The sequence below is a fragment of the Eutrigla gurnardus genome (assembly GCF_963514095.1).
Source record: "Eutrigla gurnardus genome assembly, chromosome: 16".
In the NCBI taxonomy this organism is placed as follows: domain Eukaryota; kingdom Metazoa; phylum Chordata; class Actinopteri; order Perciformes; family Triglidae; genus Eutrigla; species Eutrigla gurnardus.
Window position 1 is genome coordinate 7110785 of NC_139927.1, and position 70844 is coordinate 7181628.

General features: G+C 41.5%; 6 protein-coding genes across 8 annotated transcripts in view; 2 read left to right on the plus strand and 4 right to left on the minus strand.

Moving 5' to 3' along the window:
- Positions 1 to 4318: 4318 nt before the first annotated feature.
- On the plus strand, positions 4319 to 11448 carry slc2a12 (solute carrier family 2 member 12). The gene is made up of 5 exons (XM_084030896.1): positions 4319 to 4418; positions 5231 to 5333; positions 7795 to 9072; positions 9688 to 9810; positions 10299 to 11448. Exons 2-5 carry the CDS (start codon positions 5255 to 5257, stop codon positions 10448 to 10450), a joined length of 1632 nt encoding a protein of 543 aa, XP_083887022.1. The 5' UTR covers positions 4319 to 4418; positions 5231 to 5254; the 3' UTR covers positions 10451 to 11448.
- Positions 11449 to 11628: 180 nt separating this feature from the next.
- On the minus strand, positions 11629 to 16781 carry tbpl1 (TBP-like 1). Of its 2 annotated transcripts, XM_084030897.1 has the most exons (8): positions 16122 to 16781; positions 15971 to 16039; positions 15518 to 15761; positions 15340 to 15422; positions 14910 to 14973; positions 14460 to 14563; positions 13777 to 13871; positions 11629 to 13166 (listed from the first exon to the last, which is right to left on the minus strand). In XM_084030897.1, exons 3-8 carry the CDS (start codon positions 15650 to 15652, stop codon positions 13081 to 13083), a joined length of 567 nt encoding a protein of 188 aa, XP_083887023.1. In that variant the 5' UTR covers positions 15653 to 15761; positions 15971 to 16039; positions 16122 to 16781; the 3' UTR covers positions 11629 to 13080. The 2 variants fall into 2 exon arrangements, with proteins under 2 accessions (XP_083887023.1, XP_083887024.1); XM_084030898.1 differs by lacking the exon at positions 15971 to 16039.
- Positions 16782 to 33724: 16943 nt separating this feature from the next.
- tcf21 (transcription factor 21) lies at positions 33725 to 35573 on the plus strand. The gene is made up of 2 exons (XM_084030510.1): positions 33725 to 34586; positions 35127 to 35573. Exons 1-2 carry the CDS (start codon positions 34167 to 34169, stop codon positions 35214 to 35216), a joined length of 510 nt encoding a protein of 169 aa, XP_083886636.1. The 5' UTR covers positions 33725 to 34166; the 3' UTR covers positions 35217 to 35573.
- Positions 35574 to 53886: 18313 nt separating this feature from the next.
- LOC311027019 (zinc-binding protein A33-like) lies at positions 53887 to 56107 on the minus strand. Its single transcript, XM_084030774.1, has 6 exons — positions 55601 to 56107; positions 55383 to 55478; positions 55074 to 55304; positions 54963 to 54985; positions 54271 to 54389; positions 53887 to 54124 (listed from the first exon to the last, which is right to left on the minus strand). Exons 1-6 carry the CDS (start codon positions 56000 to 56002, stop codon positions 53943 to 53945), a joined length of 1053 nt encoding a protein of 350 aa, XP_083886900.1. The 5' UTR covers positions 56003 to 56107; the 3' UTR covers positions 53887 to 53942.
- Positions 56108 to 63587: 7480 nt separating this feature from the next.
- On the minus strand, positions 63588 to 67213 carry LOC311027018 (zinc-binding protein A33-like). 2 transcript variants are annotated; one of them, XM_084030773.1, is made up of 6 exons: positions 66655 to 67213; positions 66437 to 66532; positions 66128 to 66358; positions 66017 to 66039; positions 65333 to 65451; positions 63588 to 65186 (listed from the first exon to the last, which is right to left on the minus strand). In XM_084030773.1, exons 1-6 carry the CDS (start codon positions 67054 to 67056, stop codon positions 64681 to 64683), a joined length of 1377 nt encoding a protein of 458 aa, XP_083886899.1. In that variant the 5' UTR covers positions 67057 to 67213; the 3' UTR covers positions 63588 to 64680. The 2 variants fall into 2 exon arrangements, 1 of the variants encoding a protein (XP_083886899.1); XR_014598543.1 differs by lacking the exon at positions 66017 to 66039 and having other exon boundaries at positions 65046 to 65186.
- A 1042-nt stretch (positions 67214 to 68255) lies between these two features.
- LOC311027020 (zinc-binding protein A33-like) overlaps positions 68256 to 70844 on the minus strand; it is a 6976-nt gene continuing 4387 nt past the window's right edge. Inside the window, exons 5-6 of the mRNA XM_084030775.1 lie at positions 69501 to 69619; positions 68256 to 69354 (exon numbers count right to left, since the gene is read on the minus strand). Coding sequence (XP_083886901.1) covers positions 69236 to 69354; positions 69501 to 69619 — 238 coding nt within the window. The 3' untranslated portion in view covers positions 68256 to 69235. The remainder of the gene's footprint in view (positions 69355 to 69500; positions 69620 to 70844) is intronic.

Genomic DNA, 70844 nt, shown 5'->3' on the forward strand with positions numbered 1-70844 from the left:
GGGAAGAGGGATAAGTGACATAAGAATGTCGCCACAAATATTTACATCAAACGCTTAACTTCTCTGAGAGGTTGCTTGAATTCAGCGAATCCAGTTAAAAGTTTCCACACAATATAATTATATATATATTTTTTTAAAGGCACTTCAGAATGTCCATGTTCCAAACATTTAGAAAATATCGATGGCATGCTATTTTCTTAAAATGATGATCTCCACAAAGCTTGAATTATGTCACAGGCGAACACTATATCAAAGTAGCGTTTACCATCATCACCTTCCTCAATATTGTCCACTAGTCTAAGTTACTTATTGCGAATGGATACCCATAGAAACCCAAATTTAGTATTTATAATGTGTCATCTTATTAGCACACCTCTATAGTCTCTGTCATGCAAAATTGTACTGGGAAAAAGATGTGTTATGATATTTCCAGATCTGCCCAGCAGCAATAGTAATGGACTGGCCTCTGCTGGCCAAGTCTTGAACTGATAAAGTAAACCAGTTGATCATCCTTTCACAACACACATGATATTACAGACACCATGCTTTTGTCCATGCAATTTGGATGGACACGGCTCCTTTGCCATCAGTGAATCACGAATGTGTGTGTGAAGGGACATTTTGGACAAACTAAACTAGAACTATTTTCATGACTTTCTTTCGACACTAAACTATGACTTTTTTTTCCTACATACTATGACTTTTTTTTCACATAATATACTATGATTTTTTTCATTACTTTATTCAACATACTTTTTTCATTACTTTTTTCAACTTACTTTTTTGACTTTTTTTCAATGTACTTTTTCAACTTTTTTCATTACTTTTTTCGACATTTTTTTTGAGTTTTTTCATTACTTTTTTTCAACGTACTTTTTTCATTACTTTTTTCAACATACTTTTTTAAAACTTTTTTTAAACTTACTTTTTTAAAGCTTTTTTCAACATACTTTTTCGACTTTTTTCATAACTTTTTTTCAAACGACTTTTTTCATTACTTTTTCAACTTACTTTTTTCAACATACTTTTTTCAACTTTTTTCAATACTTTTTCCGACTTTTTTCAACATACTTTTTTGACTTTTTTCATTACTATTTCAACTTACTTTTTTAAAAAAAACGTACTTCTTTCGACTTTTTTTATTACTTTTTTCAACATACTTTTTTTTACTTTTTTAACGTACTTCTTTCGACTTTTTTCATTACTTTTTTCAACATCATTTTTTCGACTTTTTTAACGTACTTCTTTCGACATACTTTTTTGACTTTTTTCAATACTTATTCTGACTTTTTTCAACGTACTTTTTTCAACTTTTTTCAATACTTGTTCTGACTTTTTTCAACGTACTTTTTTGACTTTTTTTCATTACTTTTTCAACTTACTTTTTTCGACTTTTTTCAACATACTTTTTTCGACTTTTTTCAATACTTTTTCCGACTTTTTTCAACATACTTTTTTGACTTTTTTCATTACTTTTTCAACGTCCTTTTTAAAAACTTTTTTCAACGTACTTCTTTTGACTTTTTTCATTACTTTTTTCCAACGTAATTTTTCCGATTTTTTCATTACTTTTTTCAACATACTTTTTTCCAACGTAATTTTTCGATTTTTTCCATTACTTTTTTCAACATACTTTTTTCATTACTTTTTTCAACATGCTTTTTTCAACGTACTATGACCTTTTTTCAGGATTTTTTCCTGACCTTTTTCGACATACCACGACTTGTTACATGACTTTTTAAAAATAATATACAATGACTTATTTTATGGCTTTTGTCAAAATAATATACTATGACTTATTTGATGACTTTTTAAAAAAAATACTATACGATGAGTTTTTGCAGGATTCTATGACTGTTTCACGTATTTTTTTCGACATCCTATACTATGACATTTTTGTGACTTTTTTGAACAAACTATACTGACTTTTTTATGAGTTTTTTACACATACTATTCTATAAATTCTTTCATAACTTTTTTCTATATAATTATTTCACATGCTATTTTGTGACTTTTTTCATAACTTTTTCCGCCATATTATTCTCTGACTTTTTTCATCATACTATACTAGAGATTGTTTCATGACTTTTTACCATAATATTACATTTTTACAGCATATAACACTCCTTTTTATTACATCTTAATGGCATACAATGCAATTATTTTTCTATGACTTCATTATTTTGTATAACCTACTCTACAATGTTTTTATGACACTAATTTGGGCGTACTTTTACCACCAAATTCTATTTTTATTGAATTTTTTCAACTGAACCACATCAAACCCCTTAAAAATAGAGCTCCCCAAAGCCACGGTGTAATTTGAAAAGAATATTAAGTGCCACAGTTTATAACAGCTACACATGTCCAAGTAAGTGAGTAAATACTTTCTAAAATTGTATTTATTTTTGTGGTGTCTCCGGTCTCTGGGCAAAATACCACACCACTCTATAAAGGGTAACATTAGTTCCACCAGATGGCATTGTTTACATTCCCTTTATCCTTAAGGTTGATTCTGTATGGTATTTGCAGACTCACCAGGTCACCTTGTTCGAGATAATTATAAACAGATGTTCAACCCTCATTAAACCCCTGTTTGTGTTTCAAACTTGGCATTAATTACGGGAAGTGTAAACCTTCAGGTGTGTTGCAGTCTTTTTTGTAATTACACTTGCAGTGATACTGTAGGAGTCAGAATACATGACATATTATTTAATCAGTTGGAGGTATGTGGTAGTTTGAGCATCCATTGGGTGTGGCAAGACAGACACTGATCTGCAAAAAATAAGCAAACACACATACATACCAAGCAGAGCTCCAGGCTCATAACGCGCCACTTTCATCCTCAGCAGACTCATAATTTAGTTTGGCAACGTAACTTGTGATTTAGCCATTATTAAATACAGTACAGCATGTCTCCCTTCCCATGTTCTGTCTTTCAGTTACAATGGTTTACATCAGGATATAAGTGGGCAAAAACACCTTCACGCTTAACTCTTTAATCTGACGACTGAGTCCTAAGGATCTACATGAACTTAAACCTCCTACACCTTTCGTCAGATATGAAGCAATGATTTCCCAACTAATTTTACTTGAAGTTCAGTGTGGATTTATGGTAAAAGAGGGTGTGTATCTTTGAATGGCCTCGAGCATGCAGGCAGGAAGTATGTGTGTCTAGATTATTTTTGGGTTAAACCCCATCTCGCCACAGCTGCGTGAAGATCAAGGATTGTACTTAAGTCAAATCTTAGGAGTACTATTAAACTTTACATGAGCATTTACATTTTATACACTTCACGCCAAAACATTTCAGAGATATCGTACTTTGAACTTTGACAGTTACAGATATCTCTACATTGCAGATTAAGATTTGTATAAAAAACACATCAGATCAGTTTGTACAATTAAAGGGCTAAACCGAGAATATGTGAATTATCAATGGATCATTTTACAAGCTAACTTACCAAATAATTTTAACTTAATAACCATTTACATTTCAAAAAATAGAAATAAGTGTTAGGTCCTCTTCTGAGTAAAGTAGTAGCTGTTCAGCAAGAATACCTTAGGAACAACAGTGCTATGATCAAAATGCTACAGGTAAAAACATAGAAGTGCTTTTTTTTTTTAAATCAAGAGACTATGTGCTGACGTAGTAAAAGTGCAGTCTCCGTAGGCCACTAATAGTTATCTTGGTTATTGAGTCATTATATAACACATACACACATGCCTTTGGGGAACTTCACTTGAGATGAAATGACAGGTCAAAAAAGGTCAAACTTTGGATATAGGCTATGTATGAACATCTAAATACACCTCCAGAGAAAGTAGGCCATGCAGAAAGAGACCACTACGGGGGCATAAGGCTACATTCAGTCATCTGTGAAGCAACGGGACAGGTGTGACAGCTCAGTCCTAGAGCACATGTTGAAAGAGGACATGGGAACCGAACAAAATAGCAGGTGTCCACCCCGGGGCTGTTATACCATGCAGTATGAGGAAAAATACCATTATTTATCCAGGTGTATTTTTTATTTTTATGCTGGTTACTTAATAGTGATAATAAAAAAACAACTTTATAGTAACTTATAATGGCAGCTGGAAGCTTTATTCATATGTACCCCCTTACAGAGAAATATTAGCCCACTAGCACACATTGTTTGATTATAAATAGGCTACATTAAGCAATGCTAGGCTCTTCCACGTTTGGACCAATAGGATTTTACGTTGGCCGTCCTTCCACGTTTCTCATTGGCCGGTGCGGGGCAGATGTGGGCGGGCTTAGGCAAGAGCCGTAGCAAAACAAGTTGCGTGCGTGCAACGACAAGACGGACAGAAGAGTTGGGAGCGGGTTGTTGTCAGAAAGAGAGAACGAATGACCGACAAACACACCGACACACGCCGACAACAGAAGACGTCAGGTAGGGAGCCGCGTACGGTTGTTCATGTGTGACGTAAGACTGCGTAGTTATCATGAAGCGAAGCCCGGTTAAAAGTTTGCAGGTTAATTGTGAACAATACGTGAAGTCAATGTATCAAAGAGAGCCGCCGACTTCTGGAAAGAGGTCGTGTTTTCCTAAGTGTTTGTTTTCCGGCCTCCACAGAATTACCTCCAACTTCCAGAAGACAGAAATAAAACCTACACATAGAAACAGGACGTAGGTTCATTCAGTAGTCTGCCATTACGTATACATACATACATTAAAGCAACTATAAGGGCGTAGGGGTTGTCATTCTCCCACGTATCTACATTCCCTCAACATCTAGGTCGGCATGGGGGTCCAGTGTGGTATTTGTGGTATTTATAACAGGGCTTTCATTTAGAAACGAGTCCAGGGTCAATAAAAAGGCATCGATTGGTGTGAAGGATGCATTGAAAACGTCTCCTGCTGCATCTATGGGTCAGGGCTGCACATCTGGGCATGGCTTATTATTTAATAATAATAATAATAATAATAATAATAATAATAATAATAATACATTTTATTTAGAAGCGCCTTTCAGGTCACTCAAGGACACTTTACAATTTAAAATAAGAGCAAACAAATAACAAAACCATTAAAAGTGCAAGTAAAAACATCACATTTAAACCAAGTGTTGCAGATTTTTAGACAATTGTTAAGGCAAAATCATTTAATAGGTGCTGGTGTTAAGACAATGTGTGTGTGTATTTGTGCATCATTCATTTATTTGTTTGAATGTGTTGGTTTTGTATCTTTTTTTTAAAATCTAGGCCTACTTTAAGAGGTAATTGACGATGGACTCCAACAGTGAGACCAAGACGATGACCTCTCACCCCTCCGAGACCCAGAGACTGGCCCCACACAGAGACCAAGGTACATTTGAACAACAGTAAACACATTTTTTTATTTAAATAGCAGATGAAATAACATTTTTATTAACTGCAGGAATGTCGGGGGTTTGTTTAGAGATGTCATGTTACCTCATTTGTATGTTAGGTCAGGGTGTATTTGATTCCTGATCATCCTGGACATTCCCACGCTTCCACCACTGAGCCTCCGCAAACACTTGAGATAAAATTTGATTATACTGACAATCAATTGTTAATTGCTAACCTGGGGGACCATTTAATTCCGTTGACAACTAGATAGGTAACGCCAGATAGCTTCAGGCGTAACCACTCGGCAAATCAGGTTTCACTTAACCAGGAATTACCTTAACATGACAATAGAGATCACTCATCTACAACACTGATTAACAACGGAGCCTCAAATTGTTTATTACCTTGTTATGCCTGTGTCCCAGGTCACCCTAACCTTTGGTGGCGTTTTACCAAAATGTCACACACTCATCGGAAACTACCTGTTAAAAGGCACAGGTTTATTATGTGGCATTTCCTCTGAATTCTACTTTTGGTATGTAAATTGGCACGGCTCTATCCTGCCAAACCAAACAACAAACAGCAAAACCTGTCTGTGTGTTTTAAGGTGGCACATGGAAATGCACAACTCATGGACTGAAACAATACAGAACACTGCTTTAAAATGTTTTGTGTACTAATGTCCTAGCTTGGTTAGAAGATACTAACAATTTCCATGCAATAAAATGAGCCGATTTCCGAGTATCGTTATTTTTTCATGCGTGAACATGTAGGAATGGCCTAGCTATTTTAAGGTTCTTATCCAAGAGGCTTCTTCAGTTCTGAGAACTGAACTGGACTGAACTGGAGAAGCCTCTTGGATCAGAGACAGACGTCCACAAAAGCCTAAAGCAAGTCCAGTTGCCTACTGGAATGGAAAATTGTAACGTCTGCAAGCTTTTAAAGGAAGATGGTCTCTAGTTTTAAACGTTTAAGGAAGAAACCTGACATAGAAATGTAACTACGAGCTTTTGACAGTAGCTGAAGAGTCGAAACAAAAGTACAGTCTACCGTATTCAAATTGTAATCTCGTTATTACATAATGTCAGTCATGGAAAATATCTACATCTGAGAGGGGCGTGCAGTGCAACAGTCCAAGCAAAATGACTTTATAGGACCCTGCAGTTTGCAGCTGCGTCTGTGTTTTTCCTGCGTGTTACGCAATGAGATTTACATTAGAACCAAAGAAAAAAAGTCTCATTAGGAGCGTTATTAGGTTAATACAGGTTATTATAAAAAATTAACATAGCAGGTTTAAACAATACCTGTATCAAGTGCAGCCTCAAAAAAGCACGTTGACAGCAAAACTTTAGCAATATAGCAAAACAAGAAGTGTCAATATGACGGATGTTTATGACGTGAAAGGATGCACCAATATATGTATAAGTATGACTAGTACTCAATAATACCATTAATGTTTCATGAATTTGAAAACATGTTTTATTTTCATCGGATAATCATCACTTTCTGACAAATTAAAAAAACAACATGATACTGATATTTTAATTTCTGCTCTGCCTGTCTGTCTGTCTGTCTGTACCACACTGCTCTGTCTGTCTGTCTGTCTGTCTGTACCACACTGCTCTGCCTGTCTGTCTGTCTGCCTGTCTGTACCACATTGCTCTGCCTGTCTGTCTGCCTGTCTGTCTGTACCACACTGCTCTGCCTGTCTGTCTGCCTGTCTGTCTGTACCACACTGCTCTATCTGATGTCAGTGTGACAGCAGACGCCTCTTTCCCGCCTTTTGTTACTGTTTGATAAAATGAAGGATTTATTGCGGGCCCTTCTTTGCAGGATTTCGTTCCTTCGGGTGTGTTTTTATCGTAAAGTTGTTGTTTTTTTATCAGCAGTTTTTACGAGTAGGAGTACACGAGCACAGTATCAGAGCCTGTATCGGTATCTATCTGCTAACCTCATCAGTTCTGATTAATTCAGATTTCTTTCCTTCCTATCTCTCTAATGATAAGGCATTTCTGTTTACTGTTTACACTGATTGATGCATGCAAGACAAAGCATGTAGGTTTATAACACACACACACACACACACACACACACACACACACACACACACACACACACACACACACACACACACACACACGATGACTTACAAGATTGCTTCGGCATTCTTCTTATGAACTTCATGCGGTCTGAGGTTGTGATGCAACTGCACATGAGACCATTTGTTTACTAGCTGTAGACAAGAACACTACTTGTTTGATCCCCAGAAGGAACAAGGGGTTGTCTTGTTGGCTCCACTCCAGGGAGGTCATAGTGAAGGGTCAGCTGAGTAATAACACTGCTGGATCAGAGAGGTTCAGTGTCTCGCTAATAATTAGGAACCACTTTCAACTAGGAAGGGAATAAACTCAATTTCAATTGATCCTCTGACTCTGTATTTCTGTCCCTCCTTCCAGGCAGCAGCTGGCTGGTGGTGGTCGCCTCAGTGGCGGCCTCTCTGAGCGGCATGATGCTGGGCTACGAAATGGGCCTGACCTCCGGAGTCCTGCTGCAGCTGCGGGGCCTCCTCTCCCTCTCCTGCAGGGAACAAGAACTGCTGGTCAGCTCCCACCTGCTCGGCGCTCTCCTCATGTGCCTGGCCGGGGGCCCTATCCTGGATCGCTACGGCCGCCGCTGCTCCTTGCTCCTGAGCGCCGCCCTGGTGATCGGCGGGAGCGTCGTGCTGATCGCGGTCAACTCGCTCGTCGCACTGACACTGGGCCGGGTGATCGTCGGCATGGGAACGGCGTTGTCGGGGACGGGAGCGTGCCTGTACATCGCAGAGATCTCGCCGAGGGAGAGGAGGGGCCTGCTGGTGACGCTGTATGAGCTGATGTTGGTCGTGGGGGTGATGCTGGGATTCAGCTGCAGTTACGCCTTTGCCACCGTGCCACATGGCTGGGCGTACACGTTTGGACTTGTTATCCCCCCTGCACTGCTGCAGATGAGCATGCTTGTGTTCCTCCCACCCAGCCCACGCTTCCTGGTTACCCAGGGTAAAGTGGAGGAGGCCAGGACAGTGCTGATCAGAATGAGGGGTGGGATTCAGGAGCATGTGGAAAAGGAGCTCAGAGACATCAGAACGGGACTCAAGGAGGAATCGGAGCACAGCTTCTGGGAGTTGTTCAGTAACAAGGCCAACCTGCGTTCCCGGCTGCTAACAGGCGTGGCCTTAGTCTTCCTTCAGCAGGCTACCGGTCAGCCCAATATCCTCTCCTACGCCTCGCCACTTCTCCGCAGCGTGGGCTTCAACAGTGACGCCGCCGCGACCTTGGCCTCCACGGGGTTCGGGGTGGTCAAAGTGGTCTGCACCATCCCAGCTGTGTTGCTGGTCGACCGCTTGGGACCCAGAAGCTTTTTGTGCGGGGGTGCCGTCGCAATGACGCTGTCGCTAGTTGCACTCGGTACGTCGACAATGCAAAGCCACACTAACCTCACCAGCCTGTGTAAAAGCCACACTAACCTCAACGACACACACTCGATGTGGGATTTAAACGGGACCTCTATAGTCTCGGACGACAGTGACAATTTCTCTGCTGACCTCCCCAGCCAGTGGCACAGCGAGGAGGCACAGCAGACCAACAGAGAGGATGATGGGACAGGGGAGCCAGGAGGAAGGACTTCCATTCTGAAGTGGGCCTCATTGATAAGCTTGCTGGTGTATGTGGCGGCCTTCTCCATTAGCCTCGGACCAAGTAAGGGCTCATTCTTAAAGCTGTATTCACCCACTCCCTGCTGCGCACGCACAACCCGTGTTGACTCTTTTTAAACTTGTATTGCTAGTTGTTACAATAGGGGAGTGCCCAGGATGGTATTCATAGCCAACATTCACAGACACACTGACGGCAGAAGCTGCCTTGCGAGGAGCCATCTACCCATCAGGATCTAACCTTGCCTAATATTACGATTTTAATAACTGTGATGTATAGTAATGTATAACCTGGCAATTGGTTGGCTGTTCTTAGTAAAGTTTATAAGGTGGATTGAAGACGACCCGCTCTAGCTCTTAGCCACAGCAGCTAGAACAGAAGCTGTCATCCACTCGTAAGCAATGTTAAGAGAAGTTGTCTGGTTACATTTGAAGTCAATGGTTGCAGCTAATAACACGTTGTTCTATGAAGTACAAAGTACAGCCATGGTTATCCTACACTAACTACACATAGGTAACATCTAGTTCGCCAGATAAAGAAGAGTGGACTCTTGACTTAAAAGTGTAAAAAAAACTCAACCAACAAAAATTGTTCAAAGATATCCTGGAGATGATATTTGTATTCTTGCCTTACAAATCTTCTTTTTCTTTTTTTCCCCAGTGGTGTATGTGGTCATCAGTGAGATCTTTCCAATGGGAGTCAGAGGCAGAGCTGTATGTGTGGTGTCGGCTGTGAACTGGGCCACTAACTTGCTCATCTCCATGACCTTCCTCACTATTACAGGTGGGCATTGGTTGGAATTTCTAAAAAAAAAAAAAATTTAAATTAAGAATTAAATTCATTGTCAAAGCTAGAATTTTACTTGAACCATCTATGCAACAATATTCACTAGTAGATCTGTTTCTCAACTGTTGCCCAACGCTTATGGAGCCATAGCAATGAAGGATTAGCAAAGCAGGAAAACGCCCAAAACTATTTGTCACTATTCAAATCTGTAGTCTTTGATACTGTATGTGCTTTCCTCAGGGTTAAGCTGCAAGTCAAGGCATAGCAGCTCTGCCCATGTCTTGACTTGATTCGCCAATCTCATGTGTGAAGTTCATCTTAATGTTGTCACAAGAATCCAGTTTTGAAGCCTGTAGGATGAGTCTAGTGACAACACTGTGGCTGAATTAATGCCTACTAATGAGGAGGATAGGTCATAACATGCAAAACATCCAAGTATGCTGCTTGTGGTCATTTGATGACAATGTCTTTGCTGTTTTCCCCAGAAAGGATCGGTGTTCCCAACGTGATGTTCCTCTATGCTGCCATGAGCTTGGTTCTCCTGGTGTTCGTCATCTTCTGTATCCCTGAGACCAGAGGTCGCACGCTGGAGGAGATATCGAAAGAACTGGCCAAGAAGAAAATGACCTCAACATGACCTCGTCAGTCAATCTCGTAAACTAGTTTGTGAAATGGATTGCTTCAGGAGAGCCTGATCGGCAGCAGCGCATCCAGAGATTCCAGCAAACGGGGGACTTTTTTTTAAAAACGGACCACAACTTTACACCTCACCCGAAGGGCAGTCGAGTGTAAGGATCAAGGAGGACGATATATTAACACTTTTAAAGACTTTGGGCTAAAACTCGTACATCCAACCCACCCAGATATGTAGATCTTGCCTATGCAGGAAAAAAATGAATGAAGGAGTATTGGTGAATTTGCTCAAATGAGGGTATCTCAGGGTTCACAATGAAAGCCCCACCAGTCAGCAGAACCAAGGGGCTCAATCTATACTACTAGTGCCTGATATTGTGATGTCCAGACATCATTTACGTTTACGAACTGGACCATCTTGCGACGGGCCGCAATGCCAAATCAGGCCAGGCTCTTTTGGATTTCCACAAAGATGTACAAAACAAAGTCAGATGCTAATCACTTTGAATGTCAATAACATTGCAAATGAAGTCCTTGACGTAACACTATCTATATGCTGCTACCTGTAGTATGCATTAACACTAACAGGGCTCAAACCAGTCAAACCACTCATGCTGCAGCACGCACTGTAATAGAAACGGTAACCTAAATATGGGTAAAGGTCACAGTAGTCTTACTGTGGGAGGATCCCGTTGTCTCCTCTTTTAAAATGTATGGTACTAAGCTGTCAAGATCATAACTCAACGCGGTTTCTGCTACATTCTCATAAACATGCTGTAAATCAAAGAACTATTAAACTCATCAGGTCTAGTTGGAACATTGGGTATATTGTATAAGCAGTACTGTAGTGGAAAAGGAAGTGGAAAAAAGTGAAGTTCCTCTTTTTTTTTTTTTTTTTTTTTTTACTTCTGTCCGTGATGCCAAAATTATACTTGGGTGAATAACAAATGGGATGTTTTACTGCAACAAATTACTTCTATTGACATGTTCACAATTAAAATTGCCCATTTAAAAAGCTGTATGTGTTGATACCTCTCCACGTCTTTTGTTCATTTTTTAAAAACATGTAGAAATCCATTTGTGTTCCGTCAGGCATGACAATCTTGGACAACCATTGAAAGCGATCCGCTCCATCCGCGATCGAGACGAGACAAAAGTTGAAGGCATCATGACAAAGTTAACTGTGGTGTTTTATCACGAACCTTTATTTTTATACAAAATACAAAAAAACTGAACAAATGTCACAAATTTGACACTGGTTCAATAACTCCATCCCATTTACTTGAAACAACATGTCTATCTCTCTTCTTTTTTTTTTAAAATCAACATCTTTTCCATCAGATGCCTTTACTATATACTACATCAGCCGCCATTAGGGTTTCCCACTTAAAAACACGTTACGCTATATTTTGTTTAGGAGAACGATATTCTATGAAGTGTTTGTTTTTCAGACAATTCAGGCAATGGCTAATACTATAAGCATGGCCTCCATCAATGCTGTGCATGACCTTGTGTCGCTCCAAAAAACTCAGATGTATGAACTTCCAAACCTCTTGACAGTGCCAAGTTCCCTACAACCTTGAGCGACTTAGATAACCAGCTGCATTTATAATTATGAGACCTTAACATGAATTTGTCCTGTGCCTTTGCAGCAATTTCCAAGACCAATTTCGGACAGTGTTTCATAACTTCATTCCAGTGCCCCATTAAGAAAAACATTTTTAATGCTATTACTTCATCCTTGTGTTTAAAACTTGTATTAGCATATGACGAAAGAGATTAAAAATAAAATAAAGATAATGTGTGTGCATGGTGTTCCAATGCCACAGCTGAGAAACAAGAACCCATTGATAGTGAACCGACGACCAAAACTAATTAAGCAAATGTGAAAAACCAACAATTAAAAATCAGAGAACGATGTGAGCATATGCATAAGCACCTGCTCTTACTGTGTTTACAAGTGTACAACAGTCCAGACTCAGTCCGTGGTTGGGCGGCTGTTTTTCCTCTTTGGGTAAAAATCCGGGTAATACAGTAGATGCCTCGTATTTGCATCAACACGTCTCCAAAGAGCCATGGACGGAGATTCTTCTCGAGAAAGTGGCAAAAGGGACGACTTCTTGTATATAGGGTTACAGATGAGGCTTCTCAGTATTAACATATTGACTCTTCGCATTGGTCACAACTGCTAAGCACTGAAATGGTTAGACTGTTAAAACGGGTCTTTCTGTGAACATGCAAAAAAAACAGCCAGAGCATATTAAGAGGAAGAGTAGATAACCGCCTCGCTCTTCAGTGTCAGCCGGGTTTAAAGAAGCAGTCTCTGCTGAAGGATGATGGTTGAAAGAAATACTTACAAGTTTAGGCTTTTTAAAATCACAAGAGCCACACAATCCACAACAACAATACATCTTTGTGAGAGGGACGTTTTAAGACTCCAACTAGGGATGTGGAGGGTTTGTTTTTAAAATCCAGGTGACATCCAGTCTGGTTATCGTGTTAAGATGTTTGTGGCTGTTGCCGTGCAGCGATGAAATCAAGCAAATAAATTCCAACGATAAGGTGCTTCCTCACTTGCGACAAAAAAAAAATCAATCATAACTTCTCTTTCCTTCCTTCATACCCTCCCATCTTCTACTTTTTGTAGAGGGGTTTCCGACAGTCGAACAGTAGTGGGTAGATGTACTCAACAGCAGTGGCCACATTACTCACATTTGGTCCTGAGCAGTGGGAGAGGGAGGAGTGGGCGTGGGATGAGAGCATAAGAATAAGCTTTTAGTACAATTGAAGACAGAAAAAGCAATAAACCCCACATACAGACAAATCAAGAATTGCACATATTAGGGCAGGGCGATATGACAGCAAAACAAATATTTTGTAAATATACGTTACATTATTATGGGCCTTCAAGTCTGCCGCCTCAATCTCTCTATAAGTTCACTTTAAACTGCAACAAATTACTTTTCATTGTCGTGTATTTTATTTATACAGGAATAGACAGAAATTGGCTTTAACGTGGTTATTTCATTTATTTTTTGAATTACGTGTCGTTATCAAGATTTTGCCATATCGCCCAGTCCTAGTAGCTACCATCACAACATTGTCTGGGTCAGGTTCAGCCTAATGTGCAACATACAAAGAGGGCATAAACTATTTAGTTCTGAATAAAAATGCCTTGAGGAATTGGGTTATGTGCAAACCGCTTTTCTGGTTGTAGCAGTCTATAAAAGTGCATTATGACAACGTGACCTCAATCCCTTAAGCTGGTGTGCCCTCTAGCTGTATGTAAATGAGGGTGAGAAAAGTTCATTTGGGTGTGTGTGTGTGTACCTGTAACTGTGATGCTGCCAGTGGAGAACACCTGTACAGTAGCCTTTATGTGTTTGATCCGGTACGTGGCAGCAGGATGGAGCTCCGGTTCATAACTGACAAACACAAACAAACACACGGTGAGGCACGGAGCACTAAAGGCTTCCAGCACGCATCTTCCAAAAACATGTAAATATACATCTTTGGGGGTTTTGATGATGCTGTATGTGGCTACTCCATATATTGTCACACAAACAAGTGAATCAGGCGCTGACAACGCCACATCTTCTATCTGCTTCTGGTGCAAAATGCACACTAAAGTGCAGACCAGCGGTCCCACCACTAGAGGTCATCCTGTCATTGCAAATACTGAAGCACTAAAAGTACAAAGTGCAACATTTTAAACATGGCAGTTACTTCAAAATACATGTATTGAGGTGTCTCAGGCTAAACTGAATCATAATAAATGACAATAATAAGTCATAATGACTGTGGTTTGTATTTTTCCTTGTGAGATCAACATTTCTAACTCAAAGCTAATGAACCAAAATAAGCCTGAACAAACAAACAAAAGGTTCTGGACATATGAGGGGTCTGCTACAGGAGGAAAAATCAGTCAAAATATTTTTAAATAATGCTCAGACAGATCGGGATGCTACTAATAATGATGATTTTAATTACTGTGTTGTATAGTAATGCATTACCTGGCAATTGGTCGGTTGTTCTTAGTAAAGTCTATAAGGTGGATTGAGAACGGCATGGAGCAGACTGCCAGGACATTCACAACTTTGAAGGCTGAAAACCTCACCTGAGGGGCGACAAACACATGCACAGACATGAATGCAATACCTGCGTACTTTTACACTGAAGGAGAACTTGTGTGGCTCATTGACTGCTGCACTTTTCCATATTTGTCATTATATTGTTCATATATAAACATATAATAAACATATAGTTGTTCAGGGCTTTTGTAAATAACAGTTCCATTTTCTTTTTCAATGCAAGAGTTGAACCTTAACAAGATGCTCTGAAATGTAAACATTAACAGATATTATAACACACTATATCTGCATTGATGTTCATGTTAGTGCATGTTTTCCAAAAACTAATAAGTGGCATGTGTTATGATGCTGTTAACCAACAGCTATTCTCACCTTGAAGCCCAGTTTCTGCAGAAGGCGTGCCAACCTGCGGGCACCCAGCTTTGCATCATCCTCACTGAATGAAAAGAGGACAGCAAAGAGTCAGAGGCAGAAGAACAGGGGTATACGTTCTATATTTGCACCAACCATGAAAGGCATCGCTGGGCTAGTTTGTGGTGGCCGAATTGCCAAAAAGGAAAATCACTCTGATATTTCAGCACCTTTTCTGTGAGAGGTGAGACAAACGGCGATGCCGCTACAGTACATTTTTAGCAGTTGATGAGGAGGATATTGCAGAAAAATTCAGTTGAACCAAAGATTACTGTACCAACAATAAGGAGGGAAGACACCTGCAGCCAACATTTCTCTCAAAGGAGAAACGCAACTTTATTCACTGATTTCTAGTCAGTTTGAGTAAATGTCTCATGGGCAGTGTGTCTACCTTGTGGCTCCAGTGATGATGATTTTTCCTGAGGACCAGATTGAGGCTGTTATCTTGGGTTTACGAAGCTTCATCAGGACTTTCTAAAACAATAAAAATGGTAAAAAAAAATTGGGATCTTCCAACATGACCCATATCATAAAGGCAGCATTCAAAATACAGACTTTGACTTACGTACCCCTACTTCCGGCTTATAGATGACATTGGTTCCCTCTAAGGCAATAGTGCGCAGGTTGAGGTGGCACCTGGTCCTGAAGGTTGCCACCACATTGGTGATAATGATATCAAGAGCCTCGTCATTGCTGGAATCCATGAGGACGTGTGTGGGACAGCAAGAGGACCACAGGGGTTTTCTCCTCACGCATTTATCATCGATGCAACCATCATCACCATTTCATGGACGGACAGGGAAACAATTTGAGCTGGAAGGGAGGGGGAAAAGTTCCAGGAATTATTTACTATTTAGTGAGTTAGAAATGATAAATGTCACTTTATTAATATTTATACTATATTCATACTATAATGCAATGTCCCACATTAGGTTTATAGTTTGCACATACAGTACCTTTATGCATATGCTGTTTCTACATATATAAAAAAAAATTTAATTAAGGGGGTTTAACTTATTCACCTTATTTGCAGCACAAATGCATCTGATTCTGCAACTAGGTGGTTCCCAAAACACGAATCATTCACGCACCTGAAACACATTACAGGATTAAAACACCTCGGGAAATTAGATTTAAGTCACTTATTGTGGTCATGTATTAACGTTAGCTTACCCGCTAGTGATGCAGCCTGACACGTTAGCCAAGTTAGCTTCTCTGTCGCTAGCAAATTGATAGAGGAAAAGCATAAACTGAAAAGCTAAACTGCTAAACGCGTTTAAAACACATACATGTGTGCAGACGTTAGGTTTGTGTCGCCGTAGTTTCGTCTAAAATGTGAGGTTTGTTGGCGTTACAGCTGATGCACCGCTCGTCCCAGTGTTATTTGCATAGCAACGCAACTGATAATCTTGTTTAGAAAATGTATGCTAAGCTAGCTAATCTCGCTAGCCTAACAAACCGACTGTCAACTATTAATAGCAAACTCATTCGGAGCGACTGCATTAACTAGCGTTTTGTTCTGGCTATAATCCACTGAATTGAACGACTATAAACAAAGAGTAAGTAACCTCACGTCTGCCTGGGTACTGTTGTGAATAGAGCTATCCGTTAGCTAGCAACAAAGGCAGTGCACAGGCAGTTACGGTTAATGAATGAAAAGTTGGTCGCTAAGCTAGCTAGCAGGCTAGCTGTCTAACGTTACACGGTTAGCGAAGTATGTCCGTGTGTCCAGGTGGATTTGCGTGTTAATGCCAAATGTACGTATCTGAATTGTTTGCTTTAATTCTTAAGCTACCTCAATGTTGTAACCCCGAGGAATAAACAGCCTAGTCAAGTGCCCTTCCTCCGCAAACCACTTTCCTGTTTTTGACTTTCAAAATAAAGTCTGGGAAACTAGTGAACTTTCAGTAACTTCCGGTAACAACTTTCAAAAATACAACAATAAAACATTTTACGACAGTTTTATTTGTTAAAAAGCGAATCGATTTCTGTTTTACAAGACATGAATATAGCTGCATAGATACATAGCCGCTTTAATCGCAACGGGAGATCTTATGTGACATTCAAAGTCCATAGGAGATTTCATTGTTACCGTATGCAAAAGCCATGCCTTCCTGCAGCGCCTATGATCAATGCGTGACTTTCCTCCTCTTTTGAAAAGTGATGCAGAAATACGTGCTTGTGTTTGAATTGAATTCATTTCAATAGGGTAAGAATCATTTTCGCCAGAAGACATTTCATTAACTGATTACTAGTTTATCTGACTGTCTACACAATTAATGGACTTGAAGAGTACCCACTGCCAGTATGTTGCTTCAAAGTTGGTATCTTGCGCCACCATGTGGACAAGGCAAGGCAACTTTATTTGTATAGCACATTTCATACACAAGGCAGTCTCAAAGTGCTTCACATTATAAAAATGTCATACAATAAAGTGAAAAAAAATAGAAGGATTAAAAGAAAATAAAGGCAAAATTAAAATGCATAGGAAAAACCCCTCATTAAAACCAGCCAATAATAAAATAAAGTTTAAATTTTAAGGACGGTTGTCTTTGTTGGAAAGAAAAACATCATCATTTTTGACATGACTTTTTTCTACACCATGTCCAACAGAAAAATATGCATATAAGTCAATGTTATTGGTAAACTTGTTATGAATTCATTTTCAGTCATCAAAAGTTATAATATGTGTGTCAAAATAAGGGTTAAATAGCTAATTTACTGTAGCCAAATTCTGTGTCCACAAATTTGCCCTTGTGACCATCTACGTCTGCCAATATTACACTTAACAGGCTTGTGTTAACACCATTTCCAGATAACAATGTGTAACTTTTTTTTTCAGTGTTTATGGTCTATTCACATTTAAGCTATGCGGATTAGAACATCTTTGAGGAAAATGAGCACATCTGGCCAGTAAATACTCCTCTAGGAACTCTGGGCAGGCTACAAAAGAGGAGAAGGAGTAAAGTTTGGAGGCAGTTGGGAATGTTTGTGTTATCAATAAGAGAGATCACAGCCGCTCCCGTGGCTCATGAATGAATTTACTGAATGGATGCTGTGCTGCGGTGTCTGCGCTCTGTCACATCCTGCAGTGATCGTGACCTTTAGGCAGACTGACCGTGACTTAAACAGGCTTTGTGCTGATCAAACTCTTTCTTGAGCTCATTTGACTTATTGTACTTTATGTTACTTTGCAAAAAAAAAAAAAAACACTGCATGAATGTCAAACTGATAAGAAATGACTTATAATCTTTATGAAATAACCTTGCTTAAACCAAACACAGATTTAAATGTGTACGAGTCTCAAGTGTATCTGCGCATTCATATGCATTTGTTTTGGTTTGTTATCGACTTATTGCTTGCTTATGCACGTTTGTGCATTGTGCTCTGTAACCTGGCTCCCCTGCTCCGGCCACTGCAAACACTTCTCCCTTCTGGCCTGCGCCCAAACATAACAGAAAAATAACTTCTTTATGATTCAGCCTTGTTATTATTGTTCTTCCTCCCTGGTTACCAAATTGTTTCATTTCCCCCCCCCCCCCTCTCGTTTAATCCTCCTGGGCTTCTCCTAATGAAATATAGCCTTGTAATTCACGTCCAGTCCACACAAGAGCCTTGTTCAGATGTCCCAAGATGTTTACTATAAAGGTTTAGATTTAGAGCAGGTTAGGAAAGTCAGACCACTAGCATCGCTGGCGTGCGTGTGTTTGTGTGTGTTGTGAAGCGGCTGACGCAGGGCGCAGGAGTATGTTTACAGTTTGTTGGGCTGCACATCATTGGGGCAGTCTCTTCCCAGGGGAACAATGCTCGTATTCTCATTAGGTCATAAGATGCAGCGTGTAAACACACAGATGTGAGCACTTACGGCTTAATAGATGCAGATATGTCTAAGTATAAATAGACGGTCCATCACTGTAACTACTCTGCGTGCGTGTCAAAGAGAGAGTGACTGAGGGAAAGTGAGAGATAAATAATTTTTCCATGCTTCTGGGAAATATATGTGTGTAACAACAGTTTTGATCTGAATAGTTTTGAACCTTGAGTTTTTTTCCCTTACATTTATACAGACATGACACAGGAAAAATTATTAAAGTAAAAAAATGTTTGTTTTTGGGTCAGTCCATATATCTCCAGGCCCCAAGAGGTGTGGTATCTTCCGAGCGTCTGGATGATCTGGATAGTTTGGTATTCTTATGACAAAAGGTCAAAAAGGTCGCCCAATTTTCTCCAAACTCCCACAGAAACACACTAAAACAAAGTCGTTTGGTGTCTTTAGCTTTCCAAAAACACGATGCCATTTATAAAAAGAAAAAAAAAAAAAAACTTGACTCATGTCGGCAGATGCGTCTTCGCAGAGATGTTCTGCTGGGGTGACCTCACTGTTGCCTGTAAACTGGGTGTGTTTGTCAGGACCCCGGCGCTCTGTTTATGTTGGGCGTACATCACAGGCCCATTTCAAAAGGACTTGCAGGGCGAAGCTAAAGCCTTTGAGAGCCTTTGCGGTAGTGTTGTAAAACTGAGCTCCATACCGGTGTGATGGCTTTGTGGGAACTCTGTGTCACAAATCTTTTACCAGGTTGAGTTTCTTCGGCGGGAGTTGAAAAGGGTGGAGACACGAGGAAAGCAGGTGGAAGGGAGAAAAGTAAAAGCGGAGATAAGACTTAAATATGCATCCCGGATAGATGCACACGTGCTGTATATCTGCGTGCCCGCATGCTACATGTGTGCACTTTATTAGTGAGTGTTTCTGTACGAGACAGAGATGGATGGTGTGTGAGTTTGCCGTGTGGAGGGAATCCAGTGCTCTGGTAGTGCTGCTCCGGGGTCTCCCAGTGTAAACAGAGACGTGGGAACGACCATGCCTGTTTATATCAGCTCCCATTCTTACTGGGACCAGTCAGCCAGTCATCAGGGGCACAGCCAACACACCCATGAGCATGCACACTCGAAGCTCAGGTCACCCATCTGTTTAAGGTGGTATAGTACATTCATGTTTAACATACTCCAATGGTGTGAATTGTTTAATGGAAGATATCTGTACTTTTATTATATGGTGAAGTCACACCATATAAAAGAAGGGTTAGCAGACTCACTCACCTAAATGCTGAGGGGTCCAGCACATGCAACCAGGGCCCCGATAAAGATTGACGTTCAACCAAACAAAAAAAAAAAGTAGGTTTCTACAAAGAAGCGAGATCCTCTCCGCCCTCCCATCACAGCTCCAGAGGTGCGGCTGAGCTCAGAGACAGGGAGACAATCACTCCAGCGCTCATCACGCCAGATTTACTGGACTAACATTAACAGCACCTGCATAAATGTTATGGAGTTCCCCGCTAAGCCATGTTTAGACTAGTTTTAGAAATGATGACACTGCCATGAGCATTATCTGGTGCGACTCCAGTCTGCAGAGAAAGCAACTGCTTTTTTTTTCCCCTCTAGAAAAAGTGAAGAGAAATGATGATGAGGAAGTTAGGGATGACATCAACGTTTCTTCTAATTTAAGATGTAAACAAAGAGGAGGGAACAGCAGGGTTTCTTTATATCCATAGGGAAACTGTGTATTTGTTTTAGATATATGTTTTTATTTAAAAACAAAACAGCAACAGAAGAGGGATGCCTCATCCTGGGTAGACAGACATGCTGCACACGATGAGAAAACCATCTTTCCTAACAGGAGCTATTTACGTTAAAAATAGATTTGCACAGCTATGAGAAGCTGCATTAAACGCAGTGATTTTTGAATCATGTGGGGGGAAAATCCTGATGGCCAAACCTCTTTCGTGGCTTCTCACCGACATATGAACAAACAATACGTTACTGCTGCAGAACTGGGCAGACAGACAGTGTTTGGATAGGGAGGGAGTCGCTGTAAGCCTTGTGGAGTGGACTCTTCCTCTCACTAGAAAACAGAGCAATGCGAAAACAAACTGCTGTAAGAGTGAAGAGAGCCCGTCTGAGCGCCACTAAACAATCACAAAGGGGAACCACACATCTTTTTTTGGGGGGGGGGGGGGGGGGGGGATCCCATCAATTACACACCTGGTTACCTTTGGAGATAAAGTGTGTGTCTTTGCAATCAGGGATGAAATGCATCATTGTCACCGTGTGTGTGAAGACCCTCCTCAACTTTGCGCCCGTAAAGGTCTACATTTTTTGGGTGGAACGGGGGGGTGGAGGTGTTGACACAGAAGGATGTTTTGGGGTGGCGTTTGGGGAGCGAATCGGGGTGAGGGTGCAGAATGATGATAGGAAGGAGGGATGCGTGATAAGGGGGGGTGTTGGGTTTTCTAGCGGCTATGTGGCGTTTGGGAGTTTGGGAGTTTGGGAGTGTTGTGTGCGATCTCGGTGCATGTTTTGCGGACGTGCACACACTTTCTAATTGATCTGCTTTTGCTCATACTTGTGTCCGTGTGTGATAAAACAAAGCAACAAAAAACATCTCCCACTCATATGTGAGCAACATGCACACACAAACGCATGCCTACGAGCACACACACACAGACACACACACACACACACACACTGATATCTAAATTAATGGTCTCCTTGGGGAGTCATCCAAAGGCCACGGGCGTTTGGGAGAAAAGATTCTTGGAAAAAGGCTTCATCATCAGAACATGTGCTCATTAGTAACCCCATCTTAGCCATCCAGAGAGAGAGCGAGGGAAGGAGAGAGACAGAGAGGTACACTAAGGAATACATGGACAAGGTCATATACTTATCATGTTGAAGAGGCATTTACTTTACAGTCTCTCCAAATGACGAGGAGCGTTGCCAATAGAGCGAAGCCAACGAGGAATCGGCCATCGGCGTGAGGAGTAAAGACACACGTAATGAGGTAAAGAACATAAATAGTTCAAAGAAAGTCCAAAAAGAAAGAGTAAAAAAGAAGAAGATTCTTAGCGAGTTAGACTCCCTCCGTCTCCGTCAGCCTCACTCGGCGCAGGAAGTCATTAAAGCGTAAGCCAATAAAGCTGTGTCAGATATATTGTATCCCCATCCTCCACAGGGATATAAAATATTGGCCTCCCATTCTCATCAGACGCAGGGATCAGCATTTTACAGGCTTACGATGTCCTTCTTTGGAGTTCAGAGAGTTTACTGAGTTATCAACTGTCTTGTTGGTTTTTCAACATAATTGTTTCCGGTTTTATTCAACATGACTCATAGGAGAAGAAAAAAAAAGGGACATCCTGTAACAGGGGATTTAAATGTGGGAATGTTCATTTTAACAAGTCAGTAACTTCAGCGTTGGGACTTGAAGATTTGGGACCATTACAATGTATTTGTTTGGGGAATAATCCCGATCTGGGATTTCTCCTGATATTATTATTGGATTTTAGCCACTAGGGGTTACATGAGCATGGAGACCATCTGATTGGTACATATGTCATAGTTTATAAAGTTATGCCGTGAGAAGTATTTGTCAGCATCCGGTGTTGTGTGTTTGCAACCAACTGAAAATCCCGGTCTCGGCTTGTAGGAGAAAGATGGTGTCCGAAGTGAAAACGCATATGGCCCTATTGTGAGTCAGTGTTTGTCCATTCCGGGCTACCGTACAAACATGGCAGCCGGCTCCATGATAGAGCCCTCCTCCATACAGTAGATACAAACAGCTCATTCTACGGTAATGAAAACACAACAATTCTTACTTGGTAATATTATGTTCCATAGCTTTCACCCTGTTAGATGATTAATCAGATACTTTGAACCCATGTTTGGGAAAATATATGCACATATATGTGATATTAATGATATTTGTCTTTCAGTTCATAGTTCTGGTTTTCAGGTCTTCAGCTCTTCTGTTTTGCTGCATTACTTTGGTTCCCTCATTACCTCTTCACCACCAACCATATATCACTTTTTCAAGCTCAGTGAGTGTGTGTGTGTGTGTGTGTGTGTGTGTGTGTGTGTGTGTGTGTGTGTGTGTGTGTGTGTGTGTGTGTGTGTGTGTGTGTGCAAACCTCCCACAAGGGAAGCGCTTGTGATGATACATGCTGTGTCTTTGTTCTCCGTCTTGTTCTTTCACCCTCAGATATGGTTTTTTTAACATATTTGGACATGTATTTTATATCTTACACAAACAAAGAAGCTAGTTTGGAGGGAAAATAGTCAGCCCTTGTTGCTTTTTCCACTGATAGGACTCATCCAAAATAAATACGCAACATATTAGTAACAGAGCAAGGAGTGGATGCAATTTTCATGGACATTTTGTAGCTAGATAGATAGATAGATAGATAGATAGATAGATAGATAGATAGATAGATAGATAGATAGATAGATAGATAGATAGATAGATAGATAGATAGATAGATAGATAGATAGATAGATAGATAGATAGATAGATAGATAGCAAAGAAAAGAGCAGTAAAAACATAATGGAGGGATAGAGAAGGAGAAAGGGGCGAGGAGACGAGGTTAATCCAAACAGACGTGTGCCAGGTTATTTTTACGACAGTCCCATCAGCCATTATCTGCCTGCTGTGTTATGGTTAGGGATAAATACAGACCTGGGCAATACCAAGGAGGATGGGATGTGTGTGCGTGTGTGTGTGTGTGTGTGTGTGTGTGTGAATGTTTTCTTGTGTCTGTGTAGTTCAGTAAGTGTACGTATGTACTGGCTCTCCTCCACTGCAGCAGCCAAGGAAGATAACCACAACAGTTTATTCCATTTCATCAGACGATCTTCTGGCCATTTTAGCCCTAATGGACACAGAGCAGGACTCGCCGTTCTATCTTCTTGCTCAATAAAAGTTTCAGAGCCAGTCTGCTCGTGAGACTCTCTGTCTCTGAGCTAAACAACTCTGGACTGACTGAGCTGGTGAGTGTAGGGGGGGGGAAGGAAAAAAGAAAAAAGAAAAAGAAATGTTTGAGAGGAGTCTGTGTGTTTGTGATAAGTGAAGTAGGGGGGAATTTTGTGTGGGAAACAATTGTGCGAGAGAGAAAGAGAGGAGTCGAACAGATTTACATGATATCAGGATGTCTGGCATCGGAGTCTTCTGTAAGCTCTCCAAACACCTGTGTTTAAGGCGTGGAGGGAAGATAAACGAGGGGTTTTAACTTAGGCATACAGCGAAATTCATCTGTGTGTGTGTGTGTGTGTGTGTGTGTGTGTGTGTGTTTGTGCGTGTGTGTGTTTGTGCTTAAAGAATGTGACGTTATGTGTATTTAAAAGCCCTAAAATGATGTTTTTCATCATTCAATGCTTATTTAAACATTTCAGTGTTGCCTATGCATCAATATGCACAATTTTTGTTTACACACACCTGCTGCCTCAGGGTAAGCCAACAAAGTTTAGACGTACGTACGTGTGTGTGTGTGTGTGTGTGTGTGTGTGTGTGTGTGCGCACCCTCAACCCATCTGGCCATGCGAGTGTGGGTGCTAGCGGAGCAGAGGTGACGGTGAGTTTGGAGCTGCAGAGAAATGATCCACAAAGTTTATTATCTTTAATTAGCATCCAGGGGAAAGAGATAGATAAGGACCACCATTTTGCTGATAGATTTGCTCCGTGTTTTTTCTAAAACCAAGAAGAAAGAGTGAAGTAAAAAAAAAAAAAGCAGTGAAAAACAGAGTGAGTCATCATCAGTCCTGGAAACATCCAGATGCCTCTTGATATACCTTTATTTTTGATTTGATAGCTAAACTCAGTGCTGGAAGAAGTTCTTAAATCATTTATGTAAGTAAACGTATAATACTATAAATATCATCCATTACAAGTAAAGGTCCGGCATTGGATGGATTTTCCTGCTAATCCGAGAGAGGTTTTCAATCTTTTATTTAGATGAATTATTTTCTAGGTTTCTAATGCATGGATAGAATTTGCACTATTTTAAAGTATAACTTTGAATGGCAGTTTCCAATAAATTACTGGCTTCTAATTCTGCAACAAATCACAACAATCTCATGGCTTATCTGATTGTGAAACCACAGCATACACTGTGTATTTACTGTAGACGTGCAGTCAAAATATTTAACAATGAACAATGATATTTACATATTTAATTGTAAAAAGAATATTAGAGATGAAGTTGAACCAAACTCATTACCACATTCAGACAAATTATTAATAAGATGCAGACTGCTGCTGTCACATAAATAAGCCTAAAAAGTAAATAGGAATCAAACAGCTGGACAACAGCTGATACACCAGATTGTTTTGCTTGTGAGTGTCTCACCACACTTCTTTGGAATAAGAGATTAATTGACGTCATAGCTTCTTTCACACTTCTTTGGAACCGCAAACGACTCAAAAAACGTCTCAAAAAGCAAGAATGAACGAAAAGAGAGCCATGTACACAAACACACTGCACACACAGAATGCTGCTGCAAACATATGGAAGTAAAGTGATGACAAAATTAATTGTGAAGGCTGCAAGTCAACCTTTGAAGAGTGCACAGGCCGACACACTCATCCCAACCCGTGTGTTTGTTTGACCCCGTCCACCTCCCCTCCCCCTGCCCTCTATGTGTTTTTTTTTCAGTCTTTATACTACGTCATCACACTCCCGGGGCATTTCCTCTGAGCGTTTGAAATAATGACGCAAACGTGTTTACACTGTAGTCACCTAAAAGCCCGGCGAGTCCGATACCGACGCTAAAGTGCGTCGGTTTGAGACGCAGAGGGGCGTGGCGGCAAACCGGTGTTTCACTCCCTGGAAATGAGAATGTGCTGCTCAGGCGTGGGTTTAGAATTGGGGCGGAGAGAGGGAGGACAGCGTTTTTAGTCATGGGGATTAGAGATTATCATGTTCATAATTCCTTCAGCCAGAACACCCTAAAGTGCAAACTCACACCGAGAGCACAGCATCACCTGTTCAGTTTGACCTGGAGGTGAAGGGTCATCCTTTTGATTTCAGTTTCTTCTACGGGGACAGTGGTGGGGAGGGTTATTTTTAACCGCCAGATGGCGACAGAGAGCGGCATTCGTTGAAAGTTTTATCTTAAAAATGAAAATGCGAAGACGGCCATCACATTCACTTCGTTGTATCTAGTTTTCAAGGCATTGCGTCAGATACATTTTGATAGCATTAGCGTGTTCACTTTAAGTTAACTTCTAGTGTGATTTTCTGAATCAGATGTTGTGTTTTCTCATTTCTTCTACTTTTAACAGAGGAACCAAACATATATTATGGATTATAATAAAAACATTTAGGAATGTGGTATCTCTCCAAGTGATGTGTTCAACACTTTTTACGAGCTTTTTGCTCTTCAAATGCTAATGTTAGCCAGCTAGCTTAGACTGCTAGCTTAATCTGGCAACAATATAATACTACTTTTTTTTTTTCTGAGCTTTCTTAAAACTGCACACAGTCAGGCGTCATCAGAGGAAATATGCCAGATCACGCGCTAGCAGCCGGTATTTAGCATGCTAAACAATGAAATGCTACAGCTAACGTTTTGCAGACATCTGTTTGTGATTAGGCCGTAAAGGTGAGGTGCTGTTGTGTCTGTCCTCTGCTACTAAGTGGAGCTGTCTGTTAGCTGCACCGGAGCTTGGGTCACACTCACACAAACAAACACGTGCACACACTAATGAGCTCAAATGCACAGACACACACTTGTCTGCTTCCTGTCTTGGGACTTGGGTTCAGAGGATCTTAGTGGTCTCTTGAGATTTGATGTTAGACGCACGTGTGTGTGTGTGTGTGTGTGTGTGTGTGTGTGTGTGTGTGTGTGTGTGTGTGTGTGTGTGTTTTAATCACAACTCACATCTCACCTCTTGGTCATCTCCTGTTAGCCTCCGGTAGCATTATGTCTGCGTCTCACGGGAGAACCGACACACACACACACACACTCACGCAAACTCAGATTAGGTTGAAATTAGATGCGAGATGGTGCTGTTAAGGTCAGCTACCTTAATCTTCACACACACACACACACACACACACACACACACACACACACATCAGTTGAGTGATGTGCCAAGTCCTAAACAGCCAAACATGTCCGCTCCATTTCATAATTCCACATTCCTTTCTTTGTCTTTATTTCAGTTCTTCTTCCCTCTACGTTTCTCTCATAAATACAACCGATGACTATTTCATGTTTATATTACACAAGTGTAGGAGATTTGTTGTTGTATATACTGTGCCTGGCCTCGGGTGTACAGTGTGTAAGGGTGTGTGTGTGTGTGTGAGAGATTGTACACATTCAGCTGAATGTTTGTACAAGTTCCCTCCCTGTACAACAGGCCCAGTCCTAGAGGAGGGGAGTATCAGCGGAGTAGCCCAGGAGGAGCCTCGCTGCTGGGCCTGGTTGGGGCAGCGGTTCCCTGTGGGACCTGGAGGGAGATTTTTAGGCTGGAGGGGAAGCAGCCGGTGGAGGGATGTGCGTAATGTCTACACCCAGGAAGGCAGAGGTTGTCCGGCATTCGGGGCAGTCAACACATCTCTATCAGCAGCGGCTATCAGCGGTTCCGTACGGTTTATCCGGAGCTATTGGCAGGTTACGTGGGTGTTTCTGACTCGAGCCTGGAGTTTGTTCGTGCAGACAAGAGAAGGCACCCTCCCTCCGCAGATACACATGTAAAGGAATACATACATGCGAAACACACACGCTACCCACAGCGGTGCCTTCAGGGACCGCTCCTATCTCTCTTCCTGGGGTCTGATAATACGCTGTCTCCCTCTGCACAGTGAGCTACAGTAATTACTGAATGTCATAGAACGTTATAATCAGCGTGTGTGTGTGTGTGTGTGTGTATCAGTGGTCTGTTTAGTGTGCATCTATGAGCTAACCGGACCACTGAGACAGCAGAGATATGATGTGGTGAGATCATTTCATCTGCACAAGGGGAAGGAAAATGAAGTTCATTTTTATTTTTTCAAAATGAAATAAAAGCTCTGCACTTCAAACATTGGCGAGGAGTAAAATTGTTCATAATAAATAAGATTCCAAATACACAAACATTTATTTTTCCTCCCTGGCAACGGCTCAGGAATTTGCACACCTTATTTTATGCGTTAGAAAAATGTCCACATATAAACACACACCTGCCGCTCAGAGAATCCCCCCCCCCTGAGTAATGAGGAGGAAGAGGATCAAAGCACAGAACCTGATCCAGCCAATAAGTGCGCGGCACTGTTTATCATCCCTCTCCATCATCGCCGTTAACAACAGCCTGAGTAATCAGGTGTGAATAATATCAGTGACGGCCCAGCAATACATCGCTAATTAGGTGTGTGCAATGATAACCCCGACCTCATATCCCCCTTCATTTACAAAGATAAAGAGATATGAAATTCTATTGCATAAACTGTACTTTGGATATTTTTTTTACATAAAACGCTTGAATCTGAATTAGTGTAGTCACAGTATGAACATGATTTTGCAGCTGCGTTACTTGAGATGAGATGAAATGATAGTGAAAATATCCCAAACAACTTTCTCATTCTGTAACAGATGTGTACTTCACGCCACGTGATGAATACTGTACATGAACCTTTGAAGGTGAAAATGAACGCATTAATAAAACCACATTCATGCGTGTGCATGACAAGCAACCGCCCACAGTTTAACCCGGCCTGTATTCCACTTTACAACACAGGTATTAGTGTTTAAACGGGATTGAATGAGTCGGCTGCATCTTGGCTGAAAAGCTTGTTTTTTTTCCCCTCAAATGTTTTGACTCTATTTGTTTTGGCTAGATGGAGGTGACCAGACATCCAGTAACGGAGAATGGAGTCAGTAGTGGGGACAGTGGAGGCAGGGGGGGTCATGGAGGAGGAGGAGGAGGAGGAGGAGGAGGAGGAGGAGGAGGAGGAGGAAGAGGAGGAAAGGGGGGCAAACGGCTGCTGTGAAGGATTTAGTAGGGTGCTGGGAGTTCTGGTCTGTAAATGGATCAAACCACACACACACACACACACACACACACACACACACTGTCCAACTGTGTAAGATAGAAAACGGAGCAGTGTCCCCCTCTATGTATGTTTATAAAGTGAAGCCTCAATCACAGTGACAGAGACCAGACCTTTGACTCTCAAACCCACTGTCCTACACTGACAAGTGAAGCCACACACACACACACACACACACACACACACACACACACACACACACACACACACACACACACACACACACACGCACACACACACACACACACACACACACACAGTTGTTATCTGTGCATCTGATCACCAGGTCACAAGTTAGACCAGAGGTTGCAACAGAGGTTAAAAAAGTGCGACACTGTAGCAGAGCACATGCTCGGCCTCGCACACAAACACACTCAACCCGCAGCTGCATCGCGTCTCACTTACTTCCGACAGGCCACTTCGGGCACTCTGCCAATTCAAGTTCAAGCCAATACGACTTAAGTAACGGTGTGTGTGTGTGTGTGTGTGTGTGTGTGTGTGTCTGTGTCCTGAGCCCAGCCATCAATGCAGCAGTGCCTGTTGGACATTTCAACCACAAAGTCAGTCCAAAGCACTGTTAATCTCTTTGTTGGTTTTCTCTGCCGTCTGCATCGTGTTACTTGTCTCCTTCTTCTTCTTTCCCACGGTTGATTTGTTACTGACCTCCATCCGACTGTCTTTTTCTATCACAAATGGCTTTAAAAGTTACTTTAAATGGAGGGACAGACTGTTTGTGTTGATTTGCCCCCCAAAGCAGCTAGAATGGCGCCTGTAAAACAGTTACCTGCGTGTTTGTGTTCGGCTCAGCTTCCGGCTGATCTCAGAACTCATCAGGGCTTCCTGCCATTTCCCTCCCGTCTCTCGTTTTCTTCTCGTTTCTGAATGTTCATAATGCAGATTCATAAAGGCCAAGGATACACATACTTTTCATTTTCATTTTGAACTCGCTGCCACGTCATTTTTTGGGTCTTCTTATTCACTCAGGAAGTGAACACACTCTGCAGGGAGCATCTTTTTTTGTCGGCCTTGGCCTTCCATCCACATGGGTATTTGAAAGCAAAAACCGGAGCTTTATGAAACCACTTGTAAGACTGGATGACTCTGTGTAACAACCACAAAGGCTATTTTATAATGGAAAGCACCATTGATCAAGCTTGGAAACATCCGTACAGTGAGTACGTGTCAGGTTGCAAACTGACAGCCCTTCTTCTTCTGGTCAAACCAGTAAAATAATCAGAGATGGCGTCCTGATGATCCATATTGCTTTATGATTCACTCACATGTGAAAGCGCTACTTCAAAAAATATATAAAAAATGGTCTACTGGCCTGGTGTTTGGATATTTATTTAAAAGTTTGAAATGTTGTCCTTCACACAACTACAACCACCATTTCTTTGAGCGTACAAACAAGTGATATGAACGCCCAAAAAGACAGATGTGTATCCAGACAACACAGACGTTCACCTTCCCTTATTCAGGCCAACGACTTCGAGCACCATGACAACATCCCGAGGTTCGTTCCAGTCAAAACAACGTGTTGTTCCCGTCGTCCGATTGGTCGTCGAGGTGAGAAGAGAGAAAGCAGCCCTGCACTTTACAGATTTTTTAACATTCTCCAACGTATCAGACGTTTTCCTGCACGTACGTTCCACAACATCCAAATCCATCCGTCACACATATTGTGAAAGCCCAATACATTCACCACGGATGCACACCCTTTTGCAGATAATGTGCACACACACATTCCAGAGACCAACACACTCCAACTCCCTCACACACATCAGGACAAGACTCGCGGGTCATTAACCGACACTGTGACAGAGTATCAGTCTTATTCCGGAGGATCACAGTTTGCCTCCCCCCGGATGTTCCTGTCACTGAATATCAAAGGATTGTAGTCTTTTTGAAATATAATATGATATTTCCACTCCCATAAACATCTTCATAATTCTCTCTTATTGCCTAGTTTGTCCGTCACATCCCTTCCCCACCCCCACCCTCTTTACTTCACTCCCCGCTGTACTTTCTGCAACCTCTTTCTTTCGGTTGTTATACTTTGATTTTTTCGTCTTTTTTTAGAGGTACTTGAACCGAGGCGGAAACCAATTTGTGCATACGTGTGTGAGTGTGTCTTTTGTCGGGGGAGTGCGGCCGCGATAAGGGACAGGGAACTGGAGTGCCTCGACATAGATGGATGATGTTTTTCTCACCCCGAGCCTCACTCCGAGATTACAGTTTATCACTCTGCTCTTTGCAGCCTCCAAGCAACTACTTGCTTTCTTTCTTCATTTTTCTTCTCTTGTTTTCGTATAGCACAGAAAAATACAAGAGGAATGTTTTGTCAATAAACAAAACAATATTTTGCTTCCTTTCTCCCGTATGATTCAACTCTTCCTCTCTGAATTGCGTTGTCCTCATGATTTGTACTCAGACACAAGGGTGAGGAAAGAAGATGAGAGAAGTTTTTTTATATATGAAAGTCTGGCTTGTGAGAATATGCACTTATAAAATATTTGATAGAGGTCAAAGGGAATCTTAATCTTCATAACCAGGTTAAATATTGGGGGAAAAGAACACTTGTTGATAACCTAATGTCAGTGAAGAAACAGATTTCAGCGTCAGATTTACAGCTTTACGTTGTTCTCAGCTTCCATTTTTATATTTTCTCCAATTTAAATCAGTACTAACTTTGTAATCTAATGTAGAGACTATTTTTTACTTTTTAAAGTTAAATAGAAATTTGAAATATCCTGTTTTTGGATAAGGAAATAATGGTGAAAAAACATATTTTTTTAATGTATTTGTGGAAACAATATTTAAGCTTCAGGCCTCTCGAGTGGGAGTGTACCATTAGTACAATTTTTGTCATAAATTATAGACAGGAGGAGGTTTAGCTCGTTAGCCGTCTCTTTTTCGTGCACTATTAAATGTGACCTTAAAGTTGACCTTACTAAAAAGAATAGGAAACCGGTTGCACTTAAAAAAAGGTAAGTAAATATAGCTTAGTCTTAAGTTTGGTTTACTTTATATGTACTTGTTAAGTCCAGTTGTGGTGACGACAAACAACCAGCCTGTTAAAATACAGCAACAGGTAGCATGTGACCTCAGAAATTACATCTTTCGTCCTCACCTATTAAAGATGTTTGTACTTACAGCATTAAACTGTACCGACTTTGTATGATTTTGGAGCAAGAACACCTTAACCAATCACAAACCAATTGTTCTACGGGACAGTCCAACATTTAACAAAGGTGTCAGTGTGTGTGTGTGTGTGTGTGTGAGAGACAGAGAAATGATAACGACCAGAGGCATCAGGTGTCCCCCTCGGTGGCCCTGTGAGCAACATCTGGAACCCTTCCCTCCGTGGTGACATCACACAACCGGCCTAACCTTTGACCGCAAACCGGCTAATTAGCAGCACGTCCCTCCATAACTGCCAGGGTGCCCTCTTTTCTCTCTCTCCATCTTTCTCACTAACCCCCCCTCCTCTGTCCACCTGTTGCTTTATGTCACAGCGAGGAGGGGGGGGCGTCACTCCGAAGGTTTCCTTAACACATTCTTCCATTCGCATAAAGAGCCTTTGTAAGAATATTCGTTATGATGGCGGTGCATCAGGTTCTGTGTTTTAGTGGTGCACACGGGGAGAAAAGAGGGGCCGTTCTGTGTTTTTGTGAGCTATTTTAGTTCATCTTCCTCTCCCTGGATCTGTGTGTTGCTCTCTGGTGGATCCATGTATCTCAGGAGGTGATCATCAATCTAGCAGACTCTATTATTACTTTTCCACAAAGTGCTTTGATTTCCAGCCCACCCAAGAGATTAAGCCCCCTCCTTCCTCTCCCTCTGTCCTCTCACCCATCTATTCTTTTTCCCTCTCTTTCCGTCTGCTCCGTGTCGTGCACTCCCTCTCTTCTCCTTGCCTCCTTTACTTTTTGGATTTGTGATATCTATTTAATTCATTTATTTTAAGATGCTTCTAATTTTTCCAAAATGCACCTCCACGCGTTTCTGCGTTGTGTCAAATCTAGCGGCTTATACGCACGGTGATGACTGTTTGGATGCACTGTGACACCGGAAGCAAAGGGGTCAGAGGTCAGCTCTCAAGAGACACACCTCTCATCCGTGCACACGCTTCAGCTGTGCAGGCCAGACACATTAACCCTCACACAAACATGCACACGCACAATCCTGCACCCCAGCAAGAGAGATCTGCAGCTTCATGCAAACGTGCCGCTTTAGGAACACAACAGTTAATTAAAATGTAAACGAGATGCATGTATTCTTCTGGTGCAATCCAAAGTTTTCCCGCTTAAAGCCGCTCCGGAGACTTTGTTGTGCGGACCTTGAGCGGACCGGTGCATGGAGCATCGGTGTGGAATGATGTGGAAGGCCAAACAGGGGATTGTGGGTGCCGGGTATCCATTACATCAGAGGGGACCAAGGCGCCAGTTTGCCATTTGAGACGTGACACCCCCTTGTCCTTGCACTTTATCCTGTTAACGGGCAAGATGTGCTGAAAAGAGGCCTTGAGAGAGGAACAGGCCAATACCACATACTTTTTAATGGGGTTGAGTCAGCAATAACATTTAGACAGTATTTTAATTTCAAAAACTTGGATTTAAGGAGCAACGTAACCTCTTTAAGATACTTTTTTTTCTTATTATAGACATTTTTTTCATCCAGTTGCAAGGTTATGATAACCAACATTGCAATTACATCTACAAGATGATCTGTAAAAATCAAGTTTGAATATAAAATTATCTGCAGGTTTGGGTTTGAAAAGGTGCCTTGACACTGCTACAAAAAAAAAAAAAAAAAAAAAAATGTCACTCCATAATTCCCTTTTCTCGTCATTTTGGTTTTCAATCAAGATGGACAATAGTTAAAAACTTAAAATCTTATAATATAACATACTGAGCCTGTGCATTTTATTGTATAGGCACCAATGTTTACAGGTGGGTCATTAGTAAAGTAAAGTCCAGGCCTCACTGAAGTTATTGAATGGGTTCAAGGGGGTTCCTTGTATTAAAAAGACAATTCTGTCCTCTAAAAGGAACACATTGTTGAATTAAACGATGTAGCCTATACTCTGCATTTTACTGGGGACCATCCAGTGTGTCTTGGGGTCCTGGAAGCCTCTGGGGACCAGCATGGTCAGCAGCAGTGTCTCCTCCCAGCATGAGGCAACGCCCTCTCCGGCCCATATGCAGATATAAAGTCCGTTCCTCTGCGCTCTCTCCACGCACAGTGAGCGGTTGATGAGCACGCATCTCCAAGGCGCGCTTTGGTTCCTTCGCCCTGTTCCTGCCTGTCCAGCCTCGGCTTCCCGCTCCCATGCTTTGAGCGCGCTCCCAGTCCACCATGTCCACCGGGTCTCTCAGCGACGTCGACGACGAGCTCCTGGACGGCATCCTGAAGTTCGGCTCCTCCGGCAAAGACTCCAACGAGAGCACGGAGGAGAGCTCCAACGGCGAGGGCACGTGCGCGAACGACGCGCCGGGCAAGAAACGGAAGACTTCCCGGAAGACGGCACCCAAGGGTGTGGCACAGCAGGAGGGCAAGCCGGTGCAGAGGAACGCGGCCAACGCCCGGGAGAGAGCCAGGATGCGCGTCCTGTCCAAGGCGTTCTCCCGCCTGAAGACCACCTTGCCTTGGGTGCCCGCGGACACCAAGCTCTCCAAGCTGGACACGCTGCGCCTGGCCTCCAGCTACATCGCGCACCTCCGGCAGATTCTGGCCAACGACAAATATGAAAACGGATATATCCACCCCGTCAACCTGGTGAGACTCCGGGGTAGAGTGGAGGGGGGGGGGGCAACTGGAAGTGTATTCATAGAGACTAAAATCTGAGTGAGGGACACTTAAAATAATTGTATTTTTGTTGCTTTGTTTGCAAACATTATTCCTCATCATGTTTTAGTATTTTAACCTGGCAAACTCCTGCTAGTCAGCTGGTAGCAGGTGCACGAGATCAATCATCCGTTTCTATGCATGCTGACTGTTTATACGCAAATCAGAGAAAGTATCACCATATATGAGGCATACATAATTCACAGGTCCACAAATTATTTATTATAATAATTTATTGTGTATTTTTCGAAATAATCACTTCATGAAAATGGCTCCAATAATTGTGATTTACCCCAAACATCATAGCGGATCATTTAAGATGCAAAACAACTGTAAACTCGTCGTTCCGCCGATCAGACCCATTTAAACGTGCTCTAGGCTATACGATGTTAATGCATAAACATAGTGGCAGGAATTGATTCTGTTCTATTGGAAGCTGTTGGTCCTAATTGATTGTGTTTCCCTCCGCAGACGTGGCCCTTCATGGTCGCAGGTAAGCCGGAGAACGAGTTGAAGGAGATGCTGAACACAACGAGGTTATGTGGAACAACGGCGTCCTGACCTCTGTGCGTTTTTAAAGGAAATGTCTTCTTCTTTTTTTTTTTAAAGACAAAACCAAAACCAAAAAAAAAAAAAAGGATTGTGACTGACCTGCACGTCTCATCTCCGCAGACTTCGAGTGGGAATAACGGAGAGAGAGAATCTCCTTCGTTCCCGTAAAGACTATTTTATTTAAATGCATCCTGTCTCTTCTTTGCTGGTTCAAAGATTAAACTGCGTGCTTTTTTTTAATATACTCTGCAGATGCATTTCCCCCTCGTGCAGGCCTGTTACGGCGGCTCCATTATAATGGATGCGCACGCGAGAAGTGTCTCAAATTGTACAGATTACTTGTATATAAAATATATTTGTACCACGTTTTGCAGCCTGTGTACTGAATGTTTATTTATCCTGTGTGTGGGCCCGATGCGTTGACCCGGTAACCCCTCTTATCACTGCACTCCTTCGGAATAGCGGAACGTGAGCGCAGGCCGAGCGCGCGCGCAGATAAGCCCCCCCCCCCTTGTTTCTAGAAGATAACAGTGTGACGCGGTTGTCGTTGCGTAAACAAACTTTAGCTCTCAAAGCTGATTTTGAAAGCCCTAAAAGCAGTTAGTGCTCTTGTAGTTTAAACAAGTCAAATGGAGGTTTATCTGCCTGACTGTTCATTGATGGATGGAAGAAAAACAAAAGGGGAGCCTCATTTAAAGCTAATTAACTGTTAGATGTGCTCTGATTGGATGGACTATTTAGGATTCAGCCAATCAGAAGTGCGGCCCAAAATTGTTGGAGTTCAGAGGAGATTTTAAACATGTTTTATTATTGTAGGAAATCCTACGGGTTGAGCTTTAATCCCGCCCAGCCCCGCTGTTTTAATTCGTTCGGGTTGTGACCGCTATGTTTACATCGTGATGACAGTTATTTATGCAGTCTGACACGAGGCTCCCCCTCTTTTCTTTTTTCTTTTTTTTTAGACGGAATCCCTCTCCTTTCTCCCCCTTATATGCACAGCTCTCTCTAACAATATGGTCCAATCACTGCTTAATAAAGATGCATAACTGCACTCAATTTAAAGGCCACACTCTAATAAAACACAAATGTTTACTCTTTTTTAATTAATTACTTTATTATTTTTATTTTGGGGGCAAATATTGTAGCCCATTTCAAATACAAAATAAAGCTACTGGTTATAGATATGCACAATTTGATGAGTTAATAACACATGATGCATTGTTATAAATATGGAACAGAAGAGACCATGTCCATCTAATTATAGTTAGTTGCCTGAATGTTAAGGTCACAGGGCCCTGCCAAGATTATTAAGTGTTTTTTTTTTTACATAAAAGAGGTCCACTTTAAATATCTGCCATGTATTCCATCTAGGAATCAGCCTAAAATAACCCCAGTGTGTTATTATAAACACACAGTAAACTCCCTTTACATCACAACACTAAAACCTTCAGATCTACTGAAGAATTACAGGACATGAGATCAGCGTCTCCAGCGTTAAAATGCTGCTAACACAATAATGTCTCAGTAATTATAATCCAATCATTTAACCCGGATTTGATCCATTCGACATCCTATGAGTTTTGATCAATTGACTACCTTTTGCTAAAAAACAATACTTGTATGGAAATATTATAAATATTGCTACTTTGTAAGTAAAACAGCCCGAATATGAGTCAATGATAAGCATAAACTGAACAAATGATTCTGTATTTACAAATCATTACTGTTGAATATTTCAGTTACATTCATTCAAGTGAAATGTAATTTTTGACTTTGGAATATACAGCTTTTTACAAAATAACAACTCAAGGTGTCTTATGTTTTTTTTTTTCCTTCAGCTTTCAACAGCATCCCACGGTCTTTGAGAAAGAGTTTCCTCGGTTGTCATGGAGATATTTACACCATCACTGAGGCTGCTAATTTGGGTTTATTCATCATTCATTTTTGGTGACTAGCAGGAGGGATGTGGCTGATTCTCATTACCTCGTTGTCTTTGCATATGTATAAAAGGACAGTACCAAGTATGCTTTAACAGGAATAAGATTGAGTGCCGTGGTAATAAAAGAGTCCCACCGACATCTCTTCAAGGACCCTCACCTAATACATCAGCGGCGGCGTGGCAGGGGCCTCGCCGCCACCTCAAAGGGACCACCGGGGAGAAAATAAACTTGGCCGCCTCTCTCATGGGGCCAGCTGCAGAGAGCGAGAGAGGAAGAGAGATAGAGATGGGGGGGGGAGGGGTCTGCATGAGAGCGGGGCCGGGATTCCCATACTTGCTAATTGTTTTGTTGGACGTCTGCCCAAACTGTCATGTGAAAAAAAAAAAAATGTCCACGGACTGAGAGGAGGGGGGGAAAAAAATCACATTGCGTTCTATCTGATGTCATGTTTACCATCTACCCTCCGATCACTTACTTCATATTGGCATGGCTGGTTTTCAAGGGGTGATATGGCTAATGCACTGGAGCAGCGTTAAGGCTATAATCAACAGTTTATACTGTGCATTCCAACATCTCTCTCCGTCTGCCTATATATATATAAATATTAGACAGATATATGAGCCAGTGGAGAGACATTTTATAATGTGATTTTTCATTCATTGTACTTTATTCATTCTAAAGATCTCCTCAACACATCCCTCTTTCCATTATGTTGCTACAGTACGTGTCATCCCATCCCAAAACTGTCCCTGAGGCCCCACCCTAACGCGTTCATCATCTCTGATCGTAGCATCGCAAGACTGCCATCTTCTGGACAAAATATAAGGTGTTTTGAGGAAAATCTTTGGACCTGCCAAACACACTTCAGGCATCTATAATACCCATGAGTGATAGTGTTACACCGGCATGTAATCCCTTACAGTTTACAGTCCCTGCAGTTTGAACATGGATTGTGGAAAATATACTGAAAGACACAAGATAAATAGTGTTTGGTCATTGGACTGAACGGCTGTGGCATCAAGGTCCAGAATTTGCTTTTTGCAGCAAAGATAAAGCCGTCCATGTTCATCTATAATGCATATAGCTGTCATTTTGCTGTCTATTGATGTCTTGTCAGGAAGATGGAGATATGGGGGGCTTCTTTACCTCCTTTAAAAGCAAAATCTGACTGTTTTTGATGTTTTTGATGAACTGTTGGCAAGCTCTCGGATTAAAAAGTAGAGCTCAAAGATGAATTGAGACATGTGCACGCAATAATGGGCATGTGAGAAATGCCAAATGGTCGTTCACCGACGAGGGTATAAGTGTTGTGATGGGGCTACAATTCTCTGTTAATATATCACTTTTAATCTCCATGAATAAATAAGTAGTAGCAGCATCATATAGAGTTTTAAGGGCTGCAAAACACCAACAGGACACTTAATTGTATGCGCAAATATGAAAACTAAGTCTGCTTGGCTTCTAAATGGCTCATTAACTCAATGTTGAGTCATCTGCTCCTCAACATCAGTCCCTCGTATTATTATTGGCAATTATTTAGACGCTCAATAGTTGTGTATTGTGTTAAAATAATCATTTAAGATGGAATATTGTGTTAAAATAATAATTTGAGATGGCACACTGATGCCCATCACTTATGATAAAATAAGTGTTTAAATATACTTTTAACAAACCTGCTAACAGTATCTATGTATACCAGTAGGTGGCGGCAGAGGATCCCGTAAAAGAAAAAAGCTGTGAACGTCAACAAAAGCCATAAGGTCAAGAAATAGAGAGGAATGAGACGAAAGAAACAAAGAGGCACCGCATGGATCTTTGAGTTTCCTGGGATATTTAAAAATCTAAATGGAACACAGCCAGATGACACACTAGAGACGAGGTCGGGGTCAGGGGTCATGAGGACTGAGGAAGCTTCACTCAAATTGTGTGTTTGGATCAAATAGTGGAGACTGATGTGACCTCAGTGCCTCTTGTGCTTTGTCAACAGTAGATACCGTTGGATGTGTTGGATGTGAGTGTGTGTCGCTTTAAAGTATACAAAGCCGCAAGCTCATCGTGCATTTAAAAAAAACATACTAACATGACGGAGGTTAAGGAACAGATGGTCGTGGTGTCAATTTGTATCAGATGGTATGGCAGGCTGGGCAGCCTGGCACAGCAGCACCCATGCTTATTGGCATGCTTACACCCCGTGTGTGTGTGTGTGTGTGCGTGTTAGTGTGTGTGCGCGTGTGTGTGTTGGCATCGGTTTGTGGTTATTAAAGGAGCGCAGCAGGTGCCATGAGACTTGTGGCCTTTACGTCATTGCTGGAGTCATCTATGCAGTAAACTATCCGTCTTTATGTCTTTCATTCTTTTCGTTGACCCCCCCCGACCCGACAACTCATAAGACTAGGTGTGAAAGAAAAGGATCCACACAGCAATACATCACGCTTGTCCTTTAAAACTTAATCTAAAAAATATTGTAGAAATGTGTTTTCTGTTTACTGCAGATACTATAAGCGTTCAGCTGCCTGTCAGTTTGGTCTGGCTTTCTGCCAGTTTATATTCTATATGCGGTATGACAAAAGCAGCACACTGTGTTTCTAGGCAGTAAAGCGCTGCAACTGCTGAAAATGTGACTGTCGACAGCCTCGCTGTCGGTGTGAATGCTTTCCATGCAAAATATGCACCGGCGAGTATTTCACATTTTCATGTCTTTTATTATTGCAGAAACAATAAATACAAGCTTCCATACCATGATGTGTTTCTGAGTGAAACTGAACGTTTGATTTGATCGTCCAAAATTTGTATTTATATAAAAATACCCCCAAAACTGGTATTATTATATCAAAATCCAATACTTTTCAAATGTTATCTCTAGATGGGTATTTGCCTGTATATTTCTTTCCAGCATATATTGTTAAATAGGTGCAGAATATATACGGGGATGTGATTTAAAAGGGTTCAAAAGGTATTTTTCATTTCAACTTGACTTTAAGGGGCGACAAGGCATGAAGTATCAGACCGGTGCATGTTTAAAGAAATATTTGGACATTTGGGGAATAAATGACTTCCTTTTGTGTCTGTTAGTAAAAAAAAAAAAACTGACCTGGCAACCTCAGTGACAACAAGTGTGCAAGGAGCCTATATAAGAAGAAAGGGTCGAATGTTACAAGTACTAAAAGGTCCAGAATTATAAAGGTTTATACAATTTGGCGTTCAGCACCAGCCCCTGACAATAATAGGAAACGTTATTGAATATCAAACATTATTATTAAATAACATTAACAGTTTGATGAGCTTAAGAGGCGCAGGTTGGCAGATTCTGTTACCGTTGGACAGAGCCAGAACAGCTGTTTCCCCTTTTATAGACTTTGTGCTAAGCTAAGCTAGCTTGGCTCCAGATTCATTTTGAACCCACAGACATGAGATTGGCATCAATCATCTCATCTCGCTCTCAGCAAGAAAGTACATGCACAAATATCCCAAACTATCAAACCTGCTCCTTTAGTTATGTTACCCCGCCACATGCATTTGCTGATTTCGAAAAGATTTGTATTTTATTTTGCTGATTTTGTAGAAATTCATTTGAATTTTTTGTTTTTTGAGACATTACTTGTGTTGCACACACACACAGCTGTTGGTAGACAAGCAGAAGAGATGAATATCCATCACTGGGTGCTTTCATCCGTTCTCTTCCTGAGCCATTATACAGCACATGAGTAAAAACAATAAATTTCACTGTGAAATGTTTGTGTCTTCAGCCTTGAAGTACTTGCTTGCACACACAGATTTATGGAGCCTAAAGCACTTCACATTCAGCAGACTGTGAAGGAATTTGACCTAAACACGGTGGCCGTCGGCCCGGGCTTTGGTGATAATGTTACAATAATGAGAATCACTAATATATGTTGGACTAATCTGCACCGAGAGGCAACTGATTTATGAAAGGCAGGAGACAAGAAGCCACGCGAAACAACAAAAGGTTTATTTTTATTTGCATCTCCTTCTCAGTCTAAATGAGGTAGCCTATTTATTTTGATATGCAGAAGACGTGAGGATGGACGGTCGACTTTAGTACAACAGAGAAGCTCAGTCATTTCCCTCAAAGCCTTGAACTCCTAAGCTTATATAATACAGTATTGTAATTGGATGGTTTAGGGCTTAGAGAGTGTTGATAGTCAAATGCAATTTGGGATCAAATAGCATTCAAAGGGTAAAGGAGGTCACACACACACACACACAGATATATACATACACACACACACCCACGCTGTAAGAGCAGTGTTAGTAAAAGGAAGGGGCGCCTGACTAAATGATGTTTTCCCAGGTGGGCACAATTACCTGTGTGTGGAGTGTGTGTGTGTGTGTTTCTGTGGGTGCATGCACACAAGCTTGTGTGTGTGTGTGTGTGTGTGTGTGTGTGTGTGCATAAGAATTATCCACGTGTGATTTTAGCGGATTCAGGTCTATTACAATTAGGAAGACACAAATCAAAGTCAGACTCCCACAGCTCTCCACAGCTCTTCACAGGCAGAGAACAGTCAGCTGAGCAGCGGAGAGTCGGACGGCGTCCTGACGCTTTCCCTTAATATAAGCACTTAGAATAATACTGCGCAGACAACTATGATACCTAAGCAGCGTCCCGGGTTTATTGAACAAGTGGCTATTCATTCGCGGTTAGAGCAGAGCACTCACAAAGCCAGAGGGAGCGGGAGGATGATGGGTCACTGCATAGGGGAGCAGAACACAAGCTCTCACTGTTGAGTCACGGACGTTATGAGAAGCGGAGGCTAATCCTTGGTGAGTCTACAAAAATCCAATGCCGTTATGTTTATGTGGAGCCAAATGCACAGGATATCACTGAGGGGAACGCTACAAACACCTGCTTTAGTGCTTATCAAATTGAGGCGGCGTGCATGGACGCTTGCGGCCTTTACGTGTGCACATTCAAACGAGCCGACATATGTCTCATTATGAGCTGAAATCACTCACAGGTGACTTTGTTTATTTGCTCTCAATTAAGCCCCCGCCCCTTGCCACATGGACATCTGACCGAGACATTAAAAAGAAAAACCCCTTCCATTAATTCCAGACAACGTTCCAGTATTGTGGTGAAAACCAAGAAGAAGAGGAGGAAGGGGGGAAAAAAAGGGATTTGTCAAAACTGCGCCCGCCCTGATGGCTGAACGTGCCATTTTTATCCACGCTCACAAAAAAAAAGGGAACACCTCGGAATACCAAGCACACATGGGCTCAATTATTATCCCAAGAAATTCCGCAAAAAGTAAAGTCGGCAATAAGGAAAATATTCCTCTAATCTGGGGTCTTCCTCAAGCTGGGTGTGAAGGAAATTTAGGGGGTCCCCGTTTTAATTGGGACCAGATTCGACCACCCTATTGAAACAGGGGCCGGGACATTTTTTTTTTTAGTGGGGTTATTTTGTTGAAAAAAAAAAGAGAGAGGGGGGGACTATTTTGGTTGTGCGTGAATTAATGTCAGATTTTTCAGAGGGGGTTTCTGCAAACCAGATCAGACTGCCCCAGTGTTATAGGAAGCAGATGGACAAGACCAAGGAAAGAAAACAGTGAGTCCCATAAGAGAGAAGACAGAAAGAACTGTGAATATGAGGAAAATAAAAAAAGACAAAATGTTCTTAAGTCCCATTGATTAAAACGTGTGAATGCAAGATGTACGTTTTCGGATCACCCACTTTCTTAATGAGTTTAGCATGCAAGGCCACAGGTTTGACACCGTGAAAAACCACTAATCTCCACACACTCAGACACACACACACACACACACCTGTATTTTGACAGATTTATCTGGTGAGTGGAGTGACGCAACTCACAACAGCACTTTTCTTCCAATGACAGCTCTGAGAGGCCACTGTGAGAGGAAAACTGTAATACTACTGTACACTTAGCGAGTGAAGGAAGAAAAGTGAAAGACTGGCAGATACGGAGAGTAGGAAAGACATTCAATTTTTCCACATCTTTATTTTTCCTTAAAAAAGGGGAAAAAAAGGAGGCAATAAAGACATCTAACGGTGCACCTGTGAAATGACATCCCAACTTGAGTGGTAAAAACACAGAATATGGGGAAAAAACAGCATTTAGATGAACAAAAATACACACGTGATGCCTCATTTTATGCGCAAATTAAGTGATCTATACCTGATAATTGATCTTGGTGGTAAAAAAAAAGCACAACTCAAACACTGAAGAGATCGTAAGTAACGGTCTTGTTTTTCCTCACTATTATCAAGGTTTTTATTGTGCTCAAAACTCATTACTTTTCCAGCTACAGTCTATTTTTCTTGCCCAACCAGACGCAGTTCCAACAGTTAAAACGGATTCAATAAAACTCAGCTGAAAGGTCAAACACTAAAAGGCTTTCTGTAGGAAAGACCCGCACCGCTGTGCCTTCATTCAGATTACATCTATATTTCTCACACAATTTCCTGTCAGCTAGATTTTGATATTTATAGCTGTCGACCATCTCCCCACCCTCCTCCCCCTCTTTACAGTTGGTGCAGTGCGGATTACAACCGAAGATCAGCCGTAGGCTCGGTTTTTAATTCAAAAGTTCAACTTGCAGTCTCGACGGAGAACATTTTTTTTTTTTGCTTCTCCAAAACCCTGAATGCCCCATCTAGAGCCAGCATGCAAGCAGCAGTTTTTGGCAAAATAATCATTAGCTTCAATGAAACTGGTGAGCGATTCACTCGAGATTGGTTATGTGAATTTTTAACATAAATATCCATTTGAATTGCACATGAAATTATTTGTGGAACGCAGTAAATTGTGCTTTATTTAACTTTATCTGTCCTGGCTCCACAAAGAAGGAGTGGTTTGCAGACATTAGGCAGGAGTCAATGGTACAAATATGTCTTTTAAATAATCTGAAATGAATAGCTCAGATGCTTTTATTCAAAAGATTTATCCACCCCTGGTGGCTGATTATCAATAATTGTCTATGTCACCGAGCACCAGCTTTTTCATAACGAGGAGTAGATGAATTTTGCTGTGTCACTCTCAACTCAATTATATCCATATCCAATGTAGAAAAGCTGTGGCGTCTTATCCATTGTCCATTGTGTTGCATTAAATTCACTCTGCGATAGATCTATATGATTTATGGGTTTTGAATATATCTGGGTGTATTTGAGAATCCGTGAGAGAGGAAGAGGCACTTTCTAGACCCCACAAGTTGAGTTTCATCGGCGTGTTCAGAGTGTACCATTAAGAAAAACACCCACCTACCCATTCCCTTCACCCTCACTCTCCATCCCCTTCTTTCTCTCTGGATGCCATTTGTCCACCTTGGTACTCTGATGCCCTTCCGGAGAGCCGAGTATCAGCTTTCTTCCCCCAGCGGCCCCCAGCTCCCTCCACTATGCATTTTTAATGGACACACTCGTGCAGCGGACAAATGATTTTTATTTTTGACAGGGGAGGGCTGGCTCCAGTTACATAGGGATGGGGAGTGAGGGAGCGAGCGTGCACCCGAGGGCGCACAGTAAAGAAGGCGCACACACACACACACACACACACACTCAAAATGGACACGGCCAAGAAAGAAAGTCAAGAATGACCCAGCTATCCTCTAAGTGCTTGAGACCAGATCTTTAAAACAAACAAAAAAAAAATGATATAGGCAGCCATACTCGACCACACATTTATTTCTCATGTATTTTACAAAGCACGCTGTGCACACACACACGCATATGCGTATCCCACGCTCGCCATAAAGTGGTTGATTAATTCACCACTTGGATTATGATGGGCTAAAGTCCAGCATGATGATAGAGGCAAGAAGCCCAGGCCTTAATTAAACCAGGATTAGAGCCAGCCTAAACCCATTAACTCGGGCTTAAGACCACTTTAATTCCAATCAAATCAGCATTAAAATTCACACTGTGGCACAATGTGACTGCATCTCGCTGTGCGTTAAACCGTCCGGCCACGTGTGTGCGTGTGTGGGTGGTAACTTTTACATTTTAATCTCTCCTGCTGGCTTTGCCTCTGGACTATGAGCCGTTCGTTGTGGAAGGAGATTTATTACTGAAAACTCTTAGTACTACCAATAAAGGCATATTACCTTTAGTTTGAGAAGTAGGGAGGAGGGGGAGAGAGACGAGTTAACTAACAACGAATCATACAACTATAGGGCAACACATGAAATTAAAGAAATAGTTCATATCATGTCAATATGGACGCTGGAGCCTGTTAGCTTAGCATGAAGCCTGAATACAACTCACCCAGCTAATCCACCTATGATCTCTCTTATATGAGTTTTGGAGATTCTGATTGGCAGATTTAGTTGCCTTTGGTTTGAGCCAAGCTAGCATTCCCCTCTGTTTCCAGTCTTTATGCTAAGCTAAGCTACCCAGCTGCTGGCAGCTATAGCTTCACAATTAGGCCACTGTATAAACATGAGTGGTATTGAGCTTGCCAATAAGGGTATTTCCCAAAATGTCAAACTCTATAGAGTTGACTTTACACATCAATGTTTGTATGTTGAGTGAGATTTCACGACAGAACATAAAAAATCTATATATTCTGTATTTCATGAAGACTTTTATGGACAGTCTTTTGGAATCAATGATGTTTAATCCCAAAAGCTGCAACGCTACGTATGCTTATTCCTACACCTAAAGCCTGCTTAAAAGGGAAAAGTAAACACAAGTTAAGTAAATGTAATTTGTTACTTTCCACCTCTAGAGAGAGGGGGGAAGTGATGGAGAAAGCGAAAACGTTAGGCAGGTTGGCTGAAAGAGCATTCCCAGGTGTGACCACAGCATTCCCTCCATACCCTTTAACAAACCACCGCGTGTGTGAGTGTGTGTGAAGGTCTGAGGTTTGGAGCTCGTAGCCAAACTGGAGCTGAGCTTCAGTCCCGCGGCCAATAACAACAACTCCCAACTCAAGCACGTACCCACATACACACAAACACAGACTTGGTTAAACACATTTGCACTCAGAGAGGTGACAAGTGAGGATAAAATGATTTTCCCTTTTTTTTTTTTTTTTTTTTTATAGTTGATGAAAAAGTAATTTAATCAAGGGTGACAAGATGACCGTCCTTGAGATAACAGTGTGTTTCGGGTCATGTGAGTGTGTGTGTGTGTAGCAGTGAACGTGTGTGTGAGGCCTTAAAGCTTTCCTGTCAGTATGTAAGGACATTAGCTCGGTTTCACTTTTTCCCTCCCCTTCTCTTAATCCTCTCTCCCTCGTTATAAGCTTCAATTTGGAGCCGGCAATGAAAGAGACTTGGCTTCTGCTGAACGTGTGTGTGTGTGTGTGTGTGTGTGTGTGTGTGTGTGTGTGTGTGTGTGTGTGTGTGTGTGTGTCATATAAGCAACTGCATTTGCATGCCTAAATATTGAGTATGTGCTGGTGTATTAAGAGCGCGTGTTTAATTATGTGAACGAGCATGTGTGCATGTGTGTAACGGGAGCCTCTTTGTGACACAGCAGTTGGCAGATAGGAGAGGTCTAAGTTACCCAAGCTGCCTTGGGGCATCTGCATTGTGGAGGGCTGTCTGGGGCAACACAGGGGTATGTATAGGGGTGTGTGTGTGTGTGTGTGTGTGTGTGTGTGTGTGTGTGTGTGTGTGTGTGTGTGTGTGTGTGTGCGTCGCTTGGCAAGGACACATGATGGCTGAGGGATGACAGGAAGGGAGGATGACAGCCCGAGGCAGAAAAAGAGGTGAAATGAAATTGGTGGCATGAAAGAGAGGAGATGATGAGAAGAACGAAAGAACAGCGAGAGCGAAAGAACAGAAGCCTGGTGTGTCGACTATAAAACAGGAACAGATGAGAAAAATGTTTAAAAATGAACCCGAGACCCGAGGAACGAAGTCGGACTACATCACCAACACTTTAGAATAACAGATAAACGTGAATTCAAGATAGGAAAAGTAGTTAAAAAAAACTTTTTATTACTATATTTCTTTTTTCTATGAGTGGTTGCCATTAAGTTGAGTGCAGAATGTGTATTTTTTCTGATTCCATGACTTCTGGCTAGAAAGGTGATACAATTTTTGATTGAATAGCTGCTTATGAGCCCTAGAGACATCATATGACGACATACTTTATTGTACAAAAGTAGGCCTACCGTATTTATTTGTATCAATATTTATATCTGAAAATTGTATGACATAGAAAAAAATGTATAAATGGAACATAAGGTTAATAAATGTTTTCTTTAGTGTAAAATCATCTAAAAATAAGAATCTTTGTTTGTTCTGTTACCTTAGAATGAGCTGCTTATATCTACATACGGAGCCGGCCGCCATGTTTTACGGAAGCCCAGAATGGACAAACTAAACACTGGCTCTAGATGGGGCCATTCACATTCTGGTGGTTCTCCTACATACTTGAAGGGAGGAGTTTTTATATTTTTCTTTTAATTTTTTTTAAATAATTTTAATATTTTATTAGACATATATATAAGTAATTTGACCTCTGCATTTAACCCACCAAAAGCATTCAGTTTAGGTTAAATGCTGGTCAACCGGCCTCACCAGGAGACCAAAATAGAGCCAAAAGTGAGAGAAACAAGAAGAGAATATCTGACTAAAAAAAAAAAGTACAAATGTTGCTGTGTTTTCTGGATGTGTAATAAATCAGCCAATGCTAACACACAATGATAATGAATATTTGAATACTGAGAGAACACTGAAGAGCATCAATTGATCATATTTTGAAATAAAAGTAAAATAGATTGGAATCTAAATGCTTCTTTGGGGCAATATTGAGTATAGCCTAAGGCTGAACACAGGAGCAGCTGCTGGATGTGACCAAACAGATGGCACAGGTACCAACGCACCCACACAAACGTGCAGGATCTACTCGACCGATGCGATGCATTACGTATGCGCTCCCACCTGTCGGCGTAAGGTATGAATGAACAAGGATGCGATTTAATGACTGTTTTACATACCCATTATCTGGCTCCCTCTCCATCCTCCTCTCCCACAGCCTGGCTCCCTCTCCATCTCCCCTCTCACCGCCAGCTCCATTCAGCCCCGGCTTGTTGTTTGAATGAGAGGAGCGGACCACCCTGGGGAGAAATGGGGGGGGATCGCATTACCTCCAAAAATGTAAAGGCCTACAAAAAGGCCATGAGACATCGGGGTGAGGGAGAGAGGGTGGCAGAGAGAGGGAGAAATAGGAGAGCACATGAAAGAGTGCATTAGTGAGGGGGCGGGAGGGAGAGATTGATTGGGATGGAGGGATGAGGGAATGGATAGAGGTGGAGGTGAGAGAAAGAAAGGGTGGAACGGGGTGCAACACTTTCTTTCCTTTATATTTATATATATATATATATATATATAATGATGCATTTCAGAATTCACAATTTTTAACACTATGGTTTATGTAGTTTCATACAAGTCCAATCAACCATTTACATTGGCTCCCTATAAGGCTTCACTTATGCAATTCTGTCATTTCTGGGATGTCCCATGTAAATAAAGGCTTGAGGCCTTGTTTACTTGCCTTGGACAGTAGCCAGGTTGCTAGTGATAGCCATGTGGCTTATGCTAACACTAGCAGCCAGAAAACAAACCAGGAACTACAAGAAAGCCTGGACCAGCAACAACAAAAAAACAACCCAAACATCTATGTTTGCTTCCGGTTGCTAGCATTAGCCATGTTGCTAACGCTAGCTAGCTAGCTAGCAAAATCACTGTCCATTTGATAAACAAAGAGTATGTTTTCTTGCGCTGGCCTTCCTATAAGTCATAGGCCTATAGTCAGAAAGATTCACACTTTGCTTTGAGCTCACTTCGATTTTCTTTTAGTTACCAGTGCTGATGGTGCTGCTACTGTTTGCTGCTGCTGGATGGAGATCCTGGCACAGAAGAGCAAATTATGTTCTGTTCAAAACAGAGCCCTTAAATACAGGAAGTGGCCTATTGGAATGTACCAAGTGCTCACTGTAGCATGGGATAGGGATTTGTAGTTTGGGGATTTTCTTTAGACTATTGGTTTTATTTTGTTTTGGCTAAATTGTAAACCTCTTTATAGCTACTGCAGCACTAAGTAGTAGTTTAGTTTGTGTTACTCCTTTGTTTTGAAAAATGCTCCACAGTTTGTTGGGGATAATGCACTCAGGTTGCCAAAAGAATTAGTGCGTTGAATTAGTTTTGTCTTTGAGTAGATTTCTGAAAATCCATCTGTGACGCCTCATGCTCCCTCCCTCACCCCACGGCTCCCGCAACCTCAGGTCTCCGGTGACAAAGTCCTGCACTCTGTATGGCCACCATCCACCCAAGGTGCAAGACTGCAACACTCTGGACTGGAAAAACTGTTGCCAGCAAACATAATCCAGGCAGCAATCACATTAGCTCATAAGTGTAATATTTAGGAGACAGAGTTGTGTTTTTTTAACGTTGACTTACCAACGAGTACTGTAGCTTTCCGGTGCAATGGAAGGATTATTACTGACATTTTCTCTGTACTCATTTTTGGTTTTGCCACCAAAAACTGCGGATCATAGTTAAACTATTGGTTTGTATAAAACCTGACTGATTGTCAGACTGCTCGTGTTTCTTCAACCTTTATTGCCGTGTTCCCAGATCTCCACAATTACTTTGGTGAGCACAATGTTGTCAAAACGGATCAAAAATGACGGCCAAAACTATGAAAACAAGAGCAACGGTCGTAATGAAACGGAATGTTCCTTTTCGTCAGCACTGGCACGGTCGTGACGCACATTTCTTTTAAATCCTTTTAAACCGCTAACCGCACACCGATCCCAATCTGCAGTATCTATTCAAGTTAATGTATACCTGTTGATTCTGCAAGACAGACATGTATTATTAATGTGTTAACTATCCTGTATGACTCAGCAACATAATTGCAGATGTGAAATAGTAGCTGAATGGAGGCTGATAATGGAATAGGTGGATCTATGAGGTAAAGGCGTTCTTCTCATTAACGTTGCAAGGAAAAAGGTTAAGTGACTCACACATAGGGTCATCTGTGCCACATCTTCTTATCTCTCACAGGAGAAAACGCATCCTTTACCGAGGCTGCAGTTTCTCAGAAATGTCCTTAGGAGGCGCTGTGAGTCAGGGCTTTGGGGCTTGTCTGCAGTCTCGCTCTTCTTATCGCCTTCATTGACATTTAATGATAATTATAACTTAGGTCACACGAGGGACACACACACAGACACAGAGAGAGAGAGAGAGAGAGACTGCCTGGTTAAAAACATGAAGACATTAGCGGTAACTTGATGCTGAGTGAGTATTGATCTTCTCTCAGGGGGCTTAGAGAGTGAGAGAACACTAGACAGCACTTTATCACAGCACTTGACCATCTAGGCTGGCCAGTGCAAGTGTGTGTGTGTGTGTGTGTGTGTGTGTGTGTGTGTGTGTTAAAGAGAGGAAGATGAAGCTCTAACAAATCACTTTGTTACATTGAGATATTTTGTAGAACACAAGAATATGATCTTAACTGTCAAGCCTGAAATCCGGCCCCATTTTACTGACATTTTATTTAATTCATTAGTATAAAAAAAAAAAACATCCTTTCCTTCCTTCCTTCCTTCCTTGCTTGCTTGCCTCCTTCCTTCCTTCCTTGACCATCTTTACCAATATCCTCCTGTGAGGTCCTGACTGACACATTCAATCTATATCTATAACATTATACAGACCAGACCGAGTGGTAATCAGGCCTAGTGTGTGTGTGTGTGTGTGTGTGTGTGAGAGACCAGTAGGGATTTCATGATTATGATTGCCGAGGACACGTGCTGCTCAAATTCTTCAATGATTGCCTCCAAATGAAACATAAATGCCAAACAAAACAATAAACCCTTCGAGAGAGAGAGAGAGAGAGAGAGAGAGAGAGGGAGAGAGAGAGAGAGAGAGAGAGAGAGAGAGAGAGAGAGATGACAACATCATATACTTGGAGTCTGTTTCTTGAAGATATCCAGACCACAATAACACGAGCAAAAAGTGACCAAAAGGGACCTGAAAACAAGGAGCAGATGGAAAAACAACCACATAAAAGTGCACATGTGAGTTTCCATGCGTTGCCTTCTTGTATCTTTACATTACATTAGGCACGTCGCGTTCATTGTGGCGTTCGCACAGCATGTCGTGCTCACTTGTGGGTTACATTTTAGGCTGTTTTTTTCCCCCGCCGTCTTCAAACGTAGGTGCCGTTCCAGAGGGGGACAGAGTTACTGTCTTTCTTCTGTCTCGACCCTTCAGGCCTTTGGCACATCCTCCTGTTTGTCTCTCTGTATTCTTTCTGTTTGTCTCTTAACCTGATATCTGCCTACCGTTTTGGCTCCGGTTCAGAGCCATGTTGTCACTCCCATCACCAGGCGACGGCCCGCCTTTGATCTCTCCATCCCGTATCATTCATTCAGCGCCTTTGTCTCTCATGCTAGCACGCTCGCATGAATACCTGCACACAAATTAACATGCACCCATGTACACACACACACACACACACACGTCATTGTTTCGCCTTTTAGTTTTGATAACATCATTGGTGTACTGATTCGGGATAAAAGTCATTTCCACATGGTTACAACAATAATACCAAGCGCTTTGAAAGTGCTCAGATTAATGTGTTTATTTCATCTAATTAGTTGAAAAACGGGACCTTCAGTAGAATAACATCTGACGTATTCTACTCTGGTCAACATCGAGTGATTGATCGTTCAAAGGGGGGGATTTCGAGAAAGAAAAGTTGGATACGCTGGTTTGCCGCCATTCCTTTGAGCTGATGTCATGGTTTGTACAGGAAGAATGATGATTTGTAGAGAGAGAGGTTAAAAAAAAAAACAATTAAAAAAAATGGAAATGTAAAGAAGGGATATATTTTCCAAAATGTGAAATTTGCCAGGCAATCAGTTGCAGTTAACTTAACACTTGGGGCTCGCTTTCAATTCATAACTACGAAACATGTAGCGATGCCTGCTTGCGAAATGACACATTTATGCCAAGCAGCCAAATTCCCTCACATTCTCAAATTAAATTTGAAAGTATGAACACATCCATGTGTCCGATCCTGAATGTCAAACCTGAAATGTACACTTTGCCTGATTAAATTCACGGATGAGTCATCACTCGAGCTGACACTCTTTCTCTTCTAGCGTTCCCTAATGAAAGACTTATAAAGTTTGAAATGTATCGTGGGTAATCGGAGGTGCTGGGGTCTCAGAAACGCTCATCATGTAAAACATGCAGAGGCACTCAAATTGAATGAGAGACACTCGTAAGCTCCCTTCTCCCTCTATTCCCTCTTCTCGCTCGCTGTGTTTTCTTCTCTCTGCCCTTTTTTTTCTCTCCCTTTTTTAATTTGGCCCCTCTGTTTGTTTTTTTTTTCATTCTTTCATTAGTTGAAAAAACATAGCAGGCATTCCAGCTGTAATACCGCCGAGATTCAGTATCAGTGTGAGGATTCGGACTCATGTGTGTGTGAGAGAGAGAGAGAGAGAGAGAGAGAGAGAGAGAGAGAGAGAGAGAGAGAGAGAGAGAGAGAGAGAGATGGTACACATTAGACATTGCTTCACGATGATTCACCTCTGTGCTATGCACCAAAGATTCCCAATGAAGATCATCAGACTGGCTGAAGCTGCATTTTTCTTTATTTGTTTCGCTTTTAGCTGTATTGTAGCATGTTTTTTTTTTTTTTTTTTAGTCGTCAGAAGAGCCATGTCACACCCATTTGACACCCTCACTGGATGCTAACATGGGATCATTTGACTGTTTCCTTCATTGCACAACAGCTGGCATGAAAGAAATGAAAGAAATTACATAAAATAAAATTGACTTGATACATTTTTGACTGATATTGAAGCACAAACAAGTTTCCAGCCCCCAATCAAAAATGTGCCTCTCCAAAAAAAAAGGATTTTGCAGTTCAGATACGGAAAGAATATAAAGAACTCCAAACATTATGAAATAAGCAAAATAGCCTCAATCTTAATCTGATAACATGCAGATTTGACTCTAAACATCTCTCTCATTCACCTCACATTTGCAAGACATCACAATCCCAAAAACATTATTTATTATTGGACTTCCATGAAGTTGGAGAGCTAGATTTAAAACCGATGATTATTCCTTAGTATGAGACAACCTCCATTTCACAAAATGCATGCAAGACTTGAAACTAGCAATGGAGAACATAAACGTTTACTGAGTAAATCAAGTGAGAAGTAGGCTCAATTTCTTTGACTTTTCTTTGACTTCTATTGAATGTCATCTAGGGCTGGGCGATTAATTGAATTTCGATTACGATTACGATTTTGGCTTCCCTCGATCATGAAAACAAGATAATCGTAAAAAAACGATCATTCTGCCGCACGCCGTGTCTTGTATGGTAAATGTAGCGAACCCTTCCATCCCCACCTGTGCACTCCGCTCCGCCCCGCCCCTGCCTGAAAAGTTTCGCTTTCAGCCACGCCGGTGCGTAGGCCTATTGCCAGTAGGTGTTTGGGAAGAAGACGGTAGAAAATGGCAGAAAGGCAGCCTTTGGTCGCGAAGAGAGGGAAAGCAACTTCTGTGGTGTGGAAACACTTCGGTTTCGAGGCGTCTGACCCGGAACAAACAAAGATATTGTGCAAGATATGTCACGCGACCGAAAGGACCATTCCTTTCCTTTCCTTTCCATTTTATATAATATATTTTTCTCTTATTTATTTGCATTTTTCTTGTTTTTCAGTTCAAACTTATCATGTTAAAAGAAATACCAGAGTTCAAAGTTCAATAAATGCTTGTTCTCAAAGCAATGAATAATCGTCTTTAATAATCGTGATTACAATATCAATCAAAATAATCGTGATTATGATTTTTGCCATAAACAAGCATCCCTAATGTCATCTGTCGAGCAGAGAACACGATAGTTGTACCGTCTTTCTGGGTTTGTAGGAAGTGGATGACTGTTGTGCCCGGTCGTTGATCGGGTCATGTGTTCTGATATAGTCAATGAAGAGCTGCCAGTGTTGGGGTCCAGAGTCACAGGAGCTTCAGAGAAAATAACAGAAAACAAAAGGGAAAGTTTAGTTGAACCAAAGCGTTACAGTGTATTTACAGAAGGGCAGCCTAGTTCTGTACATGATACTGCAAAATAAACCGTAAAAAATGTGACAAGGCAGGAACACTTTGCTCACTGTATTGGACGATGCTCTGCATCTTCTTCCAGACTGTGAACAGCAGGTTCCCCAGGTGTTTGGCCTCATCGACCAGGGCTCCCAATGGAGCCTCTGGTTCTGGCAGGTTGCACTGGGCTCTGAAGGAACATCAGGCAGCCACAGATTAGCAGTCGCATGTATTTTTACAGATTGGTTGCATTTTTGTTTGATGCAAAGCAGCAAATGCCAAAGAATCACAGGACTTTCACCGAGGTTTTACTCCTTTTAAGTAAACCATGTGGGAATCGCAGGTTTCAGCATGTGTGATATTAGGCTAAAATAATGTGTGAATAAAACACATTTTTGGTTGCAGAAACATAGAATGCCAACATTGTTTTCTGGTGACTGGGTTGGTTATAATCCTTTTCATCATATCAAACCAATTTTTGCTGTATTTGTCGTGCTATTTATTCTTCTATTGCCATATAAAGTATCGACACTTACTAGTTACCTTCCTATATAGTGATTTGGTTTGTCAGTCCAGTATCCCCACACAATGTCAAAACATTCAAAGTAGGTTTCACTTTTAGAAATGTACGATAACTTTCCCACCTTCGAAGAGAGAAGTCGGCTTCATTCTCCTCTAAACTTTTCAATCCGGAGCCAAACTGCTGTACCATCAGCCCTGATTATAATTCAGTTTTGATAGATTGTGTAAGGAAACTACTTACCGCTCCATAATGGATTTGACATTCTGTCAAATAAAGAAAGAACAGATTAACGAATTACTACCGCTATTCAATATTAAGAAAGGTATATGAATGAATACAGATCATCAGTACCAGCATGAATGAGACATCCTCAGCTGCCGCCTCCCTCTCTGCGGTTTGGATTTTGTCCTTCAGGGATTTGATCTCTGCAGTCAAATTAACAATCCTGATGTTCATTTCTTCACTCTTTACCCCGGCCTCGTACTTCAGCGCTTTTATCCGAGTGGCTTCCTCTGCACGCAGGAACTGGTGAAGCTTCTGAAACTCCTCTTTGATCGACTTCTCTGTCTGCTGATCCTGAAGCTGAGGGAAGAGAAACATGTTGTTTTTAATTAAAGGAACATGTATGTCGGTTTCTGCCTCATCATGTGTCAGACTCACCTTGATGAGGCCGGCCATTTCATTACACTGGAGCTCTTGTGCTTCAAACGAGCCCAGTTTGGTCTTCAAATGCACCACTTTCAGCTTGAGTTGGGCCTACAATTCACATTTGCATACATAAAAAAAACAGTGGTTTAGTCATACAAGATATTTGCATGTTGTGTGCAATATGAAGTTTCACAGTTGTTTTTAATAAACCAGTGCTTGGACTCGCTTACCCTGCAGGGTGCAGCTGCTTCATCGAGGGGGACGCAGTTGTGTTTCTTGTGTTTCTGCGCATCCCTACAGATGACGCAGATGAGCTGCTGGTCGTTCTGACAGAAGAGCTTGAGTTTCTCGCCATGCAGACTACACATGACGTCAGCAGGAGGCCCCGAACTGGCTCTCTGGTCCTTCTCTCGTCTCAGGGCGTCGGAGAGGTCTCTCAGCGCCAGGTTACGTGGAGGCTGAGCCATGGGAAACAGCTCCTTACACACCGGGCACGTGCGGAGTTCACTCTGGCGCCACCACTCCTGGAGACAGCGCGCGCAGAAGCTGTGGCCGCACAGCAGCAGGACGGGATCCTTGTAGATGTCACAGCAAACGGGGCACGACCAATCCGTCTCTGACGCCGACGCCATTGTGTTGCTCCTGCTCGCTTACTTTCACTCTCACACCGGTTTCAGTTTGTTTTTTTGCTCTGGTTCAGTTTAGCTCCAAGCGCGTTAAACAAACCGCTGTTACATAAAAAAACATCCTATTTACTGGAGCAGGGGCGAGGCCAGGGGGGGAAAGGTTAGGACGATTCCAAGGGCCCGGCACTGACAGGGGGCCCTTTGAGGGGCTAATAATATTATTTTAATAATGTTGCCCTGTTTAGGCTTTTGAAATAAAATGTATAATTTCGTCTGTTAAAATAAGCAAATTGAACATGGTTGTCGTTTTCTATAACATTTTTATAACAACATTTCATGTTGTCATTTACCCCGTCCCCCCTCTCTTTTTGGTACAGTCTGATTCTGGCAGAGCGGGACACGGGAAATGTGTATGCTCAGAGCATGATCAGCTGTTCTGACGTGAGCGCTACCGCTGCTTGCAGGTGCTTGCAGTCGCTAAGCAGGACTGATGGGTCGTTAAGTGAACTGAACTATGAAGTCCGGTCACCAAAAGCGTAAAGAGAAGCAGCAGAAAGCTGAGAGGGAGAAAAAGGGCAGACAACTTGTCACTCAGTTTTTCCCAAAGAAAGGTATTAGTCACTCACCTTGGTGTTTACAATATGCTAGCGAATGATAGACCAACAGATTTCGTATTAACGTGGTTGGATTAGCCTATCAAGAGAACAATTTACAGTTGGCAGTGCAGTGCCATTTTATTTAAATTATCTACCTTTATTGCCACGGGAGATCAGATTAATATGTAATGTAGGTCTGCACAAAACTAGATGAACTTGTGTGATAAACTAGGCTAATATGCAAGATAAAATATTACATTATGCTGGTGCTAATAACCAGTTTCATAACTAATAAGGTGCCCTCAACATGCACAGATTCAGCCTCAGGAGGACACCTGCTCTCAATCCAAAACCCAGTTGAAGGAGAAGGAGGTGAGCAATACAATCCATAGATAAAGGCTTTAGGGTTTAAACAGGGTTTATACAGGGAGCAGCTACCAAGGTAGTTGGCACATTAAAGTTTTGGTGATAACAGACAACAGGCTGAATTAGGCTGAAAAGACTGTTACCTTAAAATGGAAAATCCATGGTCACTAAAATTAATTTAAGATATTTATTTTCTTTCATGAGCAACAATTGTTAGGCTACTTAGTATGGAGTTCATTTAAATGCAATGTTAATGTGGTGAGAGAACTTGCATGCATCACTGTATCAGTATGGATTTATATCAGACTGTATTATGCACATTATGGATACTTCAGAGCCAGGTCCCTCTTCAGGCCATGATGCAGCAGCCAGAGAGGAGGAAATGAAGGAAACAGAGGAATTCATTTTGAAATCGTGATTACTGATAATGTTTGCCGGAGAGCTCTGGCTCTGAAGTATACATAATGTGCATCTGTTATAAATCCGTACTGATACAGTGATGCATGCAAGTTGTTTCAACACATGAACATTTAGAATTAACTCCATACTAAGTAGCCTAACAATAGTTCCTCATGAAAGAAAAGAAATATCTTAAAGTCTAATTCTGACAGTGGTGCATTTAAAATGATGCCATCAAATGATGTTATCACCTAAACATGCTAGGTACATGATCACATTGCAGCATACCTTTTCGCAAAATAAGAGGGGGGGCCTAAAATTTTAATCTGTCATGGGGCCCAAGATTTCTGGCGGCGCCCCTGCTTCTATGTAAAGTAGGAGGAGCTTTTTTTCATCTCTGCATCATGTGGTTTAGCCCACTTTACTAAGAAGTGGAAGTGAAAGTGAGCACTATCACTAATAATACCTGCAGTTCAACAGTGAAGTCGATATGATTATTAAGAGAGTATATACACATGTATGATCGAGGGTATCCAGGTAATACGTTAGTGGTCAGGTAGTCCACTAGTGCACGACTGCCAGCGCGTACCCATTCAAACTGACGTATTTTCAAAAAGAAGGCGCGCAGTTGTCATTGGCCAGTTTTCGTGATGACAGCCACATCAACCAATCACATTCAAAGCAACATGGCAACACAGCCAATAGCAATTGTATCAGCGTGGTATCATTTTCTTTATCAGGAAAAGATGATAAAGAAAAGAAATGTTTATTTATTTTTATTTGTAGGTGGGTATATATTTAATTACATAAGCATCTCTCTCTCTCTCTCTCTCTCTCTCTCTCTCTCTCTCTCTCTCTCTCTCTGCATTATGTGTAAAGCACTATATAAACACAGATGAGTTGACTACACTTGATTTAAGCAAAATATCAAAAGCATCAATATTTTTACTGGTACTTGCATTACTTGCTGAACAGCAGATAAAGGCCTATTCCAGTTTAATATAACATAGATATAATAGATAGAAATTATTTTAATTGGAATGTATAAATGCTAACCCACTCATATTTTTTTATTTTGCGATAATCATTGTTATTTAAGCATCATCTGAATTCAAGCTTTACCCATCAAGTTTACCGATTGCCGTCATTGACCTGTGTTTGACCTCCCCACACATTACGCTGCCTTCAGCCACTGAAAGACGCGCCATACCTGTCTGCACAGACAGCCTGACCTGTACGTATTTTTGTTAGAATCATTGCCATTATATCCAGAATTACAGTTTGAATATTAAAGTATTCACTAGTCTAATACTATCTAGTCTAATCCAAAGTCTATACAAGTACTTTTATACATACCACATAGTACTAGTGAACTAATAAGATTTACCTTAACCTTACAGAGAAAAACGTTAGTATGGACATAAATCCTAATATAATGAGCTACATATTTAATTACAGAGTTTGAATGTAAAAGTACACATAAATCTAAAACTAATAAGATTTACCTTAAAATTACAGAGAAAAACATTAGATTGTTAGTATGGAAATAAACCTTCATATAACAAGCTACATATTTAATTGCAGGTTGAATGTATAATTACATGCAAATGTGAAAATAATAAGATTTACTGTAAAATTACAGAAAAAGTGTTAAGATTGTTTTATGGACATAAACCTTTTTATTACAAGTTACATATTTAATTATAGAGAATTACTGTCATTTTACAATAATTTGTATTAAATTTAAGAAAACGGAAAGATAATGTATAATTCATATAGTATTTTTCTGTAAAAAAATGATAAATAAATGTAGTTTGTCATTACTGTCATAATACTTAAAAATAACAGGCAGATTGTTCATTTACTGATAAAGTCTGTAATTTTACAGTTTTGTACACTATGTTCAAAGAACAGAAAAACTACTGTAAAAATTAGAGTCATATACCGTAAAATTAGGATTTTTTTTGTTTTTACATTGCAGGCATTCCAGCTGTAATACCACCGAGATTCGGTATCAGTGTGAGGATTCGGACTCATGTGAGAGAGAGAGAGAGAGAGAGAGAGAGAGAGAGAGAGAGAGCCCCAAATCAAAAATGTGCCTCTCCAAAAAAATGACATTATGACAACATTATGAAACAAGCAAAATAGCCTCAATCTTAATCTGATAACATGCAGATTTGACTCTAAACATCTCTCTCATTCACCTCACATTTGCAGGACATAACAATCCCAAAACCATAAAATGGATTACGATGAACAGATATACTCTCGATTTATCATTCAGCTAGATTTAAATATGATTATTCCCTATGAGACAACCTCCATTTCCCAAAATGCAACTCAACAGCATCTTTCATTAGACCCTCTTGCCTCCTAAATGGCCGTAACTTTCAAACCCCACTTTCAAAGCTATCTCATCTATACATATGATGAGTCTGTAACAAACACTCATAAATCCCATGTTACATTACAAGTGTCCATATCATGAAGAGGAAACTGGACCTCATGTGTAAAAGTCATAGACTGTATATAAGAAGTGGACATAGTCTCTGTGACTTGAGACTACTTGCAGTAGTGAGACGATCAAAAAGAGTTAAGATTAGTTTTCATGAATTGAAAACATCCTGTAAAAGTTGAATATACAGAGCCTGAAGCATACCCTGCTTTACCCTCTATTTTACTCTAAAAGGGACCTTTAGTTACTGAAGAAGACTTGAAGCAATCGAGACTGTAAACGTTTTTTTCTTGAGTCGCCCCCTGCTGTCTATTACAAATAATGCAAGTTCTGCATTTACTTCACTTTTCAGACCCGCAGGAGATTTTAAAGTTTGTAAGTACATCAGGAGTTTATTTAAAAAGAACACTTGCCTGATAGCTTCTACTGCTAAAGCTACTCTGTTTGCGTAGACGGCACGTCTGTTTACACAGCTTCTTCTTCGTTGGTGTTTAATGGCAGTCGGCGTATACCCAGCTGTTTCCGTGACGCGAGTTTCACGCGTGAGTATGAAAAGATTTTGCTTAATTTTTTTTTTTTTATAAATGCTTATATTATCAGGTTGACAAGCATTCATAAAAAATCGGCGAAACTTTTTACGCTGGCGTGAAACTCGTGTCACGGAAACAGCTGGGTATACGCCAACTGCCATTAAACACCAACGAAGAAGAAGCTGTGTAAACACGGACGTGCTGTCTACGCAAACAGCGTAGCTTTAGCAGTAGAAGCTATCAGGCAAGTGTTCTTTTTAAATAAACTCCTGGTGTACTTACAAACTTTAAAATGCCTGGTTTTGTGAGTACAGACCCTATGTGTACTACTGCAGAAGTTTGGTAACATTCCATGCATTATTAGTGGGGAAATTTATGAGATATACTCTATGTACCATCGCGCTATTACAAAGCCGTTCGGCTGATCGCCCTATCTTGACCACTGCTGACCATCGCTAAAAATGCTTCCGAGGGAGTGTTTGGCTGGAGGTCTTGGTGGAAATTACCTAGGGTCCATTTCACTCCGAACCATCACTTTAAGAAAGGTATATGAATACAGATCATCAGTACCAGCATGAATGAGACATCCTTAGCTGCCGCCTCCCTCTCTGCGGTTTGGATTTTGTCTTTCAGGGATTGATCTCTGCAGTCAAATTAACAATCCTGATGTTCATTGCTTCACTCTTTTCCCCGGCCTCGTACTTCAGCGCTTTTATCCGAGTGGCTTCCTCTGCACGCAGGAACTGGTGAAGCTTCTGAAACTCCTCTTTGATCGACTTCTCTGTCTGCTGATCCTGAAGCTGAGGGAAGAGAAACATGTTGTTTTTTTAAATTAAAGGAACATGTATGTCGGTTTCTGCCTCATCATGTGTCAGACTCACCTTGATGAGGCCGGCCATTTCATTACACTGGACCTTTTGTGCTTCAAACAAGCCCAGTTTGGTCCTCAAATACCTAATTTTCAGCTTGAGTTGGGCCTACAATTTACATTTGCATACATAAAAAAACAGTGGTTTAGTCATACAAGATATTCGCATGTTGTGTGCAATATGAAGTTTTGCAGTTGTTTTTAATAAACAAGTGCTTGGACTGGCTTACCCTGCAGGGTCCAGTTGCTTCATCGAGGGGGACGCAGTTGTGTTTCTTGTGTTTCTGCGCATCCCTACAGATGACGCAGATGAGCTGCTGGTCGTCCTGACAGAAGAGCTTAGCTGCGTTTCAATAACGGTTTGAGTCGCCCTCGCTCACTTGCCCTAAGCACTTGCCCTCGGGGGAATCCCCGCCGCCATCTTAAGGGCTGTTCCATTTCCCTGAACAGCTGAAGTGAACTCCGTGAGATCGACCCTTGAGGGCTGAGTGATCGAGTGAACAACGATGGCCACTTCAGAGCTGTATATCACCCACAATGCATTGCAGTGGTGCACGAAAAATATGTCCATGCGGTGGCGATAATGAACCTCAAACACCATTGTCTGCTGTCTATTCACCACCAAGGAAGAAGAAGAAAGTAGAATTCAATTTAATTCATTTTCTTAAATTGTGCAATCAGACTGTCTGTTGCAGAGTTATGGCAGAGCCCAACGTTTACAAGTGTAAGTAAATAAGCCGACGTATTGCCATCAAGCGTAGAATACGTCTTCGTCTCAATGAAATGAGTCTCCGCATATTCTGTGTAATTTGGAATAGGCAGTATAGCGCTACTCCAACAACGTGTGGTTGATCCATGATTGTCTGGGCTGTTAGTGAACGAGGGCAGGTGTGTTCCATTTACCTCTTTCACTCCCCCTCCGCCCTCTTTCCCTCCGCCCTCCAAGTGGCCTCCGTGTGACGTCATAGCAAGGGCTTAGGGCAAGTGAGCGAGGGCGACTCAAACCGTTATTGAAACGCAGCCCTTGAGTTTCTCGCCGTGCAGACTGCACATGACGTCAGCAGGAGGCCCCGAACCGGCTCTCTGGTCCTTCTCTCGTCTCAGGGCGTCGGAGAGGTCTCTCAGCGCCAGGTTACGTGGAGGCTTAGCCATGGGAAACAGCTCCTTACACAGCGGGCACGTGCGGAGTCCACTCTGGCGCCACCACTCCTGGAGACAGCGCGCGCAGAAGCTGTGGCCGCAAAGCAGCACGACGGGATCCTTGTAGATGTCACAGCACACGGGGCACGACCAATCCGTCTCTGGCGCCGACGCCATTGTGTTGCTCCTGCTCGCTTACTTTCACTCTCACACCGGTTTCAGTTTGTTTTTTTGCTCTGGTTCAGTTTAGCTCCAAGCGCGTTAAACAAACCGCTGTTACATAAAAAAACATCCTATTTACTGGAGCCTCTTCCTGTCCGTTTCTTCCTGACTTCTATGTAAAGTAGGAGGAGCTTTTTTTTTTCATCTCTGCATCATGTGGTTTAGCCCACTTTACTAAGAAGTGAAAGTGAAAGTGAGCACTATCACTAATAATACCTGCAGTTCAACAGTGGAGTCGATATGATCATTAAGAGAGTATATACACATGTATGATCGAGGGTTGAAGCTTTCCCAGTGATTAAGAAATACATCAGGTTTCCCAGGATTGTGTCTGTTTAAATGAAAAGCAGCACTACTTTCACTTTCTTAAATGTGGTCGAGAGAGGGTGTCTTTGTGTCAGTAGATAGATACAAAGTGTGCTGAAAACCCAGGATTCAGCTGATATTTTTGCCAAAACGGCACCACATTTTGGAGAAAACTCCTGTAAAATACTGTAAGATCTGCACTTCCTGGTGTTCAACCCGTGTAAGGCATCTCATTAATACTCAGTATACAACATACAACAACAGGTCCAACCATTCACAAGTTCATTTCATCTGATTAGTTGAAAAACGGGACCTTCAGTAGAATAACATCTGACGTATTCTACTCCGGTCAACATCGAGTGATTGATCGTTCAAAGGGGGGACTTCGAGAAAGAAAAGTTGGATACGCTGGTTTGCCGCCATTCCTTTGAGCTGATGTCATGGTTTTCCAAAATGTGGAATTTGCCAGGCAATCAGTTGCAGTTAACTTAACAATTGGGGCTCGCTTTCAATTCATAACTATGAAACATGTAGCGATGCCTGCTTGCAAAATGACACATTTATGCCAAGCAGCCAAATTCCCTCACATTCTCAAATTAAATTTGAACGTATGAACACATCCATCTCTGTTTAGCTTTTTTTTTTTAGTCGTCAGAAGAGCCATGTCACACCCATTTGACACCCTCACTGGATGCTAACATGGGATCATCTGACTGTTTCCTTCATTGCACAACAGCTGGCATGAAAGAAATGAAAGAAATGACTTAAAATAAAATTGACTTGATACATTTTTGACTGATATTGAAGCACAAACAAGTTTCCATAGCCCCAAATCAAAAATGTGCCTCTCGAAAACAAGGATTTTGCAGTTCAGATACGGAAAGAATATAAAGAACTCCAAACATGAACATATGAAATAAGCAAAACAGCCTCAATCTTAATCTGATAACATGCAGATTTCACTCTAAACATCTCTCTCATTCACCTCACATTTGCAAGACATCACAATCCCCAAAACATTATTTATTATTGGACTTCCATGAAGTTGGAGAGCTAGATTTAAAACCGATGATTATTCCTTAGTATGAGACAACCTCCATTTCCCAAAATGCAACTCAACAGCATCTTTCATTAGACCCTCCTTGCCTCCTAAATGCCCGTAACTTTCAAACCCCACTTTCAAAGCGTATCCAGAGGCACAGACAACATTATGCATGTGTTATCTACATACATCCATAACAAACACTCATAAATCCCATGTTACATTACAATGAAGAGGAAACTGGACCTCATGTGTAAAAGTCATAGACTGTATATAAGAAGTGGACATGAGACTACTAGCTGTTACTATTAGTTTTCATGAATTGAAAACATCCTGTAAAAGATGAATATACAGACCCTGAAGCATACCCTGCTTTACCATCCATTTTACTGTAAACGGGACCTTAAGTTACTAAATGAACATTTTGCTGAAGAAGACTTGAAACTAGCAATGGAGAACATAAACGTTTACTGAGTAAATCAAGTGAGAAGTAGGCTCAATTTCTTTGACTTTTCTTTGACTTCTATAAAATGTGATTTTTTTTTCTTGAGTCGCCCCCTGCTGTCTATTAGAAATCATGCAAGTTCTGCATTTACTTCACTTTTCAGACCCGCAGGTTGCTGCGGGGTAAAATCAGTGCAGTGCCCCTTTTCTTTTTAAAGGTGGACTAAATAAGAAAAACAGGTAAAACCATTGTTGTTAATAATACAAAAATAAGGCCTCACGTTGTTGTTTAGACTTTTGCTATAATCGTGATTGTTTATTTGGCTTTTTTTATTGTCACTGACAATTCAGCTGGTAGGATTTTTGCGTTCCATCTAACATATGGAAAAACCGTTTCTGTGAAAATGTATTTGATGGTGTGTACATGTGTTTTCCTATCGAGGTCCGAAAATGATAGTATTCCTTGGTCGTAATCTAGCTGCACTCTGATCTTTTTGGGGAATGAATCTTTAAGTAAAAGTTTCCCATGATCTGGAGTATGTTCATACAGAAAGTATGTGCAAGGGCACATGCACATGCCCCAGATCTTTTCAGAAGATGGGCACTTGGTTTTAACAGCCACACCGACGGTCCAATAATCCCCCACATCCAGGTCCCAACTGTGCTTTCCAGAGCTAAAGCCTTCCGAGCCGAGAACACCGTTGTACCGCCTTTCTGGGTTTGAAGGAAGTGGATGACTCTTGTGCTCGGTCGTTGATCGGGTCATGTGTTCTGATATAGTCAATAAAGAGCAGCCAGTGTTGGGGTCCAGAGTCACAGGAGCTTCAGAGAAAATAACAGAAAACAAAAGGGAAAGTTTAGTTGAACCAAAGCGTTACAGTGTATTTACAGAAGGGCAGCCTAGTTCTGTACATGATACTGCAAAATAAACCGTAAAAAATGTGACAAGGCAGGAACACTTTGCTCACTGTATTGGATGATGGTCTTCATCTTCATCCAAACTGTGAACAGCAGGTTCCCCAGGTGTTTGGCCTCATCGACCAGGGCTCCCAATGGAGCCTCTGGTTCTGGCAGGTTGCATTGGGCTCTGAAGGAACATCAGGCAGCCACAGATTAGCAGTCGCATATATTTTTACAGATTGGTTGCATTTTTGTTTGATGCAAAGCAGCAAATGCCAAAGAATCACAGGACTTTCACCAAAGTTTTACTCCTTTTAAGTAAACCATGTGGGAATCGCAGGTTTCAGCATGTGTGATATTAGGCTAAAATAATGTGTGAATAAAACACATTTTTGGTTGCAGAAACATACAATGCCAACATTGTTTTCTGGTGACTGGGTTGGTTATAATCCTTTTCATCATATCAAACCAATTTTTCTGTATTTTTATTGGTATTTATTCTTCTATTGCCATACAACGTATAGACACTTATTAGTTACCTTCCTATATAGTGATTTGGTTTGTCAGTCCAGTATCCCCACACAATGTTAAAACAACAGTAGGTTTCACTTTTGGAAATGTACGATAACTTTCCCACCTTTGAGGAGAGAAGTCGGCTTCATTCTCTAAACTTTTCAATCCGGAGCAAAACTGCTGTACCATCAGCCTGATTATAATTCAGTTTTGATAGATTGTGTAAGGAAACTACTTACCGCTTCATAATGGATTTGACATTCTGTCAAATAAAGAAAAAACAGATTAACGAATTACTACCGCTATTCAATATTAAGAAAGGTATATGAATGAATACAGATCATCAGTACCAGCATGAATGAGACATCCTCAGCTGCCGCCTCCCTCTTTGCGGTTTGGATTTTGTCTTTCAGGGATTTGATCTCTGCAGTCAAATTAACAAGCCTGATGTTCATTGCTTCACTCTTTACCCCGGCCTCGTACTTCAGCGCTTTTATCCGAGTGGCTTCCTCTGCACGCAGGAACTGGTGAAGCTTCTGAAACTCCTCTTTGATCGACTTCTCTGTCTGTTGATCCTGAAGCTGAGGGAAGAGAAACATGTTGTTTTTAATTAAAGGAACATGTATGTCGGTTTCTGCCTCATCATGTGTCAGACTCACCTTGATGTGGCCGGCCATTTCATTACACTGGAGCTTTTGTGCTTCAAACGTGCCCAGTTTGGTCTTCAAATGCATAATTTTCAGCTTGAGTTGGGCCTACAATTCACATTTGCATACATAAAAAAAACAGTGGTTTAGTCATACAAGATATTCGCATGTTGTGTGCAATAATAAGTTTCACAGTTGTTTTTAACAAACCAGTGCTTGGACTCGCTTACCCTGCAGGGTCCAGCTGCTTCATCGAGGGGGACGCAGTTGTGTTTCTTGTGTTTCTGCGCATCCCTACAGATGACGCAGATGAGCTGCTGGTCGTCCTGACAGAAGAGCTTGAGTTTCTCGCCGTGCAGACTGCACATGACGTCAGCAGGAGGCCCCGAACCGGCTCTCTGGTCCTTCTCTCGTCTCAGGGCGTCGGAGAGGTCTCTCAGCGCCAGGTTACGTGGAGGCTGAGCCATGGGAAACAGCTCCTTACACACCGGGCACGTGTGGAGTCCACTCTGGCGCCACCACTCCTGGAGACAGTGGGCGCAGAAGCTGTGGCCGCAAAGCAGCAGGACGGGATCCTTGTAGATGTCACAGCAAACGGGGCACGACCAATCCGTCTCTGGCGCCGACGCCATTGTGTTGCTCCTGCTCGCTTACTTTCACTTTCACACCGGTTTCAGTTTGTTTTCGCTGTGGTTCAGTTTAGCTCCAAGCGCGTTAAACAAACTGCTGTTACATAAAAAACATCCTATTTACTGGAGCCTCTTCCTGTCAGGTTCTTCCTGACTTCTATGTAAAGTAGGAGGAGCTTTTTTTTCATCTCTGCATCATGTGGTTTAGCCCACTTTACTAAGAAGTGAAAGTGAAAGTGAGCACTATCACTAATAATACCTGCAGTTCAACAGTGAAGTCGATATGATTATTAAGAGAGTATATACACATGTATGATCGAGGGTTGAAGCTTTCCCAGTGATTATGAAATACATCAGGTTTCCCAGGATTGTGTCTGTTTATATGAAAAGCAGCACTACTTTCACGTTCTTAAATGAGGTCGAGAGAGGGTGTCTTTGTGTCATACAAAGTGTGCTGAAAACCCAGGATTCAGCTGATATTTTTGCCAAAACGGCACCACATTTTGGAGAAAACTCCTGTAAAATACTGTAAGGTCTGCACTTCCTGGTGTTCAACCCGTGCAAGGCATCTCATTAATACTCAGTATACAACATACAACAACAGGTCGAACCATTCACGAGTTCATTTCATTTGATCAGTTGAAAAACGGGACCTTCAGTAGAATAACATCTGATGTATTCTACTCTGGTCAACATCGAGTGATTGATCGTTCAAAGGGGGGATTTCGAGAAAGAAAAGTTGGATACGCTGGTTTGCCGCCATTCCTTTGAGCTGATGTCATGGTTTGTACAGGAAGAATGATGATTTGTAGAGAGAGAGGTTAAAAAAAAAAAACAATTAAAAAAATGGAAATGTAAAGAAGGGATATATTTTCCAAAATGTGAAATTTGCCAGGCAATCAGTCGCAGTTAACTTAACACTTGGGGCTCGCTTTCAATTCATAACTACGAAACATGTAGCGATGCCTGCTTGCAAAATGACACATTTATGCCAAGCAGCCAAATTCCCTCACATTCTCAAATTAAATTTGAACGTATGAACACATCCATCTCTGTTTAGCTTTTTTTTTTTATGTCGTCAGAAGAGCCATGTCACACCCATTTGACACCCTCACTGGATGCTAACATGGGATCATTTGACCGTTTCCTTCATTGCACAACAGCTGGCATGACAGAAATGAAATAAATGAAGTAAAATAAAATTGACTTGATACATTTTTTTAATTGATATTGAAGGACAAACAAGTTTCCATAGCCCCAAATCAAAAAGTTGCCTCTCCAAAAAAATAAAAAATTATGACAACATTATGAAACAAGCAAAACAGCCTCAATCTTAATCTGATAACATGCAGATTTGACTCTAAACATCTCTCTCATTCACCTCACATTTGCAGGACATCACAATCCCAAAACCATAAAATGGATTACGATGAACAGATATACCCTCGATTTATCATTCAGCTAGATTTAAATATGATTATTCCCTATGAGACAACCTCCATTTCCCAAAATGCAACTCAACAGCATCTTTCATTAGATGATGCCCGTATCTTTCAAACCCCATTTTCAAAGCGTATCCAGAGGCAAAGACAACATTATGCATGTGTCATCTATACATATGATGAGTCCATAACAAACACTCATAAATCCCATGTTACATTACAATGAAGAGGAAACTGGACCTCATGTGTAAAAGTCATAGACTGTATATAAGAAGTGGACATAGTCCCTGTGACGTGAGACTTCTTGCAGTAGTGAGACGATCAAAAAGAGTTAAGATTAGTTTTCATGAATTGAAAATATCCTGTAAAAGTTGAATATACAGACCCTGAAGCATACCCTGCTTTACCATCTGTTTTACTCTAAAAGGGACCTTTAGTTACTGAAGAAGACTTGAAACTAGCAATCGAGACTGTAAACGTTTTTTCTTGAGTCGCCCCCTGCTGTCTATTACAAATAATGCAAGTTCTGCATTTACTTCACTTTTCAGACCCGCAGGTTGCTGCGGGGTAAAATCAGTGCAGTGCCCTTTTCTTTTGAAAGGTGGACTAAAGAAAAACAGGGAAAACCATTGTTGTTAATAAGGTACAAAAGTTAGGCCTCACGTTGTTCTTTGTTTGCTGTAATCGCGATTGTTTATCTGGCTTTTTTTATTCCCAGTGACAATTCAGCTGGACGGATTTTACTTTCTACGGAAAAGGCGTTTCTGTGAAAGTGAATTCATTCGCTCGATCGCTGAAGAGGACAGTTCTGATATAGTCACTGAAGAGCTGCCAGTGTTGGGGTCCAGAGTCACAGGAGCTTCAGAGAAAATAACAGAAAACAAAAGGGAAAGTTTAGTTGAACCAAAGCGTTACAGTGTATTTACAGAAGGGCAGCCTAGTTCTGTACATGATACTGCAAATTAAAACATAAAAAATGTGACAAGGCAGGGACACTTTGCTCACTGTATTGGATGATGCTCTGCATCTTCGTCCAAACTGTGTACAGCAGGTTCCCCAGATGTTTGGCCTCATCGACCAGGGCTCCCAATGGAGCCTCTGGTTCTGGCAGGTTGCATTGGGCTCTGAAGGAACAACAGGCAGCCACAGATTAGCAGTCGCATATATTTTTACAGATTGGTTGCATTTTTGTTTGATGCAAAGCAGCAAATGCCAAAGCATCACAGGACTTTCACCAAGGAAATCACTGTTCATGTCCCATGTGAAATTAAAAGTAAATGTTGAGTTTAGACTTGTTACAGAATGTTGCATTGGATAATCCTGTTAAGTGGACTGATGCTAACCGAGTAGTTTTACTCCTTTTAAGTAAACCACGTGGGATCGCAGGTTTCAGCATGTGTTATATTAGGCAAAAAAAATGTGTGAATGAAACACATTTTTGGTTGCAGAAACATACAATGTGTCACGCCGCGGTGAGGTTTTGTCTTGTCTTGGTTTTTGTCTTGTGAATTTCCTGTTTTATTTTGAAAAGTAACTCCGCTCTCGTTTCAGGTCACTTGCTCTTCCTCATGTGTCCCCGGTCTGACGTCATCCCTGATTCCTGATTGTTTCCACCTTTTCCCCATTATCCATTATACTTCCATTATGCCTCCAACCCTGATCCATAGCCTTGCCACAGTATTCTCGTCAAGCTTGTTCTGCGTTGTTTTGTACCTCTAGAAGAGTGATCTGAATTTGATATGTTTTTTTGGTTAGCGTGTTTTGTTTGAGTGTTTAAGTTTGTAGCCGTGTTCATAGCCTTGTTGTTTTTCCTCCCTTAAGGCGGGTCCACACCGGACCGAAAATTGGCGTCTTTGAGAGAGTCGGCGTCCGTGACATGAGTCTCCTTGGTGTGGTCGCTCGAATCGGCCCACATCTGCGTTCATTTCAGCCGATTCAAATGTGTAATCCGCCATTCGAGTCGGCCATATTAAGTAGCCCGACTTCATTTACCGACGCGAGTCGGGCAGTCGGTGCGGTGTGGACCCGCCTTTAGGGGCGATCTTTTGTTTGTATCTTTTTTTTTTTTATTCTTTTTTTTTTTAGCTCGGAATAGTGTAGTTTAAGTTTGTAGCCTTTCACCTTGATCCTCCTTGTGAGTGATTTTCAGGTTGTAGTTTTCATAGTGCTTGCTTTTTTTTTGGTCATAGTCTGGTTTAGGTTTCATAGCCTATTTTGTCTCTCTGGGCCCTAGTTTCGTGGCGCAGCGCAGTGCTGCGCAGGGTGGCGGAGCCGGCGTAATGCAAGTTTCGACCCGCGCAGCCTTGCGCACGGTCAGTTTGGCAGTTTGGTGGATCGCCTGCGCCAAGA

Excerpts from the sequence above, each read along its gene's own strand:
- slc2a12 (XM_084030896.1), top strand. The coding sequence starts at position 5,255 with ATGGACTCCAACAGTGAGACCAAGACGATGACCTCTCACCCCTCCGAG. Across the intron at positions 5,334-7,794 it reads GGCCCCACACAGAGACCAAG|GCAGCAGCTGGCTGGTGGTG; the intron begins GTACATTTGAAC and ends CCCTCCTTCCAG. Across the intron at positions 9,073-9,687 it reads CTCCATTAGCCTCGGACCAA|TGGTGTATGTGGTCATCAGT; the intron begins GTAAGGGCTCAT and ends TTTTTTCCCCAG.
- LOC311027018 (XM_084030773.1), bottom strand. The coding sequence starts at position 67,056 with ATGGCGTCGGCGCCAGAGACGGATTGGTCGTGCCCCGTTTGCTGTGAC. Across the intron at positions 66,533-66,654 it reads AAGCAGCTGGACCCTGCAGG|GCCCAACTCAAGCTGAAAAT; the intron begins GTAAGCGAGTCC and ends TGTGAATTGTAG. Across the intron at positions 65,187-65,332 it reads GAAGACCATCATCCAATACA|CTCCTGTGACTCTGGACCCC; the intron begins GTGAGCAAAGTG and ends TTTTCTCTGAAG.
- tcf21 (XM_084030510.1), top strand. The coding sequence starts at position 34,167 with ATGTCCACCGGGTCTCTCAGCGACGTCGACGACGAGCTCCTGGACGGC. Across the intron at positions 34,587-35,126 it reads ATATCCACCCCGTCAACCTG|ACGTGGCCCTTCATGGTCGC; the intron begins GTGAGACTCCGG and ends TTCCCTCCGCAG.
- tbpl1 (XM_084030898.1), bottom strand. The coding sequence starts at position 15,652 with ATGGATTCCAGCAATGACGAGGCTCTTGATATCATTATCACCAATGTG. Across the intron at positions 13,872-14,459 it reads AACAACCGACCAATTGCCAG|TTATGAACCGGAGCTCCATC; the intron begins GTAATGCATTAC and ends TGTGTTTGTCAG. Across the intron at positions 13,167-13,776 it reads TGGCAGCATCACAGTTACAG|GACCAAATGTGAGTAATGTG; the intron begins GTACACACACAC and ends CCCACTGCTCAG.
- LOC311027019 (XM_084030774.1), bottom strand. The coding sequence starts at position 56,002 with ATGGCGTCGGCGTCAGAGACGGATTGGTCGTGCCCCGTTTGCTGTGAC. Across the intron at positions 55,479-55,600 it reads AAGCAGCTGCACCCTGCAGG|GCCCAACTCAAGCTGAAAGT; the intron begins GTAAGCGAGTCC and ends TGTGAATTGTAG. Across the intron at positions 54,125-54,270 it reads GCAGAGCATCGTCCAATACA|CTCCTGTGACTCTGGACCCC; the intron begins GTGAGCAAAGTG and ends TTTTCTCTGAAG.